Below are 72089 nucleotides of genomic sequence, written 5' to 3'. Positions count from 1 at the left end.
ACAGGGAGGTGATTTTCTTCTCTTATTTTATTTGAGTGATTGGGGAGTGTGGTAAGAATGTTAACGATGCAATATCCCCTCTGGTTTGCCTCGCTCCTGGACATAATCTGATATTCTGGCAAGAGTCAGGCATACGCCAAGGGCTGCCCACCAGGAACTTTCAGTCAGCTCTCCAGAAATTGTCAGCCATTTGCTGGAGATCCTGTGGAAGTCAGTAGCTGGGAGAGTCAGATCCTCACTCCCATGCGGCGCTGGGGAGACGGACACCCTGCGGGGCCAATCACCTGCTGCTTATGCAATGGAATTATTCTTTTAAGCAGGGATAACCTGAAATCATGAGGCTTTCCCCTCCCATCTGAAAATGAAGCATACAATGAAGCATTTACCCTAACAAGAGGGCAAGCTTTGTTTTTTCCCCTCTCTCTGGAGGGGAAGCTCGACTGCAGTAAAAACAGCTCCTAGAAACCAGCTTCTAAGGTAAGTCACCTCCGTAACTTTTCCAGCACCGCTTAGTGTAGGAAGAAGTTCTGGGCTCCCCTTATCCTTCAACTCCATGCCCATGTATCTCTGAGCTGCCAAGCTCTCCTGGGGCTCTAAGCCCCATTGGGTCCCCCATTTTCAAGACCCAACCCCCCAGGAGTGCCCATTATTTAGCCCAAGAGACCTTTGAGGAGGTGGGTCTTTAAATCTATAGAATGAAATCAGGTAGGGGACTGGGGAAGGTTCTTGGGAGAATCTGTACATTGGAGTGGGGAGGCAGAGAAGCTGTATGAGAAGAAGAAAAACAGGACTACCCCTAAGACTCCCTGTTCTGTGATTCTGTGCCATTGTTAAATAACAGCCCCCATCTCTTTGCTGCCAAAATCTTTAGAGACCACCTATCTGAGACTCTCAAACTTCTGTGGACATAAATGGGGGCCCTGACACCAAAGAGGGGTCACCAGCTCCTAGCCCCTCCAAGTCTCAGATGACCCAACTTCCCATTCCCGAATTGTGGTGCATACTGATCCCTGAGACCCTCAAACTCAGGGGTATTTATTTATAGCACTGCTAAGCTTCAGGGACCCCAGACCTTACTCCTCAGGCCTGACATCTGAGCCCCTTCCCACCAGACTTACTCCTCTAGCCCTTTCCCAGGTAGTTCTCATTTCCAAGCCTTTCCTCATACACCTCCCATCTTTGAGCTTCTGTCCCCAAGAGCCAGTAGCCTGGCTGGTGCTGCGATAGGTATAAAGTGCGGAGAACCTCCAAGGTTCAGCATCACTCTCCAGTCTCCTCAAAGACCCATACCATCACTTCCTTCCCTCCTGAGATCCTCTCCCCAAGTCAGGGATCTGCATCAGTACCCCTCCCCCCCCACAGCGTGATACAAACCCCATCAGGGTTCTAGCATTCCACTCCAAAAGACTCCTGGATTGTCACTGCGTGAAAGAGATGCTTCCAGACAAATGCAGGAGACACATTTCATAGGAGAGTGAAATGAAATGGCAGTGTGTGTATGACTAAGCAATGGCCTTTTAACACATGCAACGGAAGCAGCAAGAGAGAGAGAGTAATGTTGGGACACAAATTTGCATTCTGGAATAGAGTCATAGAGTTTAAGGCCAGAAAGGATCACCAGATCTTCTAGTCTGACCTTCTGTACATCACAGGCCACACTAAACCCAATAATCAAAATGAGACTAAAGTATTACAGCCCTAAGGAGACAAGACTATTGTGCGCCATAGACAGAGACTAGGAGGGACTGAGGTGCCCCAATGTCCAACGTTCCCACAATGGCGATGGCCATCACCCACACACTGCAGAGGAAGCTGGAAAAAACCCCAAGGTCACTGCCAGTCAGACCTGGAAGAAAATTCCTTCATGATCCCATATATTATGATCAGTTAGACTCTGAGCATATGAGCAAGAGAATGTTGTGAAGGCCAAGACTGTAACAGGGTTCAAGAAAGAACTAGATAAGTTCATGGAGGATAGGTCCATCCATGGCTATTAGCCAGGATGGGTAGGGTAGGTGTCCCTAAGTGTCTGTTTGCCAGAAGCTGGGAATGAGCAACAGGGGGTGGATCACTTGATGATTACCTGTTCTGTTCATTCCCTCTGGGGCACCTGGCATTGGCTGCTGTGAGAAAACAGGATATTGGGTTAGATGGATTGTTGGTCTGACCCAGTGTGACCATTCTTGTGTTCTTATGTATTACTGCTCCATTTAGACAAGTACTTACATGTAAGTAACCATTTCCAGTGTTTTTCTGGTGTTCATTGGATAAACATGGATTTCATTTTTTAAATTTTGTATCGGGAGTGTCTTATCAGTGTTTATTGGTTAAAACCTAAAATCAGAAGACCTACATTATTTTAAGTGACAGATTTGTTTTTCCTCAAATTTTTATCACAAACATTTTGAAGGGACAAAATAGAGATTATTCTTTAAGATAAGATGTTAACTAAATAAAATATCTGTGCTGCTTAGGAAGCATTTTGCAAGCTAGATCACATAAATGGTGATTATTGCAAACTAATGGAAAAGTAATCTTAGTCCTCAGAATCAGATGATTGATTATTCTCAATGGGGAATTTGCCTCCTGCACTGAAGACTGATGTCATTCCACCACTTAGCTCTGAATATCTGTATACACCTTACCACTAACTGACTGTAAAAAGTTAGAAACTCTCAGGCCATCACATTGGAATAGTGTCTTGATGTTTTAAGAGGCGGTTGTGGCAGGGTTATGGCATTGCACCTGCTCTGCAAGAACTAATGGGTGACTTGAGAGACTCTGGCATTTATTACATATGAATTATCAGTTTTATGTGTGTTTTGATTGCACTTAGTACACAAGTCTATAAAGTTTAAGGCTACATATGAACTGCTAATTTGTAGGTATGCACTTTGTTTTTCAGGACTCCCAGAGACCCGCTTTCTTGGCTGGAATCTAGGTTAGCTATGTCTCCCCCAGCTAACACAGACCTAGGCTATACCCCTCCTGATGGTGGATGGGGATGGGCAGTGGTATTTGGAGCTTCCATCTCTGTCGGATTTGCATATTCCTTCCCTAAAGCTTTCACAGTCTATTTCAAAGAACTCCGGATGGTTTTTAATGTATCCTACAGCCAGATTGCGTGGGTGACTTCCATCATGTGTGCAACTACCTACGGGGGAGGTGAGTGAAACTAGAATGCTGGCTTTCTTTGGGTCAGGAAGGGACTCTCTCTGCTTAAAAACTGGGTGGGGAAAAATATTATCCTCTAAAAAGTTTTGGGGAGGCTTAAACGGAAACTCTGGTTTTCTAGAGGCTGTCCTTTAACAACATAAAGTGTTACCATGACACTTTAGAGAATATTGATAAAACTTTTACATTAGGAAATGTTTTGGTGATGAAATCAATATATAAATGATATTGCCAGTTCACATGGTTTTAGTCCAACTCTTGTTATATTTAGGGTGAAATCCTGGCCTCATTGAAGTCAGTAGGAGTTCTCAACAAGCAAGTTTAATAAAAGTACCATTTTAAATGGGAAAGGGTGAGATGACTTTTTTGCAAGCCTTTACTCAAACTTCTTGATTTAATGACTGTTTTTTCACAAGGGGAAGTTTTCTGCACCATATTTTCCTAGCATTTATTATGAACACCTAAATGTGTTTTTATATAAAAACCATTTTATTCATTTGGGACTAGATCCTGTGAAGTTCTGTGCACCCCTCAAGTTCCACTCAGATCAGTGACTGGGAAAATTGAGTTTTAAAAAATGAAAGTAGATCTTCAAAATGGTTGAATTATTATTGACAAAGCCCTGGCTGGGATGATTTAGTTGGGGATCGGTCCTGCTTTGAGCAGGGGGTTGGACTAGATGACCTCCTGAGGTCCCTTCCAACCCTGATATTCTATGATTCTATGATTATTTTTAAAAATTTTAATAAAAATAAAGCAGGATCATATCAAGGGAAAGGTGTGTGCAATCACTGCACATGGGTAATTTCTGTTGCTATTGTTTTGTATTTAACGATGAATACAACTGATTGAAAAAAGAAACTGGAAAAATTTCAGTCATTTTTGTCTCAAGCGGGCTTATTTTTGTGTTTTAAAATTGTAAAACTTTTTTTAAAAATTGAAATTTTAGATAAATTTCAAATTGTCATTACTGCAATTTTGTTTTTTCCTCTTTTTTACACCACATACACTATTTTTATTATTTGTATTACTCTAGCACCTAGGAACCCCATATAATCTGCAGGGTGTTTTTTTCTCTTCTTTACTCTCTGCTCCTCAAACTTTTCAAAATGTCCTCAACTTTGGAAAAGTTAGAGGGGCAAAAGAGAAAATGAGAAAGGGCGGGGGGGGGGGAGATGGGTGCTCACTAGTGTTCATTCTACTGTATTTAATAGCAAAGGGGTGGGGAGGATAAAGAAGAAAGCAAAAGGTGAAAACAAATTTCAAAATACCAAATTTCCAAAATTTGGGGGTCTTATGGAGTTTAATTTTTTGGTCAAACATTTTTTAAGGAAACTTTTTCACAAATTTCAATTTTGAAAGGCCATTTTTCATAAACTATTTTTCAATGGAAAATTTTGACCAGCTCTATCAGAGTATTTCTTGCTTAAGTCATAGGAAAGTTCAGACTGAAATTTAGGGTGACCAGAAAGCAAATATGAAAAATCGGGACAGAGGCTGGGGGTTATAGGAGCCTATATAAGAAAAATCCCCAAATATTGGGACTGTCCCTATAAAATCGGGACATCTGGTCACCCTACGGAGATTATAAAAGTTTCCATGTGGGTGTAGACACACAACTTTCATTACTTACAGTGAGAATTGTGTGGGAAAATCTCCTTTGGAAATCACAACTTCAGTTTTTAACACAGCAAATTCTGAGCTAACTATGCACAGAAAAACATCTTAATTATTTTTAGAAGGAAAAGTTAAATATTTTTTTCACACTTGGCTAATTCCAAAATGGCTTAACAGACATGGCTCAAATTTTCTGGATGAAAGCCAGGCTCTACTGAAGTCAATGGGCATTCTGACATTGACTTCAATTGAAATCATAGTTCCTCCTCTCTTCTCAAACATTCGCCTTTAACATGAGTGCTAGAAGCATAGAAAGTGTCATCCCAAAGAGATGAAGCAGAGGCTAAGAGCCTAATGTAATTTTTAGACACCAGTTCCGTGCCTGTGATCACTATAATAAGAATGTTGTCATAGTAGCTTCCAACCATGTTAAGGGAGTGCCTGGCAAAAGGTGCTTGAAAGAAAGGGTATGTCTATCCCGCAGCTCGGAGTGAGCATCCCAGCCTGCATAGGTGGAATTGCAGTAGCTTGCCTCAATTTAGCAGTCTGAACTGCTCCAGCTGAGACTTGAGTTAGCCCCCTGAGCTTAGAGCCAGAAGCTCTGGTGGGCTCGAGAGTAGACAAACCCCTCCTTTAAAAGACTGTGGCATTTTTAGGGCTATTTGAGAGGTCATTCCATTGACCCAAGGCTGCAGAGAGCTTGAACTAGCACTACCCTCGGGACCAAAATCCTCATCTTTTCTGTTCGAACAGGGTACAATGGAAGGAACAAAAGTGTCAAAAGACAGTTCAATGACACTGAAGAGCAATCCAGGTAGGACCTTGAAAGTTAATAGTAAAACCTTATGCTTGATCTGGCGGACAACAGCCAACGAGTACAGAGAGCAAAGCAGTGGGGAAAACGTAAGCAAACAGACCATCTCTACCCACAGTAACATCAAGCTACAGCATTCTGTACCAGAGCTCAGGGGTCTGATCCCCTTTCAGACAGCCATGTCTTTTCTGCACAGCTCTAGTCCAAAGCAAACCAGGCCATGGCTGATGTGCAGTCTCTAGGCATTTAATGCCGCGATCATCACTGTCCTATCTGAGCCTTTACTGTGTCCTAAAGGTAAACGCAATAAAGGATCTCTGCTTCCTTCCTCAATTAGTTAGAACAAGTGACTAGAGCTGGGTGGGAAAAGTTTTCCCTTTCTGAGAAAACTTTTGCTATTTCAAAGATTTTTCCTGTTCTGCACTGAGCTGAAACCAAGCCCTTCAGAAATTTTTCAAGGGAAAGACACCCAGAATCGCCAGTGTCCTGACCATCAGGCTACTCAGCTGGGGTGTGGGGGACCCAGGCTTAAGTCCTGGCTCTAAAACAGCCAGAAGAGGGACTTGAACCTGGTACCCCATGTCCCAGCTGAGTGCCCCGAGCCACCAGGTTATAAAGTCAGTCTGTCTCTTTTTCAGTTTCTCCAGTTGAAGGATTTCCACTTTGTAGACATTAATTGAGCTAGAGAAAGAGCAAGATACTGACTCACAATTTAAGTTAAACTGGTACAACTTTCTCTTATGTCGACAAGATCTTTAGAATCCTTTGCACTTGTTTCTTCCACTACTGGCCGGTCCAGGACTTAGGGACACCCTGTGTGGTGACACTATGCAACTCAAGCTGTGTTTAGTTAGGCATTGTCTTCACTACTAAAAATGGCATGGCTTTTGCCTTAGGGTAACTGACCTGTGCAAGCTATTCTGAGGTAAAAACAGAGTGATGACAAGGCCCTTAGTTTTACCATAGGGTAAACTAGGCAAGGTCAGCACTCTAATCCTGCCCTAGTTTACCTCGCAATAAAACTAAAATGCCTGATCTCACCTCGTTTACCTCATGGTAACACTGAAGTGCCTTGTCTTCACTGTGTTTTTAACTCAGACTAGCTCACATGTGTTCGCTACCCAGAGGTAAAAACATACCTTTTCTTGGTAGTGAAGAGAAGGCCTTAGTCTGGGAGCAGAAAACCATGGACTGGGAATGACAGGGATATCATAGATTCATAGAATTTAAGCCAGAAGGGACCATCAGCATCATCTAGTCCAGGGGTGGGCAAACATTTTGGCCCGAGGGCCACATCGGCATTACGAAACTGTATGGAGGGCCGGGTAGGGAAGGCTGTGCCTCCCCAAACAGCTTGGCCCCCGCCCCCTATCTCTATCTGCCCCCTCCCACTTCCCGCCCCCTGACTGCCCCCCTCAGAATGCCCGACCCATCCAAACCCCCCTGCTCCTTGTCCCCTGACTGCCCCCTCCCGGGACCCCTGCCCCTAACTGCCCCCCAGACCCTCACCCCATCCAACCACCCTCTGCTCCCTGTCCCCTGACCAGGGCCGGCTCCAGTGTTTTTGCCGCCCCAAGCGGCGGGGGAAAGAAGAAAAAAAAAGCTGCGATCGGCGGCACTTCGGCAGCAGCTCTACCGCCGCTGCTTCATTGTTCAGCAGCAATTCGGCGGCAGGTCCTTCCCTCTGAGAGGGACCGAGGGACCCGCCGCCGAATTGCCGCTGAAGACCTGGACATGCCGCCCCTTCCTATTGGCCACCCCAAGCACCTGCTTGCTGCACTGGTGCCTGGAGCTGGCCCTGCCCCCTAACTTTCCCCTGGGGCCCGCTGCCCCTTATCCAATCTCCCCACCCCCGCCCACCCATGCTGCTCAGAGCAGCAGGAGTTCGCAGCCCCGCCACCCAGCCGGAGCCAGCCCCGCCGCCCACGCTGCCCGGCAGAAGCGGCAGGCCAGAGTGCTGGCGGCGCGGTGCGCAGCGGCTGCGGGGGAGGTGGGACAGTGGTGGATGGGCTGAGGGCTAGCCTCCCCAGCCGGGAGCTCAGGGGCTGGGCAGGCCGGTCCCGCAGGCCGGATGTGGCCTGTTGGCTGTAGTTTGCCCACCTCTGATCTAGTCTGACCTTCTGCACGATGCAGGTCACAGGCACTCTCACACCCACTCCTGTAATAGACCCCTAACCTCTGGTTTAGTTACTGAAGTCCTCAAATCATGATTTAAAGACTTCATGTTACAGAGAATGTCTATGTCCAGTGGCCTCAATAAACAAGCCCCTTTATATTTGTTGCAAACAACTGACTCCTGTTTCTTCTCTGTCCGGAGGGACACTGCAACACCCACTGACTAATCTTTTATTTATACATCTTTCTGCACAAGCCATGCATTTGGCCATGTATGTACATAATTTTAAATACTGCCAGCTTTTACCCCCAGTCATGATAGAATTAAATACAGAGGCTGAGATTTTCTAATCTGTGGAGGGGATTTAGCTACACATCCTCTTTTAAAATGAATAGCTAAGTCCCCTGCACTGCTTTGAAAACCTCAACCGTGTTATTTCCCTCTTCTTAGGTAACCATTTTCCAAATGTAACAGAATAGGGTCCACTCCAGGATTAAAAGGTAAGCAAGGATATTTGCAATGTAGTTGCCAGGGAATAATTCCCAAGTGAAAACATTCTGGTTATTAGATTTAAAGGAATCATATCTGTTTTCTCTACATAATTTGGGTTATTAGAAAGACAAGATGGGTGAAGTAATATCTTTTATTAGTTAGTGGAGATATTATCTCAACTACCCTGTCTCTAATATCTGGGGATCTACACGGCTACAATAACACTCTATTCAGGTTATTCTGATTGAAATACTTGCTAAAAAAAAAAAATCTCACTGCTATGTCTAGTTTCTGGTTTATAGGAAACCGTTCTTTCCAGCAGTGATGGTGTATGTACCCGTCTGCTGTTACCACATAGACCTGGGACTAGAGCTATTTAAGCATTTCCCTGAATAACAAATGAATTATTTCTTCTTGTGTGAATTCCTCTGGCAGTTTGGCCTCTTCTCTGCTATTAATACTGGAGTTTAGCAAACACCAAGTTTCTGTTTTGACCTCTCCTTGATCCCTTGTAAAACATTACTAAATGGAAAGGGACATGATGAGCTGGAGAAGATTGCCATGTCCCAAGCTACTTGCTGTGCTGTTATCAGTTCATACCAATACACTAGAACTCTCTTCCAGGGCCAGTTGCTGCCCCTGCCAATCCTGCATGAAGCATGTGAGGACGGAAATGTAGCAGGATCAGTGCAATTGAGCTCTGCAGGCTGCCTAGGCAGCAGGGGCGCCTGTGGGCATGTCTACATTGAAATTAGACACCCACGGCTGGCCTATGCCAACTCACTTGGGCTCGTGGGGCTCTGCTTGCAGCGCTGTTTAATTACAATGTAGACATTCAGGCTTGGGCTGGGGCCTGGGCTCTAGGACCCTGCAAGCTGGGAGGGTCCCAGACCTCGGGCTGCAGCCCGAACGCAAAGATCTGCACCACAATTTAACAGCCCCTTGCCCTGAGCCCCGTGAGCCCAAGTCAGCTGGAACAGGCCAGCCGCAGTTGTCTAATTGCAGAGTGGACTCTGCACCCCAATTGCCACGCATCCCTGATTTGTGGCAGCTAGTCCCATACACCTGCAGAAGGAACAAGGGATTTCGAGAGGGGTGTATGTGTCGGGGGGACTAGGATTTCCGCCAAAATACCCATTGGGTTGCGAGGAGAGCGTGCTGTCGAGGTTGGTTGCCCCTCTCTGGTCATCTATGCAGCCTTAATTCCCATGCAGCTTCAAGCCCATGTTTCTTATTAAGTCGGTCTGCTGGTAGCTATTCCTCATGACCTGGCTCCTCCTTGTTGGTACTGATGCACCTTTGCGCCTCTCCACGCCATGGCATGGACAGAAGGATCTGACCCTAAAGCATTTCCTAATAATGGGCCTATCCACAACCCTACCCCAATGTTATGTCTCAGTCTTTCCCAGACATTACCCTCTAAGTGAGAAAGTTTAATAAAATAGCCAGCTGTATATTTCACAATTCCAAAGAGCCCAATCTTTGGATTCCCAAGATCTGTTCTTAGGCTTTTATCATAAAATCCCCACAGTGGGTTTTGGATTGCTTCTGGCACACTTATTTACATAAATTCTCCACACTCTTCCATCTCTGCAGCTCCCCACAGCCCTCTTTCTGAATTGGGACCTAACCATCCCTAGAATTAATTTAGTTAGTGGATGGCAAATGCAGAGTTCAGGGGATGCAATGTCCCATATTGCCGCATAGTTTGCTTTATTGGATATGTTTCTTTTTCTCACCTATGTCAGTGACTGTGGATGCCATCCCAAATTTGGGATCATTGTCTGTTCCTCATAGCTCTTGTAAATATCCAGCACCAGGGCTACCTAGGGAGGTGGTGGAATCTCCTTCCTTAGAGGTTTTTAAGGTCAGGCTTGACAAAGCCCTGGCTGGGATGATTTAGTTGGGAATTGGTTAGGGTTACCATATTTCAACACTGAAAAAAGAGGACACTCCATGGGAACCCCGGCCCCGCCCTTTCCCCACCCCCATTCCAACCCCTTCCCCAAAGTCCCTGCCCCAAGTCTGCCCCCTCCTCTGAGCACCCTGCATTCCCCCTCCTCTCTCCCGCTCTGATCTTGGTTGGGGGTTGCTAAGTGCTTCCCTGCTCCCCACTCGTCCTGCAGCCCCTGCAGCCCCTGCACCCCCCCGCCCCTGCAGCCTCTGTGACCCCTGCTCCCCACTCACCCCCCCACCACCCCTGCAGACTCTGTGCCCCCCGCCTCTGCGCCTCCTGCCCCTGCAGCCCCTGCACCCGCCCCGCCCCTGCAGCCTCTGTGACCCCTGCTCCCCACTTGCCCTGCAGCCTCTGCACCCCCCCTTGCCCTGCAGCCTCTGTGACCCCTGCTCCCCACTCACCCTGCAGCCCCTGCACCCCCCGCCCCTGCAGCCTCTGTGACCCCTGCTCCCCACTCGCCCTGCAGCCCCTGCACCCCCCGCCCCTGCAGCTTCTGTGACCCCTGCTCCCCACTCGCCCCCCCACCGCCCCTGCAGCCTCTGTGCCCCCCGCCTGCCTTGCCCCTGCGCCCCCCTACCCCTGAAGCCTCTATGCCCCTACCTGCCCTGCTCCTCCTCGCCCTGCAGCCTCTGTACCCCCCCGCCTGCCCTACTCCCCCGCTCACCTGGCAGCCTCTGCCTGGCGGGGGCTTCGGAGGCTCAGCGGCGACCGGGGCGGCGCGGGTCCCTGCAGCCCCGGCACACGCCGCACTCCCCGCCGCCTTGCACGTTCCCCGGCCTGTCCCCGCTGGGACAGCTCCTGCGGTGCCAGGGCCGCAGGAAGGGTCCCCCAGTGGCCAGGGGGTCCCCTCCTGCGAGGGAAGCCCGAGCCGCTGGCTGGGCCCAGCCTCCCCGTGCTCCTGCGGGCTCAGCTGGGGCGCGCGGTCCGCCCGGCCTGCGGGGGCAGCAGCGGCCCCTCTGCTGCCTCTGCGGCTGCGCCCCCCCCCGCCCGAGCTCGCTACAATGTAGCCGGGGCGACTGGGCTGCGCTGCGGACCCGGCGGATCGTGCTGGGGCCGGGCGGACCCTGGCTTATGCCTCCCTATTTCCCTGGACATGTCCGGCTTTTTGAAAATTCCCCCCGGACGGGGATTTGAGCTGGACATGTCCAGGGAAATCCGGATGTATGGTAACCCTAGAATTGGTCCTGCTTTGAGCAGGGGGTTGGACTAGATGACCTCCTGAGGTCCCTTCCAACCCTGAGATTCTATGATTCACCCTGGTTTATACCTATAGTCTCTATTTACATTGTTTAATTACTGCTCTGCTAAACAGAAACTCAGAAAGTGAGGAGAGTGAACCAGCTGCCCAGGCCCCAAACATATCTCCAGTGATAGTGTCTCTGACATCTGGGAGGACTTCAGGCCACCCGCATCTCACTCACCAAATGTACAAATGCAAAGCAGGTTGATGGAACCTGGGGTCTCCAGCCCAATTTCATCTGAAAATGTGAGTCTTCTGGGGAACTGAGCCAGAATTTTGGACTGAGAGAGCTTTGTTTGCTTTCAGATTTCCCTGTGAAATGTCCACCCAGTTCTAGTTAATGGGGAATCTGAGCAATTGTACAGATTATAGAACTTCACCCTGTGAGGCCTAGTATCTAACTGGTGCGATAACACCCGAAACTGAAATTCAGCGCATGAGGCGAACACCCAAAATGAGTGGTTGACCCTGATATCTGATAAAGCTGATGACAGTCGAAGTTTTTGCCCCACCAAGAATCTCAGCTTGATTTAGATGGGTGAGGCAGATGTTGTGGTACAACTTCCTCTCATATTCAGAGCATGGCTATAACAAGTGGCGGCTCATTCATTTGCAGTCCTCTTTATTGCTGGCTTCTCACTAGATCACAGCACTGGGAACTGAATAAGTAAGTTTTCATTTAATTAAAACTCCTAACTTGCAACTATTAGTGCTAATAAATCCCTAAGGGCTGGAGGCTCTTGGAAGGCATTTTGTGTTAACTTTGTTTAGTCATGCTCAGTGATGAGGAAATCCAAAGTCCTGGTCAAAAGAGGATAATACTAATACTGCCATGAGTTCTGCTATGGCTATTGAGAGAAGCTATTGATACGTCTTCAAGCTTGAATGTAATGATTGCATCTGTTTTAGATCTAGTGCATAGGACTTTATGGAATTAAAAACCGCTGTTGAACAATAATCCACAGTAATACGTACTGATCCCTTGAGCGAAATTAAGAATATTGTAAGAACTCTAAACACACATGACCATTTTCAAATATACCACGTAATCTCTTTCCCAAAATGAGGTCACACTGAGGACATTAATGGAATTGTTGTATGCGAAAAAGGATCTGGATTCCACTGATGTTAGTTTATGGGGATTTTCACACTATTGGCCAGGTTGAACTACCAAGCATTTGCCTTGAACTGAAGTTGATATCTCAGATGTAAGTGATTACTCAGCATAGTGTAATCTATCTTGCCATCTTGCATATTGGCTCTATATAGTAAAACCAATAAAAAAAACCTGGTTTGTTATGTAAGGATAATAAATGGTTTCTATGGAGATCGGTGGGTAAAGAACTTGGACTGGTTCAGGGATTTAAGGTTTATCTATGGTAATTTTCTAATTGTCAGATAACCTTCAACCCTCCTGAGAATTCAGTGGCACATGAAAGCTCTGGCTTAAATACTGGTCTAAGGAAACATTGACTCTATTGATGCACATTAATGATGGGGGGAGGGATAGCTCAGTGGTTTGAGCATTGGCCTGCTAAACCCAGGGTTGTGAGTTTAATCCTTGAGGGGGCCACTTGGGGATCTGGGGCAAAATCAGTACTTGGTCCTGCTAGTGAAGGCAGGGGGCTGGACTCAATGACCTTTCAAGGTCCCTTCCAGTTCTAGGAGATGGGATATCTCCATTAATTTCTTTCTTTCTTTCTATTACATTAGTTCTTGTACTCTTGTATGGTTGGGTTTTCCCTTTGGACTCTAATGACCATGCCTCCTGTGAAATGCATGGACAGCATTCCTCCCCATAACTTGACTAAGGTAACTAAAAGAAAATAAAAGCTTTCTTTGATTGATTAGTGGCATTTTAAAGCTATACATACTCAGGCCAAAAGAAATCTTTTTAAATGGCATTTTTTACTGTTTTAAACAGCTGTAAATCTGCTTGAACGCAACAAAACAACGCACATTATGTGGATGAATTATAAGATATTAATGCAAGGACAGAGCTACAGTTTCAAAAGTAGTGGTTTTGGGTGCTCAGCTTGAGACACCTAAAGAGTTCAGATTTCCAGAGGGTGGGTTCTTAGCCTTTTTTGACAATCAGGCCCCTTTAAATGAGATACCTTTTTAAAATCAAAATCACCAGGTTCTCTTGAAAAGGCAGGTTATAACTGTGATGGATTTGGAGCTGCCCTGTGATCATTTATCAATGTGGTATGTTGGCCTGATTATCGGGATGTTTACTATATGAATACATTAGGTTACCTCAATATAAGCCTGTCTGGAAAAACAACCAGGAATGAAAAGATAAAGCCACCCCTCAGCAAACACAAGCGTTGTTAAGGGACAATGCCTGACCATTGGCTCTGAGGACTCTGGCTTGATTTCCTGCTGAGCCTACAGGGCTGATTTTTGCATGGAAGGGCCAAAGCCCCATAACACAGAAGAACGAAAGGAGTATAGCAGGGTATGAAAGGAACCTTCTCTCAAATGAGAGGTGCTAGTCATTTGGGGGAACCAGATTAAGATCCCAGTGGGGGTGCCTAAAGAAGTTAGGCCTATCCAGGTTACCATCAGGATGTGGTACATGCACAATCTAGATGCAAGAAATTATGTACGTGAATTTTTTTCATGCTGGAAAAATATTCTCCATAATACTAAATGTTCCATAAATACAGCGTACCTATTGCTTTATAAAAACAATGAGGAGTCCGGTGGCACCTTAAAGACTAACAGATTTATTTGGGCATAAGCTAAAAAACCCTTCGTCAGATGCATGGAGTGAAAATATTGCATTATGGCTATGAGAACATGTATGGCAACCAGGCTGTGTGGTTCTTCTGACCCTTAGAAAGGAGACCTGCCCTGTCTGTATCATCTAACAGACCACAATGTTGTGATATGTTAGCATGTCACCGCACAACATGATAGTGCATAACAACATCATCACATTATGTCAAAAAATAATCACCACAGGATGCTATTCCACAAGCCCTGAAGATGATTTTGGGTTCTGTTTACCCTGATAAACAGTGTATGGTCTCAGAATTCCTGAGAGTAGAGATTGGCTTGCGTCACCAAGTTCAGATTGATAACTGTATCTGCATGTCTCCAAATCCCGATTAAAATGTCTGGTTTGGAGATGGGTTTTGGTTCAGTGTGTTATACAAAGAGGGACTAGTTGCAAAACTCAGATCTGGATGTGAACGTCCATAAAGTTTGGAGTGGTTCAGAAATAGCTGCCTTATCCCAAAAGTGGTAGATGGGGCCTTAAGGGCTTTTTATTGATCTCAAAGGGCTTTGAATCAGGCCCTTATATAAACCAGAACTGAGGAGGCAAAGTTGGACTAAGTACAGGTGTGAGAAGGCAACTGTAATTTACTGGCAACTTGTGCTGCTGAAGAATTAAATTGTTAACAATAAGTTTCATAAAGAGAATTTTGATATGTAGGAATTTAAATATAATTATATATTGCACAGCAAACTGCTATGCATAAACATGGTGAGATACAACAAAATATAAATGATATGCTGTTATATTACACATACATGCATTTGTAATATGAGATTTCTAGATTAAAAGCAATACATATGCAGTTTTATGAGAAGGAAATTAGTGTTAAAGGAGATGTTACTTGCTTAACAGAAAATTTTATTATTTTACGCAAAAAAGTGTAGCCTGATTTAGGGCTAAGAATAAAACTTAGGGAAACCTAGTTCCCTTGAAACTTAAAGTTTAAGAAGAACAAGTACAGCCTACTAATAGTAGTAGCCATCGTAGATAGATAGAATAGATAGAGAGAAATAGAGTAGAAATAGAATAAGTAAGAATAGAACTGAAGTCAGTAAGAATGGAGAGAGCTCTATTGAGGTGGGTCACCTCTTTTATAGGGCAAATGCCAGAAATCCTTCCTCTTATGCCCAAATTTCATTCCTCACCCACAGAAATGTTAGGGTCACTTACCCCATAGGCGAATATGTATGTTCGTATTGATGACAGGTATGTACACACATCAGTCTCTTGTGGCGTACTTGTTAAGTCTGTGGGTACAAGATTGAAAACCCCCCTATGCCATTCTTCTATCGGTCTAGGTAAAGGGCTTAGACCTAGGCGTAGGCATTTTATTTGGGTATAGGAAAAACAAGATAAAAGGTCAACTTTGCTTTTCTGGGTAAAAGGGCGCAGGAGATAGATATGCTAACTTTGCTTTAGCTTAACATGCAGGATATGGCCTGTAGGTCTCTTGCATTATAGCCAAACTTACTTTAATATAAATCTATAAACCTATTACGATAAACCAAATACTTAAACTATAAGTTTGTGTGTATATATATATATATATCTTTTCTTATAGTTTAAGTATATATATATATATATATACACACACACAAGCAAGCAGGTTAGTCCTATAGGCTACACAAGTGAAGAGATACTATTTAACAAAACCTACAAAACCATTTCTATGTTCACCTTATCAGATCTATTTTAACCAAACTGTTAAACGTTAAGATACATTGTTTGTACTTAATGTTAGGCAATTCTCCCTTATGTGGTATTTTTCAAATCTACAAACACTTTTTTGTGCATAGAAAATAATATCCAGGATTTTGTGATAAATATTTTAAACTTTCTATAAATTCTCATAGCTTCCAAGGTTTTCAGTTTAATCTCAGATTTCATGATCATTCAGAAATAACATTTATTTGTATGCTTTAAAGATTATGCAGAGCAGAGGGCATAAAAGAATATTAAACAAACAACACAAAAGACCCAAATGCTCTTTGGTTCATGACTGTTTTGCACGTTACAATGTTTATTAGGGCAATTTAGGGTGTGTGAGGTGTGTGGAGATATGGCTTGGGTGTCCTAGAAACTGGGGTGGAGCAAGGCTGCTGGAACAATTTTTATAGTGGGGAGGCCATTAAACCAAATTGTAAACCCTGTATATAATGGAAACCACTTTGAGCCAGGGGGTGTGGCAGCCCCCCTAGTTCCAGCACCTATGGGGTGGGGGGAAAATGGGACTGAACCTTAAAAGAACATGATCAGCCAGGTTTTGGCCCACCGTTTAGGCATTTAGGTTTGCTTTTATACATAAAAGAACTTAATTAGCTATATAGAATATATTAAAAATAAGTGGAAAATAGCTCATATTCAAAGGCCTATTATTTTGTGCTTCAAATCTTTTCTTTGGCAAAATTTTCAAAACGTTTGTACACTTTTTTTTTTAAAGTTGTGGGGCCCCCACTCCACTAGTAATATAAATGCCATTACTTTAAAAAAAAAAAAAAAGAATAAACAGCTTTTGGTTTGAATTTGGAAGGGGCCTTGCCGTTTCTGCAGTCGGTACACTGCAGCCTTGGGCTCGGATAGGACGCACACGAGTGCAACTGACCCCGACCCATCTGCATGAAACCAAGCCGGGAAACACATTGAAAGGAAACAAGCAGCACAATAACAAAAAGCATCTGCTGTTCCCCGCCCCCTTCACAATTCTAATACTAGGTGGGGGTATTTGGTAACCCGGGTAAGGCGATTCCGTGTGAATGGTACTGGGCAGTGCCCCTTCCAGGGAGGGGTCTCGCTTTTCAGAGCAGCTCAGTGTTTTATTTTTACAATGCACCAGGACCCCCCCCCCCCCCTTCCCGCACAAACAGCATCTGCCTGGTTCGCCCTGCAGAGCCCTTGGCGGGGGCGCATCCGGCTGTTGAGTGGAAGTTTCAAACGAAGGCGAGAAGTTAGTTGCCGGTTCTGCAAAGCCTCCCTTTGAAGTCTCGGGGTGTTTGCTTGAGCTTCCCCAGCCAGCCTGCGAAGGGGCGCCGCGTCTTTCCCTTCAGTGCCCGTCCTGCCCGGGAGCAAAGGAGGAGCCAGGGTCACTTTTAGCTCGTGCAACAAAACGGATGCAACAGCTGGTACGTTACTTTGCACCGCCTCTCCAAACCCAGCTACCCCCCCCCCCCGGCCTGCACCCCTGCGTGGCTGCAAGAGGCGCTCTCTGGCTGGGGGTGCGATTGGCAGCCCCATGCAGAGGCAGGGCGGGCCCGTGGGGGCTGATCAGCTGCTGCTCCTGGGGTGGGACTGGGAGGGACTTGTCCCAGGGGAAGGGAGTCACTATTAACCCCCCTCCTGCCTGGGCTCCCCCCCGGGTCTGGGCCGGGCAGGCTGGAGGAGAGAACCTGCTCCCCGCCCCCCTCGCGCTGGTTGCAGTGAGATTTTCCGCCAACTCTGGCGCTTTCCCGCCGCCGCTGCCCGCGCAGTGCCAGGCTCAGCGCGCAGGTGAGTGGCCGGCCCGGTGCGGGGCCCCGGGAATCGGCTGTCTCGGGGAAGGGACTTGCGGGGTGTTTCCAGCTGGGGGGCGCTGGGAGCTTGCTAGGGAGCTGAGCTGGTAGCGGGGGTGCCACGTGCATGTGCCTGTCTGTGGCCTGCCTGCCCAGTCTGTGTGCCACATGGCACATGCATGTGTGTCTGCGTGTGCGCTCTGCACCGCCTGTGTGCCACAGGCATGTTCCAGTGTGCACACCCTACGTGCAGCCTCTGTACCAGGCATGTGCCTGTCTGTGTGCCACATGCATGTGCCAGTGTGCACACCCTACGTGCAGCCTCTGTACCAGACATGTGCCTGTCTGTGTCTTGCCTCCACAGTCTGTGTGCCACATGCATGTGCCTGCATGTGCGCTCTGTGTGCTACATGCATGTACTTGCGTGTGCGCGCTGCGCCACCTGTGTGCCATATGCATGTGCCAGTGTGCGCACCCTATGTGCAGCCTGTGTGCTGCATGCATCTGCCTACTTGTGTGTGCTAGGTGCAGTAACGTGCCTGTTTCTTGTGTACCATGTGTGTGCCACATGCATGTGAGCTTCATGTATTATCATGGTGCCTTATGGATGTTCCTGTGTGTGTACACTCTATGTACAGTGCCGTGTGTGTGAGCCCCGTGTGTTTGCCACATATCTATGTAGCCTGTGTACCGTCTGTGTTCCATATGCCTGTGTGCTTCATGTATTATTGCTGTGCCATATGAATATGAGTCCTGTGTATGCCGTAAGCCAGCGAATCTGATGTAATCTGTGTGCCATGTGCCTATGTCACGTATCGTCTGCATACTATATGTGCATGTTTCTTGTATTGTTTCTGTGTATCCATGTGCATTCACAATGCCAGCCTGTGTGCTGGGTGTGTATGTGATTCCCATGTGCTCAGGCTGTGTGTATTCCGTATGCCTGTGCTGTGTGTTCTAGGTGCATGTTCATTCTTTGGATGCAGAGGTATTCTTTGCATATGCAAGTGTATTCTCTGTGGATCCATATTGTGTTCTTCAGGTATGTGCATTGCACATAACAGGGTCTTTGATTAAGAATCCTTTCATCTGATTTTCCCCTGGTGTGTTCTGTGTGTATGCACATGTCTTACATGTAGTCTGTGTGCATGATCGTGCATGTATGTGTTGAGTGCATGTTCCCACAGATGGTAGCAGTCACGCTGTCTTTTTGCTCCTGGCTGCATTTTCAAGCAGCCACTTTCTGCCTTTTTCCTGCTTATGTGTGCAGTGGTGGTGATAGGGGGGTTCAGGTTTTCCTTGAACACACACAGCGGTAGGAAGGAGATACAGTGATAGAATTCTGTTCTCTCCAAAAGAGTGGAACGTTACACACGGAATGAATTTTTCCCGGATTTGTATCCCAGAGTGAGCCAATTGAAGCCGCTGGAGTTGCAAAGGGGTGTGGAAATGGCCAAAATTTGGGCTGTTATTCTTAAGTAAAGCTAAGATTTTGTCATAGACATTTTTAGTAAAAGTCACGGACAGGTCACGGGCAGTAAACAAAAATTCATGGAAGCCCGTGACCTGTCCCTGACTTTTACTAAAAATAACTGACAAAATGGGGAGGGAGGAGGGTCCAGCACTCACCGCTGCTGGGGCTCCAGGGGCTACCCGCAGTGGCTGAGAGCACAGGGATTTCTTCCTCCCTCCCCCTGCTCCCGCACTGCCTGTGGCAGCTCAGAGCTGTGGGCCCTCGGCTGGGAGCTCTGGAATCCGCCTGTGACGACCGGGCAGCTGCCTTGGAAAATGTCACAGAGTCTCTGGACGTCATGGATTCCATGACTTCTGTAACCTCCGTGACAAAATCTTGGCCTTATTCTTAAGTAATAGCCACCTCAAAAGAATAATTATGGAGATCCCTGGTATCTCATCGTTGGTCGATAAAAGCGAGTAGGGCAGGCAGAGTCACTAGGCCAGGGTGTAAGTAGATTTAGAATTAGCTGCTATCCATTGCACGGAAGCACCATAACCTACCATGCGATTTACCTAGGAACTGTGTTTTTCTAAAACAGTGTTTGAAATTTCTGTTGACTCTGCTCCAGCAACTGCAAATTTTCCAAACCCTTACCACTGAGAGATAGTGAACGAGCGAGAGAGAACTGGGCGTGGAGAACTTGCCCAAGGACTAACTTTGCGTGTGTACACTTTGTTTTTCAGGGCTTCCAGAGGAGTGCTTTCTGGGCTTTAATTTAGCCTGGCCATGTCGCCTCCAGCTAACACACACCTAGCCTACACCCCTCCTGATGGGGGATGGGGCTGGGCAGTAGTATTTGGAGCGTTCATTTCCATTGGATTTTCATACGCTTTTCCTAAAGCCATAGCAATCTTCTTCAAAGAAATCCAGGATTTCTTTGGCACATCCTACAGTGAGATTGCATGGGTGTCTTCAATTATGTTGGCCACTACCTATGGTGGAGGTGAGTACATCAGAAATACCCAGTTGTTTTTGTTTTCTTCTAATGAGGGAGTACGGGTACCTACAGATTAAAGAAACTGTAGATTCTGATTGCACTCTATTCATGTGTGTGTTGGAGTATCATGCATCTTTTAGAAAGCTGTACTTGGATAATGAAATCAAAAATCTTGTGTTGCACAGATCATGTTTAAGACGTTGCTTAGAGTAAAAATTTCAAAATGTGACTTGGGAGCCTAAACGCCAGTGTCAAAAGTGATTTAGGGACAGATTTTCAAAGGTATTTAGGTGCCTAAAGATGCAGATAAGTGCTTAATGGGGTTTATACGCACTTATATTAGGCACCTAACTCTGATTTCAATGGAAGTCAAGCACCTAATCTAATTGGGCAGCTTTGAAAATCTTGCTAGGGGCCTTTCTGCATCTTTAGGTGCTTACGTAACCTTTGAAATTCTGGCCATTGGGTACTTCGGAGCCTGAATCCCATTCACTTTCAAATGGGCTCGGAAGCATAGGTGCCAACTTTCTCCGGTGCCGGTGGGTGCCTGCGCGCCCCCACCCCTTTCCCCGCCCCTGGGCCCGCCCCAACTCCACCCTTTCCCCGCCCTTGGCCCCCCCCAATTCAACCCCATCCCCAAAGTCCCCACCCTAACTCCGCCCCTTCCCTGCCCCATTGGATCCCTTCCCCAAATCCCTGCCCCAGCCCCACCTCTTCCCCCAGCGCGCCGCATTTCCCCCTCCCTGCCTGCCCCGCGAATCAGCTGTTTCGCGGCACATGCGCTGGGAGGGAGGGGGGAGAAGCAGGACGTGGCGGCGCGCTCGCGGAGGAGGAAAAGGAGGTAAGCTGGAGCAGGGGGGGCGGGGCGCTGCCGGTGGGTGCTCAGAAGTGATTCAGTCCCTCTTGAAAATAGGCCTTCACCCCTGAAGTCAGGAAGGTGCTTTTGAAAATTTTACCCTTTTATAAAGCGTTGTGGTATTTATTTTATGTCTTGTTCTAAGACTTTTAAATGTTGCAGTATGTTTAAGAGCTTAGCTATGGTGATTATAGATCTGCTTGACTTTTAGTGATTGTCTTTGTAGAATTTGCAGTTGAACAGCCGTAACTCTGACCCAGCCAAGTGTTTGCTTGGGGAAATTCCCTGTTTTGTTAAATAAGTAGATATCAGTATGGATAGGTAAGTCATATGGCCACTTATCAACGTTAATGTCCATTATCTTCTCATTGTCCCCCATGGCCTCCATTCAGAGCTCTCATCCTCAACATCCTATTGCCTGTGTGAACAGGTGCAGTATTTGGGGGCTCAGGGCGGCCGAGGCAGGAGAGAGCATGGGTGTAGCATGGTTGTATGTGTGTGGGGGGGAGAGAACATAGGTGGAGTGGGATAGTGAGAGGGGAGTGCGGCTGTGGGGGGATTTGGGCTGCATGGGCAGGGATGGGGAAAAGTGGGGCTGTAATGCTAGAAGTGCAGAAGGGCTGAAAGAAATGGGCAAAAAACAAGTATGTCAATGCTGGAAAATATCAAACTGAGTCGAGGGACATGGGATGTGGGACACAAACCTGGCGCTGAAAAATATTAGCCCTGGGCACCAAGTTCCTGCCTTGCCCAGCAGCCTCGGGTGTCTGCAGGTGACTGATCTGAGTGATCGTACTGCTGTTAGCGGGCGCAGGATGTGTTGGGTTTAGCAGCGTTGCTCAATGCACCCTTGAAACTGCGCTCTTCTGTTCTATGGCAGTGCAGTCTGGCACGTTTTCTGCTCAGTCTGATGGAAGTGCAGGGTTTTCCTGGCACGGGTGATGTTTTGGGTGTCATCCTTTATCATTTGGTTGTTCACCTTTGCCCCGATTTGCGGTGTACATGATACCGAGATCGTTTTCTGCTTGCTACATGCTATGGAAACAACCTGTTTGACCTCATGTTTTGTCTAGCTTCAGATACCCAGAGCAAATTTTACATCACTTCTGGCCCTTTATTGGCAGGAACTTGGACTTGACCCTCTCTGCCGATGATAAAGCACCTGCTGAGTTCCCTCAATAGGAGCCAATGAAAGCCTGGCCCACTTTATTTCCCAAGCGTGAAGGAGACACAGGATGCCTGCTTTGACAGCGTGCTGGAAATGTTTTTCCTTGTTTTGGCCTCGGCAGGTTACTTCTCCCAATCAAGATGGCAGCTGTGAAGCAATTTGGCCTGTACAGCAAGGGCATTAATGTCTTTGGGAGTAGCACTGCCAAATGTCTAAGGCCTTGATCTAATGCCTATGGGAAGTCAATAGGAGTAGCTGGCTGAGTACCAGATAACTGGCTATGGTGTTCAGGCAAAGCCGAACATTGGGCAGAGCAATAAATGAAGCAATCCTCTGAATTGTAGCTTATCGTTTGTTGTGACAGGTTGTAAGTTCTGTAATACAATAGCAATAGCTAGTCACCCTCATCAGCTCACAAAACAGAGCATATTGGGTAGCTCTTACTTTTTGCTACTTCCATTGTAACAGGCTGTGAACAACCTGGGCAGTCTCTGATTAAACTAATGTAACGGCATGTCAATACTGAATCCTGAATTGGAGTTACAGGAGGTTACTCCCATTTTTTTGCATGCTTTTAAAATAAAATGAATACAGTTTTCCTCCCTCGTGGAGTAATGCATTCTGGAAAGGCTAAAGGCATACACATGCTGAATGCTCTGGGGCTTGTAGTTGTTGACCTAGTGCTTGATTCAAAAACCCATTGAAATCAATGAGAGTCTTTCAATGGACTCCAGTGGGTCAGTCCCATAGAGCCCAGCCTTGCAAGGACCTGAGCTCATCCTTCCATGGGTGTGTAGGGCTCTCCTCACCCCAGAGGAGTGCTTAGAAACATGCAGGCCCATTAGCGCCAACCCACAGGAAGGATGTATAATTTTTGAAAGGTCAGTGCTCGGGGTGATGTTCATGCAGTAGTTTGGCAACACAAGCTCTGTCCCACCAACCCCAGGCATAGCTACCCTACCCAACCCCCTTCTCCCTCATCACAGTAGTCTCCCCATACATGAAATGCATGGCTTGGCAGGGACTGGGGAGTGCTGTGAGAGGTTCCTTTGCTCCCCTTGAAGCTCATTATTTGCTGTGCATTTAATCCTTTTGCATTGATATTGATAAATAATCATAGAAATGTAGGACTGGAAGAGACGTCGCTAGGGTATCTGGTCCAGTCCCCTGCACTGAGGCAGGACAAGGTATTATCCAGACCATTCCTGACAGGTGTTTGTCTAACCTATTTTTAAAAAACCTTCGGTGATGAAGATTCCAGAACTTCCCTAGGTAATTTGTTCCAATGCTTGACTACCCTGACAGTTTGGAAGTTTTTTCTAATGTGTAACCTAAATCGTCCTTGCTGCAATTTAAGCCCATTGCTTCTTGTCCCATTGTCAGTGGATAAGGAGCATAATTTCTCACCCTTCTCTTTATAACAACCTTTTACGTATTTGAAGACTGTTATCAAGTCCCCCCTCAGTCATCTCTTCTCCAGATTAAACAAACCCAATTTTTTCATTCATTCTTTCCTCATGGATCATGTTTTCTAGACCTTTAATCATTTTTATGGTTCTCCTCTGGACTTTGTCCAGTTTGTCCACATCTTTCCCAAGGTTTGGTGCCCAGAACTGGACACAATACTCCAGTTATCAGCACAGAGTAGAGCGGAAGAATTACTTCTCGTGTCGTGCTTACAACACTCCTACTAACACATCCCAGAATGATGTTTGCTTATTTTTGCAATGGTATTAAATTGTTGACTCATATTTAGTTTGTAACCCTTTATAACCCCCAGATCCTTTTCTGCAGTACTCCTTCCTAGGCAGTCATTTCCAATTTTGTATTTGTGCAATTGATTATTCCTTCTTAAATGTAGTACTTTGCATTTGTTCTTATTGAATTTCATCCTATGTATTTTAGACCATTTCTCCACTTTGTCAAGATCATTATGAATTCTAATCCTGTCTCCAAAGCACTTGCAACCCCTCCCAGCTTGGTATCGTCTGCAAACTTTATAAGTGTACTCTTTATGCCATTATCCAAACCATTTATGAAGATGTTGAATAGAACTGCACCCTGGACAAATCTCTGTTGGACCTCACTTGATATGCCCTTCCAGCTTGACTGTGAACCATTGACACTGACCATCAGACAGTGTAATCATAATCAGGCATCTTAGAGGCTAAAAACAAGCTCTCTAACTCAGTGGTTCTTAACCTATTTACCATTGTGGGATGCATATGTGGCCCACAATGTGTTGTGTGGGGTGAGGGCCAAGGAGTGAGACCGTGAGGGCGAATGTGGAGCTGTACGGCAGCATAGTAACTGAAAAATATTTCACGACCATTTTATTAGATTTAACTCATGTTTTAAAATCACACAAATTAAAGTTGGCTACTCAAGCCTTCTATGAAGCACTACGTCTACATCCTCCTTGGTTTCTTGTACTTTTGCAGAACTCTGTTAACGAGCTACTCGAATGCAGTGCGTTCATCTTTGGTGGCTTCTCATGTGTCCGGTCCTTCCAGGCCTTCAATTGATATGCTCATTAGTTCATTCACATGATCAGGCAGAAGGCGACTTCTTTCAGAACACAAAATTCTATTCAGTGACGAAAAAGAACACAAAACTGTAGCTGTTGTGACTGAGAGTAGCCAGAGATGAGTTCCTATTTCTTTCATCCCGGGAAACACAGCACAAAGATCAGGTCGAGCCACTAGAGATGGTAAAAATGAAGTCAAATCTTCATTCATTCATCATATGACATTCCACTCTGTGATCAGATTCTCTGTGTTATCCTGATCACTTGGCAGCCCCATTGCTGATTGTGCCTTACTCCACTCAACTCATAGGTGCTGGAATTAGAGGTGGAACTAGAGGTGCTGTCTTGAAGTGGATTCCATTATATACAGGGTTCAGTTTGGTTTAATGGCTCTCAGCACTCTCACTATAAAAATTGTTCCAGCACCCCTGACGCAACTGTTGGTGTTTTATAAGACAGGTATCTGTAAAAGCTACATAGAGGTTGAGTAGAATCCAGAAGTCGCTGTTGTAGATTTGTAAGAATCAAGTCTGTGTACTTTTTCAGATGGCTTAGCAAACACTTCTTGTCCTCGTCACTTAAGGAGTCAATATAAGGGCCTTCATTAGTCAGCTTCTGGACTGAAGTCTTTGCTTCTTCCAGTATGTTTTCAGTGGATATCTTTCTGATTGATCCAAGTGTAGCTTTTAGTGCTGGAGAAAGATCTATTACTGTTGTAGCAGATGCCTAATGGCATTGTTTAATGACCCAAGTGGTTTCAACAGTAGACTTATAAGAGAGAAAGATGATTGTATTCTCTGAACGTAGTAGCAATAGTCCACCAGCCTCAATACTTAGATCTGTCCCATCTTGGTAGATACTTTCCAAAGCCAGTAATAATTGTTGCAGTAATTTTAAGAAAACAGCCAAGGGTTGTGTATGAGAAAGCCAGCAGGTTTTCCCGGTTTGGACTAATTTGAACTTCAATCCCAGAGAATCTTCTATTTTTTCCAAGATGTTCAATCTTTTTGGACTCTTCTTGAAAAAAGAGTATAATGAAGACATTACATTTATGACTCTTTAAATGTCTTTTGAAGATTCTGCAGCTCGTACTACTGCTAGTTGAGTAGATCATAGAATCGTAGGACTGGAAGGGACCTTGAGAGGTCATCTAGTCCAGTCCCCTGCACTCAAGGCAGCACTAAGTATTATCTAGACAAGGGGCTCTCAACCTTTTTCTTTCTGATGCCCCCTAAACATGCTAGAAAAATTCCAGGGCCCAGGGGCAGGGGGGAAGCTCGGGGTTTCAGTCCTGCACTGCTCCTGGTTTCAGTGGTGTGTGGGGGAGAGCTTGGGGTTTCAACCCTGTGCTGCTCCTGGCTGCAGTGGGGGGGAAGAGAAGAAGCCCCATGCTTCTCTGGCTGGGGGAAAGGGGGAAAAGAGGCAGGAGGGCTTGGAGTTTCAACTTTGTGATACTTTCCAGTGTAGCGGGGGGCGGGGGGGCAGGGGGAAAGCTCAGGGCATCAGCACCTTGCCGTTCCCTGCTTCAGCCCCGCAGGCGGGGTGCCGGGGCTCAGGACTTCAGCCCTGCGCCGCTTCCCGCTCGCAATTTAAACCCATTGCTTCTTGTCCTATCCTCAGAGTTTAACAAGAACACATGAGAAGCCACCAAAGATGAACGCACTGGGTTAACAAGTGACAATGCACTTAATGTTGGCCTCCAGTTTGTAGTGTGTAGTATCTCTTGCTTAAATAGAAAGTGTGATGCGACAGCCGTTTATTCACATAAACTGTCTTGTGTCTCCAGCATTCTTAACAGCCTCATTAAGTACTTCTAAAATTGGCTTTGAAAGTGACTGGCTTATAAGGCTTTGTGCATCTCGATGCAGTCCAGAGGCTTGGTGTTTTGCAGCTTTTTCACATAGTTTGTCAGCACTGGTTTTGCTGATCAGTCTGGCAAACCAGGCTCCTCCAGTTTTACCAACTGTAGCAGTGGGAAGCTTTCCTTCTTCTTAAGCTTTTTTGCAAGAGGTGCAGCAGTAGCCCTATTTTCTAACTCCAATAAATGGGAAAAATTTGACTGACAAACATCGGGAACTGCCTTTAGGTTGTGGAGACACTGTTTCTTCAGTGGGTAGCTGTATTTGTGCTTCAGGCTGTTCAAATATAGATACTCCACTTGAAACTTCAGATGTCATGTTGGTATATTCTTGGTTCTTGGAATGTTCTTCATTTTGGTTGGTTTGACCACTAGGGGGATGAAGGGGCAGTTCAGGCGGAGTGTACACCACCCCCTAGGGGAAGTGGAGGGAAATCCACGGCTCACTGAATTCAGTGAGAGCCTTTCCATCGGCTTTAGTGGGAAGCTGGCCTCCTGCACACGAATCTTCTGTCAGGTAGCACATATCTCGAACCCGCCGAATGGGAGCCTTATCCTCTCTGCCACTGAACAAACTGCTGCTGATATCCCACTACCAGAAGCGCACAGGCTGACTCAGCCGGGTCAGATGACTAACAGCAGACTGCTGATTGGGCATCACCGGGTGCAAAGCTTCCTGTTCCTGTCCCATTCCCTGTCTGAGCAACTAGTCACTAGGCCTGTTGCTGCCTGGACCTCTGAGACCAAGTTCCTCGCCTGGTTTCTACTCCTTGTTCTTGCTGTCTCGCCCTGTTCTTTGTTCCTCCCACCACACCTCGTCTCTGTTCCTGTCACCACGCCCTGAGCCCAGTTGCTGATTCCAGCCTTCACCCTTGGTGTGACCACTATTCTGATACTGCTCCTGATTCCAACCACTAGGTTAGGCAGCCCACGTTTCAGGCCCTGACATCACCATACATCCAGTGGAAGTGCTACTGTGGGGACCTCCACACTGTGGAGATGGAGGCTAGATTAGGTGGTTGGGGAATGTTAGGTATGTGGTTAGCTGTGGAACTCACTGCCACAAGATATCAATGAGGGCAAGAGTTTAGCAGGATTAAAAAGGGCATGTATATGTATTTGGGTAATGAAAATACCCAGTTAGAATCATAAGTATTAAACCAGAAACAAGTTCTGGGAGGGATATAAACCGTCCTGCTTCAGGGGTCAATCTAACCTCTAACAATTGGGTATCAGAAAGGAACTTTCCTTCGGGGTAGATTATTCCATAACTGCTTAATTCACGATTTCTTGCAGCTTCCTCTGACACATGGTATTGGCAACTGTTGCAGAAAAGATGCTGGGTTAGATACAGTCTGGCAATTCCCATGTTCCTACGTTGCAATTCATTTTCTTCTGGCTTTTACATTGTTCAAAACAATAGGGCTAAAATAGTGTATGGTGTATGCTTTTAAATAGGACATTGGAATGGAAGGCATTTCGTCCTAATTAGCTAACTGTCCCTTTGAAAGGATCTTAAATGTTACCACATATGAATTGCTACCACAATTGTAACAGAGGGTCAGTGAATGCATAGAGATCCATCTTTGGAGCAGCTGTATGATCAAGGCCATCACCTTTGCCATGCAATCCTTTAGAATTATGTACATTTATTTGTCCTCTGCTCCCCTTCTCCATTCCTGCATTGGGTTTATATTTGCTTCAGTTTTCCTCAAGTTGGTGATGCCAAATTGCTTAGTGACTGCAGACAAGGTAGCCGTGGGAGTTTACAGAACATTAAACACTTGAAACACACTTGCCCCCGAGTGTATTTAACACATCTAATGTGATTGACTGGGCATTTAACACTAGAGCGGGCTGACATAAACAGCTTGAGTGATTTAGAAGATGTCATTAAAGGAACAGGGCACCAGTTTATATAAGTTTTCAGAGTTTTGTTCTGCTAAAGCAGCTATTGCAATTGTCTGCAAGCCAATATAATAAAACCTGTTTTACTATGCAAGGTAGTTAATAGTTTGACATCAGGTTTTGTAACTTTGTTTTTTTAATTGAAATAATAAAGTAAGAACATAAGCTTGTTTATATATGCTGTTTACTAGAGCTGGTTTAAAAAAATATAATTTTCACAAAAATGAAACCTATTGTTTTTCGGTCTTGTTAAAATTTTGATGAAAATGTCATCAGAATTTCTAATTTCAATATGTTTCAACCAGCAAACAGAACAAAAATCTTGTAACATGTGCTGTAGTTACTGATGCCAGAGATGGAACCCAGAGCTAGATTCTCAAGCTGGCGTGGCTAGCAATGCCTCGAAAAGCAGAGCTCCACACTGCAACTGCCCTGAGCTTTGGAGAAGTTTGTGTCTGGATTTCGATCTGTGCTCTGTGGTTCAGGGTCTTCTCTAAATAATACCAAATGATGGCATCAGTGCTTATTATTTTTCTGACCAATAACGGTATCCTGTCCTCACTGGAGAACTTTAAGTAATGCTATTTGCAAACCAGGAGAAAACCAAGCCATCACAGGTGACTAGATATTGCACTGATGGGCATGAAATACGAACTCGAATGGAATAATAAATTCATAGATTCCAAGCCCAGAAGGGACCATTGTGAGCATCTAGTCCCACCCCTGTATAACACAGGCCAGAGAACTTCCCAGAAATAATTCCTAGAGCAGATTTTTTAGAAAAACAGTCAATCTCAATTTAAAAATTGTCAGTGATGGAGAATCCACCACAACCCTTAGTCAGTTGTTCAGTTGTTTAATTACTTTTGTGTTAAAAATTTATGCCTTATTTCCAGTCTGAATTTGTCTATTTTTAGCTTCCAGCCATTGGGTCACGTTATACTATATATAATCAAATCTATCTTGCTGTAATTTCTATAATCGAGCCTAGTGCCATACTAATATACACTGTAGGAAGAAGTAACTGGTCTCCAAATATTCATTTAGCCTAAATGAAGATTCATGAAACTTTAATATCTTTTTGTGACCTGCTCCTTTCACCTCATTGAGTCGGTGTGGTTGACTCAGACCAAGAAACAGAAGTGAAAGCCAATAACACTCCTTTGACAGAATGCCAAGGTTCAAGGGCATTCCTTGCCACGGCCTTTCCAGCACAGTGGCCCTGGCCCGTCTGACCCAAAGATCTACCAGTGGCTTCAACCTCCTGACAGGGACTTCTCAGCTGGCTGACGGTCCAACATCTGATCTTCATTTGCCCCCTCTTATATCTTCAATATGCTGAAAGAAGACCCCTCCCCCCCAAAAAACCCCACCAACAACAAAACCAAACCTGTATGTTTGGGCACCCAACTTGAGACCCTTTTAAAGAGGCCTGGTTTTCAGAGGGCGGGTGCTTAGCACTTTCTGAAAATCAGGCCCCTTCACAGTGTCTCAAGTTGGGACCCCAAAATCATTGGTCCCTTTTGCAAGCCTTGGTCATATATTCATCCTGCTTGAAACATGGGGAGAATGTGGGGTGTCTGGATGTGGCTTTGTAAAACAAAACAGTCTAAAATAGATAGGGAGTAACCTTGCCTGGATGCCAGTGTAAATACGTTGTAACTGACCAGTGTGAAACTGAATTAAACTAGATTATCCAGCTGGCGTTAGCATGAAAAAGAGTGTATGTCCATACTGTGCCTTGAGGGAAGTGAGACAAGTGACTGGTTTCACACCTCAACAATCAGCCATTTAGCAGTGAAATCAAGGCACAAGGCTTGCCCAACCTCACCTGGAGCTGTAGGGCTCTATTCCAACCCCTGCGCCAGTGCAGCCCCGTATGTATGATAACCCAAAGTTGGCTCTTGTACAGCAGCAAAAGGGCCAAATGTAGTTATTTGGGATCCAGCCATGTAGGTCAAAAGCTTTTTTCAAAGTCAACAGTTGGTGCTGTTTGTTCATCTCAGTTCATTGACGGTTCACTGTCCTCCTCTGGCACCTTTTCTGGGCAACTTTCCTTCATGGGATTACTCTTAATCCTGCAGGGCTGGTAGATAACAGAAGAAAATCCTTGATTACTGGCTTGACTAACTGCCTGCTCGGGTGCTGATGAAGAAGGAAGTGGTAGCACTGCTTGAGAAAGCATTCTTTAAATGGGATTTCTAAGTCTGAGAGAGCAAAATAACTGTACAGCAGATTGAAAGGCATTGGGGTAGGATGCTGGAAACCAGCATAGCTTCATTAAAGTCAGTTCTCCACCAGTTGAGGAACTAACCCTGTATGTTTCAACAAAATATGGAGACTCTGATGTTCTGATTAATAATAGCCTTTATTTTCAGACATCCTCAGCCTGTTGTCCCTCATTGCCTTGACATGATCCTCGTTATAAGGATGTTCTTTCACTGCTAACATTATGCCATGCTCTCCGTCTGCATTTCACAAATGAGTCAGAAAGAGCTTGTTTTCTGGTACTTCTTTCATACACCAAGCCAGACCTGCAGCTGGTGGAAATCCGTGTAGATCTGTTGACTTCGGTAGAGCATTGCTGATTTATAGCAGCTGAGGGGCTGGCCCATAATATTAAAGCAGCTCTGGTTTTGGGAAATAAGATTGAAGAAATGGAATATCTGTGTTTAATCACTATAAACAATTTACATTTTCCTTAACGTGTATTCAGGGAGGCAAACAACCTACCTTGTTTTAAGATGGAACTCGATATGCTTATGAATGGGATTCTGTGAAGGGATTGCCTGCAATAGCAGGGCCTGGACTCAAAGACTAGGAGGGGCCTTTTAGTCCTGAGTCCGGGGGTGAAGGCTGCAAAGTGCTGAGCAGGTTCTGAACACTCTGCGGTCAGTGGGAGTTGAGGGCACTCAATATCCTGCATGATTGTGCCCATTGTACTGCTGGGTTCTGGATTGACAGGCCTAGAGAGTGTAGAATTTGTCCTTCGCAGACCTCTTTTCTAGCCACAGAACAGGCACCAAACAGGGAGTTGTCCCTCCACTGGCCTGATCCAGAGAGTGGGTAGTTCAGTCTCCATACCTGTTCCTCCCCTAGCACCTTTCTAACACTACTCGTTAACCAACTGCTGGTATTTTTTCATAGATTTTTAAGGCCAGAAGAGACCATTATGAACATCTAGTCTGACCTCCTGCATAGCACAGGCCAAGTCTTATCCCTGTTTTACAGATGGAAAACTGAGGTGCCTAAATGCCTTTGAGGATCTGGGCCTTGGTTACTTGTTCAAAGTCACACGGAGGTCTGCAGAAGAAGAAGGAACTGAATGGGGGTCTCTAGAGTCCCAGGCTAGCAGCCTAACCACTGGATAGGGTGGCCACTGACGCATCCCCAGAATACCGGACATTCTGGTCCATGTAGGAAGGGGCAAGGTCAAGCCACACGGAGGACGCCATTTTGAAGAGTGTGCTGCACTGCCCCTGTCTGCGTGACCTCTGTGCATGATACAGTGTGTCCTCCATGCAGAATACTGGACAAAACCATACCTGGTTTTGTCTCGGTGCCAGACAAGGAACAAACCACTCCAAAACAGGACTGTCCAGCTTCAAACCAGACAAATGGCCTGCCTATCACTGGACCATCCTCCCTCTTGAGGATTAAAGCTGTTTTGGAAGACTTACGTCAAGCAGTGTGGTTTCTAACAAACCTGACGATCCTCGCTGTTACATTTGAGAGAGGCCATTGCTCTGCAACGCGGGGGTCTATTAGAGTAGCCATTCTCAGCCAAAATCACATGAGGGGTCTGGGTCCCACTGGCCAAACAGTCTGTTAAAAATACCTGTTGAGGCAGTTGGTGAAGTTTCCCACTAAATATGCTCATCATGCCCGTATGCAAAGCGTGCAGAAGGGGCAAAATGCGCTCTCCGCTGAAACTTGAAGGCTTGTACAGCATGCCCACTAGCACTTCCACTTGTCTTTTAAACCAATTGAGAGCACTGGATTGGGATTCAATAGACCTGGGTTCAGTTCCTGGCTCTGTCACAGGCCTGCTGAGTGATCTTGGGCAAGTCACTTCCCCTCGCTGTGTCTCAGTTTCCTCATCTTCGAAATGGAGCAAGCACTTCATAAGAACATAACATAAGAACATAAGAACGGCTGTACTGGATCAGACCAGTGGTCCATCTAGCCCAGTATCCTGTCTACTGACAGTGGCCAATGCCAGGTGCCCCAGAGGGAGTGAACCTAACAGGTAATGATCAAGTGATCTCTCTCCTGCCATCCATCCCCACCCTCTGACAAAGGGCTAGGGACACCATTCCTTACCCATCCTGGCTAATAGCCATTAATGGACTTAACCTCCATGAATTTACTTCACAAGGTAGGTCAGTGTCACTATGAGATCTATAGATGAAAAGCAATATATAACATCTAGGTATTCTTATATGTATGTAAAGTATTACTATTTGCATCTACCACACCTGTTGGGGCTCACTGTTAGAATACATTAGAATTTGTGCAGGTGTTTGCACCTACGAAGCACAGATACGAATGTGATGAAACGTATGAGCAAAGTGATAGGATATGGCTCTTAATGGAACCAGTGTCTTCAGGGATGCCATGACAGGAAGGTTGGTTGTGGGGTTAAGACACAGAGGAGCCACTTAAGAGACTTGGATTTGATTCCTAGCTCTGCTGCAAAATCCTTGGGAGGCTGTTTAATCTCTGTGTGCCCTAGTCTCCCCATCTGTAAAATGGGAATACTACTCATTCCTTTGTCTGTTTGGATTGTACACTGTGTGTCTGTAGTTTATAGGAATTAGGTAGTATCCCTTTAAATAGTTAGGGATTCCTCTCTGTCTTCTATGCAGAAGCCACCAGAACCTAAGAGAGCAGCAGGGTGTATACGTAGGTAGGCCTTGTACGTTTTTAATTACAATTATTTGGACACTAGCTGTGTCGGTGTGGTTTCCTCATACTCTTAATGGTGAGTAGAGAGCAAAAACACAATAGGGCTTTACCGTGTGTTTGTACAGCACCTTGCACAATGAGATCTTGGTCTCTGTTAGAGCCTTTTGCTGCTAGTGTACTACAATTAATAAATAAACTGAAGGACAATCAAGGCAATGTCCACATACTAATATTTATGCTACTGTTTTGAGAATCACTGTCTGAATGTTTTGACGTACAGGAACATACAAGCCAGCATCTGAAAACTCCAAAGAAATTGTGATTTGTTTTTGAATAGAACTGTGATCCCTGAGCCAGCCAGTGTTTATTACTGTCATTATTTATTATTTATCAATTTGAAATTGGATGAAGAAGCCAGAGGATCTAATTCTGGAGATCCCCTCTATTGATTTTTTTTTCCTCTCACAAAGCTTGTAAACGCTTAATACAGCATCTGCTACCAACAGCAAGGCTGGGCTTGTATTGGACTTGGGAAGCTGAAAGTCAACAATTGACCTTGCACATTTTAATCCAGAATTTTATAGTTCCATTGTATTATGCTGCTAATACTATAAATTACAATGATGGGTATAGAAAGGACATGCAACTACATAAGGCATTATGGATAATGGGCCTGATTCTGCAAACTCAGACGAAACTCCCAATGAAATGAGGGCTGTGGGGTCAGGCGCAAAGGTAACTTTAGGCCTGATTCAAGAGTCATTGAAATCATTCCATCGGCTTCAATGGGCCGTAGACCTTTCAAATCACTGTACAAATATCAATTTTCAGGACACACCTATGCCAAAGGTAAATAGTATTTTCCTCATTACCGATGGAAAACCAGAAAGGGTATGTTACTTGCTCAGGGACACTCAGCACATCAGGTTACAACAAGCTTATCCATTAGATCACGCTGCTTGGTAACATTTTACAATGACCCTACTGCATATGGGTATTTTCATCTCTCTTTTCAACTCCCCACTTAAATGCAGATCTGTTCAAAGGGAGAAACACATGGTACGTGGTCCAGTTCAAGAAATATTTCCTCCAAACTGCAATTATTTTAGCAGGCATTCTGCTCAGGCGGGGGTCTGTTACCAGCATGTTTAGTCTAGTGTCATTGAGGTCGGACAGCTGCAGCAGTAAGTGGTGCAACTCTTGCATTGCCTTTCCCAGAAACAGTTCACTGCGCTAATTCTGCAAACGCTTATGCATGTAATTAGATCATAGATCATAGAAGATCAGGGTTGGAAGGGACCTCAGGAGGTCATCTAGTCCAACCCCCTGCTCAAAGCAGGACCAATCCCCAGAAATTCTACTCATGGGAAACCAATGGGACCACTCATGTTAGTAAAGATACTAGTGGGTTCAGGATTGGGGCCCAGGGTTCTATATAACTTAGACTAAATAGAGACAAAGTGCCTATGAATTAGGCAGTTAATACCTTTGAGGATCTTGGCCAAAACCACCACTTCAGAGTATATCGATGACTCTAATCCCTGGGCAGCATTAGCACTCAGCTGTTTGGTACTCACTGTTACATGCTTGTAATGCCTATTTCTTATCTGGCCTATCTCCAATCTTTCCCCTCCCCCGCCCAATACTGTCACTGATAGACGTGAATTAGAGTTGTTTGTGAAATCAGTAAATGTTGGTAAACGTCAATTTCACCGAGCACATACAAATCGATGGAAAAAATATTTCCATCCATGATCATAGAAATTTACAGACAGGCAAAGTAAGAAAAACACTGTTTGAGAATTTATTAGAGTTTGATTTAAGAATATTTACTATATATTTTGACATGGGATGTTGACAATCTGTGTTTGAATGATTATAAGGCTAAAACTTTTTGAAACTGAATGTCTACTGTCATTAAGTAGTTACTGTTTCACCCTGCCTATAATTTCCTACAAGTGTGAAATTTTTTAAATTGATAACAATTAAAAACAAACAAACTTAAAATCCACAATTTTGCGCAACCATGAAACTTGAAATCGATAAAAATTGGAAAAAATTCTTAACAATGAACATTGATATTCTCTGTTATAAACAAATAAAAATCAAATTCTGCCAAGTCTAATTATGATTAAGCCAGACCCGGTGCTCTACATCAGCAAAAAGAAATGCATGGTCCCTGCGCTGAGCAGTTTATAATCAATGGGATTGATTCTCCATGGTCCTGCACCTGGCTTCTGTTCCTGGCCCTGCCACTTTGTGCCTCTGTTTCCCCTGGTGCCCTCTGTCTGCCATGTCTGTGTGTTTGCAGGGACTGCCTCACCACAGGTTGAGCACAGTGAGTTACGGAATCTCTTGGCGCCACCGTAATACTACTAATAATTTGCACTCACTTCGGGCAGTTTTAAATTCTGGCAAAAGAGGGATGTGATGGAGAATCAAGCACTAGGTTTAGACATTTAGTATCAGGTTGAGGGTAAGAACAGCGCGGAGTGGGGAGTGGCTGAGAGAAGAAAGGTCAGTATTTACAGGAATATCATCACCTGGTGACTCACTAGAGATGTGTTCAATTACATAGTGCTGGTTCAATGACAGATTTTTTGGTATCGTATATGTAAAAATAACGGTAATTATCGCCTCGCTTCTTGTGGCCATCTCTGAAGATGCGATGTCTAGGGAGGGACTGGAATGATGAGAAGGTAGCTGCAGGCCAGCCTCAAATGCCAGTTGCTGGGGAAAAAAACATGTAGTTCTACTGAGATGTAAACTGTCCGGATCAGGGATGATCTTTTTGTTCAATGTTTGTACAGCACCTATCACAACGGGGTCCTGGTCCGTAACTGGGGCTCCTAAGTCCCACTGCAATAGAAATAATTATAAATAATCATTATACAGTATTGTTCTCATGACTTTTAATTCTGTTGCCTTTTCGTACTGAGTAGTTTTTTCTGGACCTTGATTCCATTTAGCATTTATAGGTCATGTTTTACTTCCCAGGGAAGGTCCTAATCCTGCCAGCACTTAAACACGCACTTCACTTTACACCCATTGAGTTCAATGGCTCTACTTCCGTAAATAAAGAGAAGCATGTATGTAAGTGTTGTAAGGATGAGGCACTAAGGGACAGATTTTAAAGGCATTTAGACACCTAACTAACTCCCATTGATTTCATTGGGAATTAGACACCTAGATACTTTAAAAATCTACCACTAAGTCCTTAACTTGCTGTAAGAACAAGAACCCTGACTGTTAAATATATAGCTTCATTATAATCTGAATCCTTCCTGTGGCATCAGATGGCCTGTAGGGAATGAACAAGGCTTCGTCATCCCTGTCTATTGTGCTGTATGCTGGAAAGGCTCCCTTGTTGTGTTCACTTTTTTCTCTGCCTGTAGCAGACAATAGTTTAGTCTCCCGAGGGCTGTAATACTTTGGTCTAAAAATCTGGTTGTTGAGCCTGGGATGGGGATGACTGGGTGGCGTTTAGCAGCCTGTGATATACAAGAGGTCAGACTAGATGATGTAGTATCCCTTCTGGCCTTAAACTCAATGGGTACGCCTACACAGCAAAAAAAGACCAGCGGAAGCAAGTCTCAGTGCCCGGCTCAACTGACTTGGGCTCACGGGCTGGTGCTGCGGGGTGAAAAATAGCAGTGTAAACGTTCAGGCTTAGGCTGGAGCTCGGGCTCTAAAACTCGGGGAGGGGTTGAGTCTCAGAGCCCAGGCTCCAGCCTGAGCAGGAACAGCTACACTGCCATTTTTAGATTCCCAGCACAAGCCCAAGTCAGTTGACCCAGGATCTGACACTCACTTTGCTGTGTAGACGTACCCTATGACGCTGTGACAAGGCTAGGTCGTGGGAAGTGTGGAGGACCTGATTCCTTTGGTCCCTGCCTTTTACCCTGTCCGGCATGGGTGGCCCTACCAGGAACTAAAACTCCCACCAGCATAGCTCTCTGGATTGTTGGGGTACATAAGCCTTCCCACCAAGTCGAGGTGGGAAAGGATCCCAGGAAAGGATTTTCGTTATAATGCTGATTTATACTGAGAATCCATGCAAATAATGATTTTGGCTCTGTCATTGATGGAGCTCAGTAAATTCGTACACATCTACTGAACATCACAAACCACTCAAGCCCTACAAGGTCACCACCTGTGTACTTCATTTTTTATTTTTTTTAAATAGCCCCATTCTAGTTAATAGCACCATGGATTCAGGTGAAATATTTTGGTGTTTTTGGCCTTCCGTCGTCACAAAGCTTTATCATTTTGTCCTTAAGTGCAGCTAGCAAGGTTACCAGACAGGAGGAACAGAGTTGTGACAGACTTAACAAAAAAGGAGAATACTATGTGCTAGTAAGAAAAAAATTAAAGGGTTTTTTGTTAACCCTTTGGAGTGATGGACTAGGTATTGTGGTAAATTCCTGTTCAAAAAAGTAAATTTTAAAGCCAATGTATTAAATCTTATTGTATTAAATCTGTACAGTATGAATTTCATCCTGGGGATGCAATTGCAGCCACTGGGGTTGCCATTAGACAGATGATGCCAAATGTGGACAAGAAAGATCTGCTAAAGATCCCAAAGCTTTACTAACACAATTAGTGGTCTTAGCGTATGCACAACGTGCCTCGGGTGGCACGTGACCGGGATTCATCACTAAATTTGGTCCGGTGGTTGGATCATTAGCTTCCCTGGCTTGGGCCGGGTATTGACGGGGAGTGTGACGTGAATGCTGATCCATGCCCCCCCCCCCCATTTGTGGTGACTAGCCATATTACAACTATTCTAGCCCTAGGTGTGTCTTGAACAGGACCTACCAGCCTCTGCTTATTCAGGCCAAATTATATAGTACTGTGACTGTAGACAAAGAATCCTTATAAACATGCATGAAGAAAACTAGCTTCCTTGTAGACTCAAGCAGGATGTAAACCAAAGCCTTCTGAGGTCAGGAAATGGGTGTCACAGTAGTTTAGCAAACTAGCTTTCTGCATTTAGACATTGGACAGAGACAGATTATGAGAGGGATATATTTATGTCAAAATTTCAGCAAAGATTGGGGGGGGGAAATTCACAAAAAAGGCAGGCCAAGATTTTCTAAAACTGGGAGTCTAAAGCTAGGCTGTCATGTCAATATGTGAGCATCCTAATGAGCAGTCTGATTTTTCAGAATTGCTAAGCAGCACCCACTGAAGTCAATTAAAACTGTTGCATGTTCGGTGTTCCTGCAAGTATTGAGGTGCACTTATTGGGGTGCCTAAACATGAATTTAGGAGCCTAACTTTAGACATTTTTTGCAAATGGGCCCAAAGCTTTTCAACATGCCATCTGAACCTATGCACGTAGGACGTGTATCCTGGAAATTAAAATGTAAAACCATAAATCCAGTAGATCAGAGCTAGGATCCTTTGTTGCTTCAACGCTGGCTCCTCTTTTTTACATTGAGTGGCAGACTGATAAGAGGTGAGAGACTCCACCCTTCTATATCTCACAAGTATGGCACACAAATTAGCATCACAACACTGGATAATGTTAATGTCATTAAAATTTACCAGCTCCATAACATTTGCTTCAGCTTTTAAAAGAGATGATTTTATTGTCTCAATCCAGGTTTATCACACGAACACCTTTCTTACCCAGAGTGAATGGTGGCTGACACCAGTGTCTTATTAATTGTCAGAGCTGCCACCGCGTGTGTCACTCTTCTGCTCATTTATTTAACAATAAATATTCATACATGCTAATTAATCCAGTGTTGACAAGGGACAGATCTTGAGTAAGCCCTTTGCACAGTGGTGGGTAACACCAAAGGAGCATTTGTTAGTGCAACTATAATTTGGGTCTTCTTCCTTCTCAGGAGTAGCCTGGATTTTGGGCTTCCAGGTCATTTAGTTCTTTTATGTGGATTTTTACAGACTCCTTTTAAAGAGTCACTTTCATTTTTGAAAACTCAAAGCTCAAGGTGAAAAGTAATTGGACAACATAACAAATGAGAAGGTGCCTGCGTTTATTTCCCGTAGGCAAGTTACTGTATTTTGCTGCCACTAAAATCTGATTCTTTGACACGGCCTTTTATGTACAAGCAAGCGATGAATGGAAACCTGACACAGATATGAGAAAATAGATCTTTTAAGCAGGCCAGGCATTAAACTGGTGTGATTTATATGGGCTAAGTATAGTGCTTTATAGTTTATCGGTCTTCCAGGAGTGGTGGGTGGACATTATTCCCATAGTCCTTTAGGGAATGCTTAGTATAGACCACTGTTCCCCAGTCCATAAGGTTTTCTGGAGGACAGGACATCTTGCTAGTGCACAACCCTAACCCCCCCATGGCATAAGGACTCTGGAATGGAAAACAGTTAACGCATATCTCCGTTTCTGAGCCTTCACATTAGTTTTTACTGTAAATCTTGTAAATCTCTTAATCACCTCAACTGGATCCATTTCTCCGTTGTTTCACAGGAAGGAGCCAGCAAAGAACAGACCCAAGTGGTGGTACTTGGATCACTTTCCAGTATCCTCCAGCAGCACTAAATGCTCTGACCACTACATGTTGGAGCTACAATAATGATTGCTCTGAATGGTTTAACATAGGGAATACTGTGCAGTGTTCAAATCCAATTCCCCTCTCACTTACATGGGGACAAATCAGGAGAAGCCCCGCTGAATATAATGGAGTAATACTGGGGTAATTCCAACAGAAGAGAGAGGGGAAGCAGGTCCATCTCTGAATGTCCTCTACTGGCCCACTTCTTTTCCCAGGTGACAGATGATTAATGAAATTCACAGAGACTGAAAGTTCATCAAGAAGGAAGCTCTTTCCTGGGTCATATAATTGGCTGCCTCGCTCACTAAGCTGGGGGCGGGGGAGAAATGTTCATTCATTTTTATCAGCAAAATATCCATTGCAAAAATCTTGATGTCTATTCCCCATGTCAGGCAATCTACTGCACGTAATATATTTTGGTCTAATAAGAGGCTACAGTATTCAGCTTTATCTCCTATTTCCTCATTAGAAGATACCAGGTGATCACCCTTTCTTTGTTAGGCACTGAGCTAAAAATGATGGATCTCAGGTGTTTTTGGTTTTGAAAGCTATGCACTTTATTGGTGACACACTCAACAGCTGTTGAATAGACCTCAAAGGCTTTTTCCTCATTTCTGAGACTTTTCAGAGGATCTGCCAGTGCTTGCATTGTTTCTTCTGCAAGGTCAAGGCAAGTAAGTGGCAGCTTTATGAGTGTATTGTAGAGATATGCCAGCTGTTTCTCGTGCCCTGTCCTTCCCAGCTCTATTAATTAAGAGGCAAAAATCACGGAGGCTCATTTTAGCCCCACATTCTTTCCTACTTACAAGAAATTGGGATGATTTAGTACAGACTGCAGGACAGGAAGCCTACGGCTCCTGCACATTTGGCCACGCAGGTATCCGCAAGGAATATGGGCTTGGGGTCTGAACGATGCACACTGCTGTTGTAATTGGTTTCCGCGTGGTAATATTCCGTATCTTTATTCCATCCATGCACTCTAAATAGCTTGTAAATGACAGGTCCTGCCTTTCAACTCCGGCAGTTCCCAGAGATGTTGTCACAGATTTAATTTTTGCTGTAGCCTCAAGCGAAGCAATAATCATGTTGCCTTTTTCTGTAGCTAGGGTACTGGCTTCTTTGCTAGCTGCTCCTAATTCCATTCCACTGTTTTGAGCTGTTTGATGTTTTCTGAAGCTCCCCAGAATATTTCAGGGGAAGATTTACGTATGTAACATTTTTTGGATTGCCAGCATGTAAGTGACCCCATCTGGAAGGTAGTGGGGGGAAATGTAGGTATATTGGAACTAGTGAGGTGCATTTGGGCCGGTGGGTGCAATATTGCTCATGAAAAGACATTGGAGTGGGTGGGGGTGTATTTTTCTGTGCTTTTCATAGTTGCAAAAATCAGCTAGGTTTGTGTGCTACGCTGAGCACAGACGTGTAATATACTGCGTGTGACAGAGATGTGCTAGCCACGGAGCATGGGTGTTTCTGGAGAGTGATGATAGTGTATGAAATACCATTTCCCCTCGCAGCTTTCTCAAGCCTGCTCCATTCAAGTCGATGGCAGATCTCTGACTGGCTTCAGTGGGTGCAGGACGAGGCCCTAACTATTCAAGCAGAAATAATTTGTATGGGATTTTCAGCTTGCTTAGGTGCCTTTGGAAATCCCACCCCATGGCTGCTACAAAAAGAAATGGTAATTAATGCTAACGTGCCAGAATCTCAGTGGTGCTTGTAGTAAGAGGAGGCCCTGAGATATAAACCTTTGTATCAGAGGCTCGGTATGAGGCCTAAGGCCTGAACTAAAGTAATGGTCAAGACTTTGCTAACATAAAGCAAAGTTAAGCTGTGAGCCAGAGGCAGGCCCTGCTCACAGAAGCTGGCAAGGAAAGGGCTGATGCTGCAAAAAGAGACATACCTAAAAGGTACTGGACACCAGATATCAGAACATTCGCATACTTGTACATTCCACACACAACAAGGAACAGGCTGACCCATCCCAATGACAGGGCCAAAAGGGGAATATGATGGATAGTGTTGTTTTGTTCAAACCAACATGTACAAGGTGAGAGGCGGCACCTTACTATGTAGAGGGGTTGTACCTTGCTGCGTAGAGGGGTTGCACCTCAATACGTCAGGAGTGATGTGTAACTTGTTTGTATCTGTGTATAAGAATGCATCCCTGAGTGGATATCTTTGTCCGGCCGAGGGGGTGGTGGAAAGTCCCGCCACTAACTGAGCCGGGTCCATTGCCAAGAGGCACCTATTAGTAGTATGCCCGGTAGACTAAGTAATCTACGGGGAACTGCAATTGTGTCAAGGTCGCAATAAACCTAGTTGACGTGACTTTGCATCTTACTAGACTCTGTGGTTATTGGGGGTTCTCGTCGGGTTTGCTGTGTCAGCTATCTGCGCAGAGCTGGGACAGCACACAGAGGGAACACACTCACGCAGCCGAGTGATATCAGCATTGGAGAAAGCAGAGCACCCTACCGGTAGCATCTGACAACAGTGCTATCTGCGTGACCTCTGTCACCACTGAGATTGCGGCTCATATATCAGTACAAATACACAAATTAATCTGGTTATGATAACACTGATCATAAAGATGAAGCCAGATCGTTGAAGGTCACATAGGCCTGCTATAAAGCAATTCACTGAAGATGAAATCTTGTGGCATGCATCAATAGATGGAAATAAGTTTAAGAACAAGGCTCCTGATAGTAACTCATAATTTGCTTGGGCAGGAGACAGAGCTTTCTTGGGGGCTGGAATGAACTCTCAAAGGATGTGGGAACCACCACAAACCCCTCTCCTTGTATTCCTGTAGAAGGTACACTTTGACCTGCCTTCACTCAGGCCTTGTCTACACTATGGGGGGAGATCGATCTAAGTTATGCAACTTCAGCTATGTGAAGAATGTAGCTGAAGTTGATGTACTTAGATCTACTTACCACAGAGTCCACACTATGCGATGTTGACTGGAGATGCTCTCCCGTTGACGGGAGAGCAATCGGCGGTTGAAGACCCGCTAAATTGACCGCCGATGAATCAATCGCAGTGTGTCGAACGCCCGGTAAGTGTAGACCCGGCCTAAGAAAAACTCACAGCACACAGAAATCAGCTATTTTCAAAAAATCTACACACAATTTTCCCCTTGGGGAGAGGAAGAGAGACAGAAGGAAAAAACAGAATTAAAGATGCTAATCATGTCACTTAACAGAAAGCACTTAGGTACATTGGTAGTATAGAAACCAGACAAAATATGCCTGGCTGCGAAGATCATGTCGGTGGTGCCTTGTGATGGTCTGAAGCCGCACTGGGACTCTGGCAGTACTTCTTCTGCAAGAGGGAGCAGACGATTCAGTAAGATTCTAGCAAGAATCTTCCCAGCGATGGAGAGGAGGACAATGCCTCGATAGTTGCCACAGTCGGCCTGTCTCCCTTTTTGAAAATGGTGACGATGTTAGCATTACGTAAGTCAGCAGGAATTTCTTCAGTGCGCCAGATTTTGAGGAGCAGCAAGTGAAACTCGTTAGAAAGCTTATGCTCCAATACGTCTGTTAATCTATAAGGTGCCACAGGACTCTTTGTCGCTTTTTACAGATCCAGACTAACACGGCTACCCCTCTGATATTCGTTAGTCAGTGTTTCTCCCCCCACTTTCAGTACCTCAGCTGGTATGCCATCAGGACCTGGTGCTTTATTGTTCTTCATTTGTTTAATTGCTTTGCAGACCTCTTCAGGTATTGGTGGGTTGGCAAGAGTTTCCCAGATTGGGTGCTGAGGGATGGAGTCGATGGTATCGTCAGTCACAGTTGTTTCTCGATTTAGAAGCTTTTGGTCACGTTCCTTCCAGCGCTCTTTGATGGATTTGTTATCTTTAGGAAGGATACTACCATCTTCGGATCTCAGAGGTATGAGGACACCAGGAGCTGAATATGGCCTTTATCGATCTGACCAAAGCCCTCAACTCTGTCAACCGTGAGGCTCTGTTTAAAATCATGTCAAAGTTTGGCTGCCCAAGCAAATTTATCACCATTGTAAGACTTCTCCATGACCAGATGACTGCCTCCATCCTGTGCAGTGGCTCTATCTCTGAGCCCTTTGTCATCCGAACTGGTGTAAAACAAGGCTGTGTACAGGCACCCACGCTTTTCTCCATTTTCTTAGCAGCTATGAAAACACTAACCCAAGACCGTCTACCACAGGGCATTGGCATCCAATTTCAGACTGATGGCAACCTCTTCAACCTTTCTCATCTCCGTGCCAGAACTAAAGTAATATTGGCAACAATAACCAAACTCCAGTGCACAGATGACAGTGCTGTAGTTGCACGCTCAAAGGAGGATCTTTGAACAGCCCTTAATTGCTTCTCTGAAGCTTACAAAAGCCTAGGGCTAACTCTGAACATCATCAAAACAAAAGTTCTCCACCTGCCAGTCTCCAGTCAATCATCAGACCCAGCAAGGAAGATCTATATCGACAAAGAAGAACTGGAAAATGTAGAATTTTTTACCTATCTTGGCAGCCATCTCTCACAGTGTTGAGGCCCTGATTATCCAGCACCAGCTGAGGTAGAACAAGCACTGTGAGCACATGCCTGATGTACGCTTACCAAAACAACTGCTGTACGCCCAACTCGCCAAAGGAGAAAGGAAACGGGGAGGCCAAAAGAAACGCTTTAAAGACACCTTCAAGGTAAACATCACGAGATGTGGCATCGACAGCACACACTGGGAGACAGCAGCCCAGGATAGGGATAACTGGCGATGACGCATCAGAGAGGGAACGTCCACTTTTGAGGAAAATCGCAGAAAAATGCCAGAAAAGAAAGGAAAGGCAACTGTCATGCAGCAATCGCAGCCCAACCCTGTCTTCCAACACCACCTGAAATGTCTGCCATCAAGCCTGTGCTCAAGAATCGGACTCCTCAGTCACTAAAGGACCCATGAAAAATAAAACCTGTGAAAGATCATCCTCAACCTCAAGGGATCGCTGCTGCCGACGATAGAAATCAGAATAGAAAATATGGGAGGGTATTCTTGCATATGACATAATACTGTCTTCCCATCCCAGGACTTCAATTATTATTCTAACGGAAGACAGAGTTAACAGATTGATAAAAGGCATAGGAGAAGCCATAAAGGCCTTTATGAGCCCTAGTACTCTTTGGAACAGTCCACTGTTTTACAAAGCCCTAATGTAAGCTTGCAGGAGAGTGTAATTGGAGCCACATTTTTCCCAGTTGCATAATTAGGTTTGCATGATGAGACATGAACATTTTGTAAAATTGAAAAATTTAAGGCTCATGTCCTCTTTGGCTGCAGACCAGTTTCAAAGAGTTGGTGCCTTTCGTAGGATCTTTGACAGTGGCTCACTCTCTCTACTGAATTGCACAACGCTTTGGGACAAATTCAACACTGATGTAAGCAAAACAGCTCGTCAGTGGCGCTTCAGTAAGAGTTGTGTCTGCTTACATCAGGGCTGAATTAGCTCCAGTGTCTCTCTCTTATCCCCAGGTCCACTCATTAATTTCAGTGGAGCACAAAGGTCTGCTTACACGGATCCTACTGCAGGATTAGGGCATAAAGCTAGAAACCTTAATTATCTACACACGGTTCCTTTAACTGAATAATATATGAAGTGGAGTCCATATAACACATCATTCAATTAAAGGGACTGTAACATATAGAGATTAATAATAACAGAGGGATATATCTCCCGGCTGGCCTGGGAGCTCTGGAACCTGTTGTGGAGGAAAAGGAGATCTGGTCCTCCCTACTCTCCATGCTGCCGCCGTGATCCTCACCAGGAAAAGCAGCATAAAGGAAAAAGAAGAAGAAAAATTATATGACGTATACATTGTATACAGGGTACTGATTTTAGCTTTTAATCAGTAAACATGAATAAAACACCCTCATTACACAAAAAATGAAATCAGTGTTCATCCAATAAACACTAGAAACACATTGGAAATGGTTACTTGTATCTAAGACAGTGGTTTTCAACCTTTTTTCATTTGCGGACCCCCTAAAAATTTTCAAATAGAGGTGCGGGCCCCCATGGAAATCTTAGACATATGCATCTAGCTAGAAAGAAGGTAGATAGGTACTTTTTATGGTGTGAATTTAACAAAGGTGCTGAGAATTGTTTGGGGGTGGAAATCAGTCATGTATTGGGCTATTTTTCCCTTTTATCCACAAGGATGAAAACTGCTTTGGCAAGAAATAATGTAGGAATGTTTAGGAACTGATCTAAGGCTGTATAAAGGGATTCCATAGGCTCCTTCACTATTTGCATCTTATAACCAGACTTGGTTAATCTTTGTTATAGTTGTGATTTCATTCAGGTTTTGAAGCAATGGTTAGTAGTGTGTGACTCCTATCTTTGCAGCTCTTAACAATGAAATTCTTAACATTGTATATTTTGTTTTAAAGGATGTAATACATATTTTTTGATGTGTACCTACTAATCTCACATAGCATATTTTACTATAATGAAGATACGGTTAATAACTTTCCGATTGTACAACAGAAACATGATTCATTATGTTTTGCTGGGACTCTTAACTTGACCTTCCATGGAGATGGTTTATATTGAGACTTCAAGTGCTCTCTCCTTTGAAGTCATTTAAAAACAGTGGATTCGTTTCTGTGAAGACCCTGCAAAGCATTGAAGCAAATGGGGCTGTGTGTGGGGGACGGGGCAGATTTTGGTCCAGTATGAAGGGCAGAATGAATCTCTTCTTTCTTTCTGATGCAGATGACCTGGCTTGAAGAGATGAGGTGTGCATCTGTGTTGGGAATAACTGTAGCCCTGCCTTCAACTCTTATCTCCAAGCCCAGTTGTCCATTTAGGGCTTGATCCAAACCTGTTTGTCAATGACTGTCCTTCCAATGACTTCAGTGGGCACTGGATCAAGGCCCTTACTCTTTATTTGTTGTGTTTTCATTCTCCCCTTTGCGGACAGTTCTTGCAAACTAAGCACATCCTTTTAGGCAGACAGTAGCGTTATTGAGTATGACGGCTCTGCTATAATCAGAGGGCCCAATTCAGTATCACCTCATGCCAAGAACACTCACCGGCAGTGTCACGCACAGGGCAGCCTCGGCGGCGGTGTCTACACTGCATCTGGGAACAAGCAACTGAGTTCACTGACCCGTGCTAGCGGAGCTCTCTCACTAGCATGCTAAGAAGAGCTGTGTAGATGGTGCTTGGACATTGGAACTCGGACTGGAGCTTAGGCTCTTAAGCTGGGGGAATGTGGGGGGACTTGATGTACCTAGAGGCTCTTAGTCAGGGCCGGCTCCAGCGTTTCTGCCGCCCCAAGCAAAAAAAAAAAAAAAAAAAAAAAGCCGCGATCGGCGGTGGCAATTGGAAAAAAAAAAAAAAAAAGCCGTGATTGGCGGCGGCAGTTCAGCGGCAGGTCCTTCGCTCCTAGAGGGAGCGAGGGAACTGCCGCCCCCGAATTGCCGCAGGTGCCGCCCCTCTCCCTTGGCCGCCCCAAGCACCTGCTTGTTAAGCTGGTGCCTGGAGCCGGCCCTGCTCTTAGTGAGGATGCGCAAAGCAGAAGACATAGGAGAAATATCAAAATAATCTGCCTGAAGTGGTTGGAGCTACCTGACAGTCAGACAAGGGAGGGGTTGTGGCAGTTCCTCTGGGGATTCCTGTGCTGGGCAGGCAGAGAAAACAGCCGAGTGTGACCTTGGACAGCCTTTCTGTGCCTGTTTCCCCTCCTGCTCTGGGGGTCTGGTGTAAGACTTGATATAACCGCCTCAGCCCTGTGTGTGCAGCCATTGAGGGCTGCCAGCTTTGTCACAGGACTAGGGGCATGGAGGGGAGGGGCGGGGCTACAAAACCAAGATGTGCTCTACAGTGTTGCTCCCTTGTCCCTTATTAAACAGAAACACAGACCTTTCGTCTAGCTCTTCGCTGCTTTTACAACTGTTATTAGTGCAGATTGTGTCAGGCAGCAGGGCTGGTCTACACACAGGTTTTGTGCCAGTCTATCATATTTATTTGTGTGTGTGTGTGCGGGCGCTTTTGTAACCAAAATAGTTATGCCTATACAACCCCTAGTGTGAATGCGGTTATACTGGTGTAAATAGACCAGCATGTCACTATAGCTTATTCCCCCTCCTGTGTGGGACTAGCTATGCCACCATGCGCATCTTATACCAGTATAGCTGCAGCCACACTAGTGGAGTTGTACTGGTTTAACTATACTGGTTTAACTAACACGGCACCACTTTTGTGTCTAGACAGGCTCTGAGTAAAAGACACGTTAAGGTCTTATGGATGACGGGGGGGGGGGGAGGGGGAGCACTTGCTTTGCCCAAATGGACCAATGTTCTTGATAGCCCTTTATTTTCTAATCCTGTTGACGCTGACAGTTGGGATCACTAGACCCTAAATGCTAGATAGGCAGTGTGGTGCAATGCTTGATCTGGAACCCAGGAAACCTGGATTCTGTTCCCAGCTCTGCCCCTGACCTGCTGTCTGACCTTGGACAACCAATCTGTGGCTCTAGTTCCCCTCCCACTCTTTGTCTGTTTCTGTTGTAATCTCCTTGGTGCAGGGACGGTCTGTTATTATCATAGACTCATAGAAATGTCAGGCTGGAAGGGACTTCGAGAGGTCATCAAATGCAGCCCACTGCACTGACGCAGGACCAAGTAAACCTAGACCATCCCTGATGGGGGTTTGTCCAACCTGTTCTTAAAAACCTCCAATGATGGAGTCCACACCCTCTCTGGGAAGCCTGTTTCAGAGTTTCACTACATTATAATTAGAAAGCTTTCCCCTAATATCTAACCTAAATCTCCCATGCTGCAGACTAAGCCCATTACTTCTTGTCCTACTTTCAGTGGCTATGGAGAACAATTGATCACCATCCTCTCTGTACCAGCCCTGCACATTTTATGTGTATCTAGAGTGCCTTGTGCTGTCTCAGTTGGGGCCTCTACATGCCACCATAATACAAATCATCTTGCATTCTTCTTCACTTCTTAGCATGAGGAAATTCAAGCAGCTGTTACCAGCAGCTTAAGTATTAATGAAACTACAGTGAGCTTTAAGCACCTTATTTTCAAAAGGCAGGGTGTTCGGAAGCTATTTAACACTGGGATTCTTCTTCTGCCTGTTTTGTTCAGGTCCTATTAGCAGTATTTTAGTGAATCGTTTTGGCAGCCGACCAGTGGTTATATTTGGAGGCCTGCTGTGTGGAATTGGGATGATTTCGGCGGCGTTCTGCACGAGCATTTTACAGCTTTACATCTGCGTTGGAGTCGTTTCAGGTAACAAACAAGCTTTCCTTTTGTACTATCTCTTGCGATATCTTTTCTAAGGCAAGCCCCTGTCCTCCTGCGGATACTTAAGCATGTGCATAACTTTACGCATCTGAGTAGTCCCACAACCAGGGCTACTCACCCAAGTAAAGTTGCTTAAATGTTTGCATGGCATGGGCCTACACTTCTTCATAACTGTGTTTTCAGCTTACTTTGTGTGAGTCTAACGTGCAGCAGGCTCTTTGCAGATGAGCGCTGCTCCGGGACAATAATGGAGATGGTTATTAGTGCCCTCAACTCCTGCTGAAATCAATGGATCACGCGGCAGCTTGCATGATCAAATAGCCCTATCTGTTAAAATTTTTCTCTCTCTGAAGCCAGCGATTAGTACAAAAATAGTGGAGCTACAAGAGTTCAGGTTTTGTTGATACTCATTTTGGTGAGAGGGGTTCTTCATATAAAAATAATAAAAACTAGAGTGGATTGGAAAGCAAGAAATTTTTCCTTTAAAATTTTCCTAAAATTTAGTTCCCTTTTTTCATTGAAAGGTTGGAATTCTAATAAACTTTAAGCCAAGAAGTTTTCCTTTCCTGGAGTTCAACGGCTGGCTCGGTTCTGCATGGCTAAAGTCAGCAGGGATTTTGCTGTTGACTTCAGTGAGAGTTGGCTACAGCCCTCTGTGTGTGGGGACAGTAGTACCCACATATAGCTGGGCTGGTACATCACAGCTCAAAGCACCCGTGGGCAGAGTTCACCAGGAGGAAGAAGTCAGGTTTTGTGTGCTAGAGCAAGAATCCTGGGAGGCAGGAAGAGTCCAGGATTATAGGAAAGGTTTGCCGAGAGGCGCTCTGTAGTGAGGCGGCCTGGTTCCCAGCTGCCCCGGAGGGGGACGAGCCCCTACGGAAGCCAAAGTGGGCGGAGCCAGTGGAGCCTGCGCCCGCCCCCCAGAGGTCAGGGCGCAGGACAGGAAGTACAAAAGCCCAACCCCAGAGCTCACTAGGGGCCCGGCCACTGGAGAAGCCAGACGCCTGTGGCCTAGCTCCCGGTTGGGAGACTCCTACAGCTTGCGGCCGACCCGAGGACTGGCCAGACGCCGACCAGACCTTGGAGAAGCTGGTAAACCTGCCTGTGGCAAGTTACCCAGAGGAGCTGCCAAGCCTACCGCCCGCCGGGTTACAGAGGAGCCCATGGTGCTTGACTCCTTGGAAGACTCCGTCCAGATGCAGGTACCTCTAAAGGGGATGGTAGGAAGTAGCCCAGGGGCAGCTGACCCTCGTCTGGCTGCAGCACACCCAGAGCTCATGTCAGTGTGTTGCGGCCAGGATCCCCACTGACACAGCAGCAGGCCATCTGCCGCTGCTAGGGCCCCGGGCTGGGACGCAGTGGAGTGGGAGGGCCTGCGTCCCCCCTGCAACCCACCTCGCGGGTGGCCGTCTCCCCCGCTCCCAGGTCCTTCGGAGCCAGGACCTGGGCCTCCTAAACCTATTTGTCTGCTCCGCCCCTGCCTGAGGGCCTGAGCTCCTGACTGTTTGCTGCCCTGCCCTGACCCAGGGCCTGAACCTGTTTTTGAACTGTTTGCTCAGCCCTGCCTGAGGGCCTGAGCTCCTGACTGTTTGCTGCCCTGCCCTGACCCAGGGCCTGGGCTTGCTATTGAACTGTTTGCTCAGCCCTGCCTGAGGGCCTGAGCTCCTGACTGTTTGCTGCCCTGCCCTGACCCAGGGCCTGGGCTTGCTATTGAACTGTTTGCTCAGCCCTGCCTGAGGTCCTGAGCTACTGACTGTTTGCCTCCCAACCAGGCTAATTCCCCGACTCAGCGGACCTAAGTAGTGAGGCGGCCTGGTTCCCAGCCACCCCGGAGGGGGACGAGCCCCGGCCGAACCCCTACATGCTCCCACTTATTTCCCTGGCTCGGATTAATTGCTTCCCTACAATTCCCCCTTCTCCTTGGTTGGTACCATGAGTACTCCTCTGTGTTCCTGTTACATTTCACTTTAGCCACTGGGAAGAGCTGCAGAGAAACAGCCCTGCCTGGGTTCTCCAACTGCCTCTGGGGAGAAGTAAGTGTGGCAGGGAGGAAGCAACCGAGTCCAGCTACAGGCATCCTCTGTGTTTTCTGAATCCTCCTCCTCTCATCCTCCCCCTCTCCCCCCTCAGCAAAAATAATCCACCGATTGCTGGTGAAATCTGTTCCCTCTCCAGTTTATACAGCTTCTTTCTGTTAAACCCTCAGAGTGAGCCAAACCCAGCAGTTCATAGTTAGGTTAAGGCTGGCTCTGCACTAGAGCCAATGGCATTTTCTAGTCTAAAATTAGACTCTGAAATTCATAACTAGGCACCAGGGGTGAGGGCGCTGAAAATCAGGCCACTTCTCTAGGTGCCTAATTTTCAGCATCCATTTGATCGTTTTAGAATAGATGTTTATAATGCTGCCTCCAGTGCAACTAGGACATCTGTTTGAAAGCATGACACGTTACGCTAAAATACTGACATTACAGCATCTGAGATGTGGAATTAATATACTCCGTGTCACTGTGGCTGCACCAGATAGCCCTGACGTCTGATAATGAACTCCAGGGACTAAACTTGTAAGATTAATAACACAGTTTACTGGCAAAGGGAAAAACATTAATTGGGACAGAAAACTTGTGACCATGTTCCCCTGCGCCCAGACCGTCTCATTAAATCTGGTTGTGAAATGTTCTTCATGCACCGAAGTAGCTTGTTTTTTTTTATTATTTCTTACGCTGCTCTGATTGTGCCACCACATTTAGGTGACACCCTGCTGTCACGGACTGAGCAACAATTCACACAGCTTCTTGGAAGGAGATTCCAGAAACAAAAATAACCTGCAATTCTTAACCTCATGTGCTAGTCAAAGGAGCAATGGATCCAGCTATATGCCATTGCTGAACACTTGATTGCAACATTCCCTTACAAACAAATGCCCTCTAAGAAATCATAGAATTTCAGGGTTGTAAGAGACCTCAGGAGATCATCTAGTCCAACCCCCTGCTCAAATCAAGGCCAATCCCCAGACAGATCCCTAAATGGCCCCCTCAAGGATTGAACTCACAATCCTGGGTTTAACAGGCCAATGCTCAAACCACTGAGCTATCCCTTCCCCCATTAACATAATAGTTAATGTAAAACACAAATCCTTTGTTATAGACTATATAAGCACTTCACACTATCAACTGTGAATAGAAGTGCACCAGTATGGAACAGTTCATGCCTTGGAGTAAATACTGAGCTACAGTAAATTGCCACAATGGATCAGACCACAGGAAGGTACTAGACTCCTCCCCATAATGGACAATTATGGAATAAGCTGCCCCTCGGGGAAGCATCTCCTTCAAACTAGAATGATTTATTATTTGTATTGGGCTAACACACAAAGGCCCCAATCAGAATCATGTCCCTGTTGTTTTGGTGCCGTACAAACACCCAAGAAGCTGCAGGTCCAGATTTTTGCACCTAAAGTTGTTGCTAAGTAACTAGTGTGCAAAGTGCCTAACTCCCAATGGGCCTACATGCTTTTAAAAATCCCACCAGGTCCTGCCCCAAAGAATTTACCACAGGAATTGAGTCTCTTGGAAGAGGTTTACATTACTGTATTGGAAAGGCAAAATGACACAGTTGCAAGTTGCCTCACAAGATCCATCTATCCAAAGAAAATAAGGGAGTGGTGTTATCTGATAGTGCAAGCGCAGAACTCACCCCCCCCCTACTTATTTGTTGTATAACTGTGCTGGTATAACTGGTAAAACTCCCCCAAGTGCACAAGGCCTTAGACACACCTATAATTTCCTGGGTCTGATGCTAGTGTGCTCAGGAGTGAATGAGAATCCTCTCAGGATTGAAGAAAATGCTTTCAATGCTCCTAATTAGCTTGATGCTCCTAGTTATATTTGAAATGTTTTTTCACCTAGTTTGGTCAGATCTGACGTGGGAGCATTTAAGGGTAATTATAAAGCCAGCCTACTGATCACATGACTGTGGAGAAAGTAACTACCTGAGAGATACATATACAGCAATTTACAGTGAACTACACTTCCACAAGGCTCCTGCTTAGTCTGACAAGGAGACGCACTTTGACTGGGAAGAGCATCCCTGTGTACTTCCAAGGAACAGAGTTAAAACGAGAACCCCACCAGCAAGAGATCTCTGCTCGCCTCCCTTGCCTTTGGCATGTTAATAGCATCTCTTCAGAGGTAGAAGTTAGAAACATGAATGTATCAGTTCACACTGTCTAGATAGACACACCGTTCTCAATGGCTCTCTCAATTGTGGTATGTCTTTTTTCTATTCATATCAGGGGTGGCCAAACTTACTGACCCTCCAAGCTGCATACCACAATCTTCAGAAGTTTGAGAGACGGAGAGCACCTGCCGGGGCTCGGGGCTTCCACCCTGTGGCAAAGTGATGGGGCTAGGGGCTTCTGCCCTGCAGGGTCAGGGAGTCTCGAGGCGTGAGCCCTGCTCCTGCTGAAGCCCCGAGCCCCGGAAGGTGCCTCCTGTGGGGCTGAAGCCCTGAGACTCCCCTCCCTGCTGGGCAGAAGCTCCTAGTCCCACCACTTCCTCACAGGGCAGAAGCCCTGAACTGCCCCAAACAATCTGGTAGGCAGAGAATGATGGGTGTGTGGGGGCTCCGAGAGCCGCACTTTAACTGTAAAAGAGCCACATGCAGCTCATGAGCCCACAGTTTGGCCACACCTCATTTATATGTAGGTCAGATGCAAATTCATATAGTCATTGAGTCAGGGAAGTAGTACCCTGCCTGCTGCGAGGGAGCACTACACTGTGGGAGCTGCCATCTTTTGGATGATGTATGCAGTGTTGTTGTAGCCGTGTCTGTCCCAGGATATTAGAGCGACCATATTACCTCGTGCACCTTATCTTTTGAATGAGACATAAAACCAAATACCTGACCACCAGTGGTCATTAAATATTCCCTAGCACTTATAAGATGGGTGGTGGCTGCCCTGTTTTTCTGGCCAATGCCAATTCAGATACATACATTCTGCCTAACTCTAATTGCCTTTGCAGTTTCAGTAGGGCAAGGTGGTAATCTTCACTTCTTTTCCAAAACAGTTTTGCAATTGTGCTGTGTTCCGCCCCAGAGGCTGCAGCCTTTCAGGTTGTGTGATGTCATCCCAGTATCTTTGCTACGAACTCATGGGGTAGTTTTGATCATTGGTTAATGCTGTCAGAGAAAGCTGGCAGGAAAACGGAAACAATTCACAAACATTGTCAACAATGTTTGTTTCTGTTTTTTGTCAAAATACTGTTTTTGTGGAAATTTTATGGCCAACACTTATTTACATGGCACTTTGAGATCTTCTGAGGCAAGACCTCCATAGAAATGCAAATATTGGTTTATTAATTATTATTATTCCTGGCATTGAGAGAGCTCTTCCCCTCTCAGGAGCCAACCCTTGTTCTTGTTGACGTCAATTGGAGTTTTGCTTGAGTAAAGACTAAGGGCCCGGGGTACTTAGGTGCCTAACTCCTATTGATTTCAACAAGAGGGTTTGAGGATTTTGGCCTAAGGGCCTGATCCAAAGCCCATGGAAATCAGTGGAAAGACATTGATTTTAATGGCCGTTGAATCAGACACTGAGGAGATGTCAGAAGATCGCAGCATGCTGCGTATTGAGCTTTTTTTGAAAATTTGGCTCTGGATGTGGGTGCTAGGCACTTGAAAATCTGGCCCTGTGCTCTTTGGAAAATCACACCTCCTCTGAGGCCATTGAAATTGAGCCCATTAGGTTATGTCTATGCTGTAATCACAGGGTGTGATTGCAGCTTGAGCCAACCTACTCCAGCTAGCTCTAATCTTGCTAGCTCGGGTCCCGGAACAACGAAGCCGCGGCAGTATGAGCTGCAGCCCTGCTGTACAAACCCACCCAGAGCCCTGAGTATTAGTTGTAGGCTAGCCTGTGCTGAAACACATGCTGCCAGGGCCTGTGCTAATGAGATTAAAGCTTGGTTGGGTATATTGTCTTGAGCTGCACTCACAGGGTGTGATTACAGTACAGACATACATACCCTTACTGATATGTAACAGAGAACAGTAGTTATTGAGCAAGGCACCTTATAAAACCATTTTATGCACTAATTCTCATAATAATTGGAAGTGAAAGGATGGTTTCCTTCATGCTCAAATTACTTCTCTTCATCTGGAACCTCCTCTTGTAGGCCATGATGATACAGCCGCTCTAATTTATTTGGAACAAAATGCCATCTGCTGGGATCAATTTAAGGTCTGGGATCCCTCTTGCTGTGATAGCAAATGAGAAGAAAATGGATATAAATATTTTAGAATAAAATTAGCAAAAAGATTAAAGTAATTAGAACGTCCAGTCAGTAAGTTTGAAACTGTCGGATCCTAATTAGCAGGAACAGAATGAGGTTATATTAAATTAATTTGCATCGCTTGTAAATTAATGGTCAGATAATACAGGATTGTAATTGATTTGGTTAAATGGATAGTTGGCTTCTTACCTAATTTTTATTCTCCTCAAAGTGACTCTTTTGGCCAATGCATATTGTAGATTCCTATGAAAGACAGTCCATTAAAATTATCTGACTCATCTAAGAGAGGCTGGAAAAGTTTAAACTGCAATTACTTCCTTAACCCCCAACATTTGTGCAGGTCTCTATGATCACTGGGTTATCTCAGCTATTGCTTAGAGCCAGCAGAAGAACTATATACCCTGTAAGTCTCAGTTATGCTTTTTTTTGGAGAACTTAGGCCAGATTTTTAAAGATATCGAGGTGCCTAACTCTCAGTGCAAGATGGATGCCTAAATACTTTGAAAAATCTGGCCTTTAGTGCTAGAGGCCTTGAGCTATCCCTCTGCACAGTGGGGAATTTCACCGATTGTGCATAGTGTGCAATCTATACCAACTCAGGATCTGTCCCACCACATTTATGGAGTACCTAGATCCATCAGGTCAAGTTAAGGACTGTGATTCATACCTATGTCTGAATTTCCTACCAAGGATATAGCCCTGAGGTTATTTTAACATGTATTTGTTTTGTAATTTATTTTGAATTTTCAAAACATTAGGTTAATTTTTTAAAATGGAAGCTTGACAGTTGGAAAGCAATTGTTTAACACCATCGGGTTATGATAGCATATGTGGAATTTGAGCTGCACAACACCGTTGGAATTCTGTGTAGCTAATATTACTTATTAACAATAGTTTTCCTTAATTAATTTGAAGGACCTTGACATTCCTACATTTTATTCTGTAAAGTGATATGCTTAATCAGGTACTGCACAATTAAACAAACTAATTATATAAATTAACGAACTGGAAAAAATCAGCATGGCGCTGTTTTCAAGATTCACATTTTCCAATTCAAGGATGAAATTTCAATTTTGTTTTACAGGGGATCATTCTTAGGCTAAGGGCTAGGGTGGAAAATGTGTGTTATATTTCTAAATGTAACGTTAAGACCAATATACATTACTTACATAATTTTATTTTGTAAGAGAAAGCAGCACACAGATGCTTAAAAAGATCTTTTAAGTAGAACAGATTCCTTACTGGTATCCTAAAGAACCAGAGAATGCTCTGACCGTCCAACGCTCAACATTTAACATCTGTTGGGGTAGAAAACAGATTCCAGCTCATGCAATAGGCGAGCTAATGATCAGTTAGGTGGTTGAATTACTTATGGAGATTTATACTACTATTACTATTTTGTTTAAATACAATAAAAAGGGTATTTTAATTTAAACATCTCTAGCACTAGGGACCTTCTACATTAGTAGGAGCTGCAGTGGCTGTCACTTTTGCTATTACAATGTACTTGTGCTCTGGACCTCTCAGGCCTTTTAATCTCTTGGCTAAGTTCCTCACATCAGCACATTAACTAACAGTGGAAGGGATGGGTGCTACTGCACTTGATTCCTAGGTCTGTTTGCCCTTCTGCAGTGGGCAGGGACGCCGCAGCCCTCCAGTGGTTGGGATGTGAGTCCTAATCAAGCATGTAAGCACGTTGCCCTCTAGTGGTTAAATACCAAATGCGATGTATGGCATAATGCTGACATCGCCATATTTATTCATTTATTTATTGGGCAATGTCTAGGCATTGATCTAAGCCCATCTAGGAGTATATTATCAAGTAGCCTGGATGTAGCAAAAGCTTGGATGACCAGGGAGAGACCTGCATGTGAGTGGAAAGAGTTGATTCATCTGGTCAAGTTTTTATAAGGTTGCTTGTCACCTTGGTATCTGAGCATAGACTCATAGGACTGGAAGGGACCTCGAGAGGTCATCTAGTCCAGTCCCCTGCACTCGTGGCAGGACTAATTATCTAGACCATTCCTGACAGGTGTTTGTCTAACCTGCTCTTAAAAATCTCCAATGATGGAGATTCCACAATCTCCCTAGGCAATTTATTCCAGTGCTTAACCACCATGACAGGAAGTTTTTCTTATGTCCAACCTAATGATCACGGCCACTTGAAAGCTGCTGTACAGCTCTGAGCCAGAGACCACACCATCTTCACCAACACTTGATGGTCAGTGGTCTCCAGGACTTCTGATGGAGCTCCTGTGGTTACTAAATACCATTCTCTATTGCTCATTGCCAGAATGAGTTTAGCAGCAGCTATATTAACTAGGACGACTTCAGCACCAGGAGATGGTCAAAAGCCAGATTTAAAGTCAAAAGCGCCAGTCAAGTCCAGGTCTGTCTAGTTGCATGGTCACTAAAGTGTGTGTGATCAAGTCACAGAGACCAGGCCATAATATTATTATGCAAGCATGATAATATGCTAGCAGTGACAAAGCAGCCATAGTGTTTTTGTAAATAGATGGGTACTGTTACCATCCCAAACTGTTGGGTCTGGACAAAAGCACGTGGGACCTGTAAACTTCTATTTGGTCTTTTAGGGTTACAGATTTCCATATTCTGTGAGCCGTGACTATAAGGGTGAGATTTGCAGCCCATGGTAAGGGGCTGGAAAGTGGCTTTAAGCCACCTTTGCACCCTCCTGATATTGAGCTGCTCTGGGGGGCTGAAGAGGCACCAGGTATAAATTGGACAGCACCAGGGGCCTTGCAAAGTTACAGCAGCGTCTCCAGGTTACTCTATGGGCCACAGCGCCGCCTGGAATCTCCTCAGCACTGCCCGCTGCCCTGACTTCTTATTAGTTATATTATCATAAGCACCTAGGAGCCTAGTCATGGCTCCACTGTGCTAGGTGCTGTTCAAACACAGAACAAAAACATGGTCCCTGCCTCACTTGAGCCTTCTGCCCCCAGCATGCCCCCTTTGTCAAGGCTTGCAAAGGGGTCCTTGGAAGCAGCTTTAGGGCTGTCTTCCTCAGTTCCTGCATTGGGTGAAGCCTTCCCCTGGTCAGAGCTGGGGATTTTAGGGCCACTTCATGCCAGTCCAGCCCTTGCACCTGGTATAAAGGGGGCCAGAGTGGCAGTGAGGATCTCACCCTTGATTTAGACAGAGCCATATTCCGAATGGAGGAATTGGCAGTATAGTTTACACCTTTTGTCACTGTTTTCCCCCCCTCCATTACAGGATTTGGCCTTGCTCTTAACCTTCAGCCTTCGGTGATAATCATCGGGAAATACTTCTTGAAAAGGAGACCAATCGCCAACGGCCTTGCCATGGCTGGCAGCCCCGTAATGCTTTCTACCCTTGCTCCTTTGAACCAGTTCCTTTTTGACAATTTTGGCTGGAGGGGCAGTTTCTTTATTCTTGGGGCAATTTTACTGAACTGCTGTGTGGCTGGTGCTCTCTTCAGGCCCATCGGAATGGCAGCTGACCCTGTTCAGAAACCAACCATCAAACAAGCTGAAAAGACTGTAAAAGAGCAGCCCAATAAAAGCTCAGTTGAAATGCTCTCTCCCAAAACTGTCAGTTTGTTGAGCGGAACAGAAGACGAGGAGGACAAAGACTGCTGTGAGAAGTTTAATAAGTACCTTGATTTTTCCCTCTTTAAGCACAGAGGTTTCCTGATTTACCTGATTGGAAACGTGCTCATGTTTCTGGGATTTTTTGCCCCTATTGTTTTTTTGGCCCCTTACGCGAAGCACCTTGGCATTGATGAATACTCAGCAGCCTTCCTCCTTTCTATCCTTGCAATAGTTGATATGATCGCCAGACCCACCACTGGAATTATTGCCAACAGTAAATGGGTGAGGCCAAAGATCCAGTATTTTTTCAGCTTTTCAATTGCTTTTAATGGTGCCTGCCATCTCCTGTGCCCCTTAGCCACAGGCTACACGGGTCTAGTCATATACTCCGTCTTTTTTGGCTTGGCCTTTGGTATGGTTTGTGCCATGCTCTTTGAAACCCTCATGGACCTCGTGGGAGCTGCGCGATTCACAAGTGCTGTTGGCCTTGTCACCATAGTGGAGTGTTGCACGATACTTCTTGGACCACCTATTGGAGGTGAGCATGTTTCTATACTATAACTCTAGTGACATGTCAGCTTTTGATCTAATTCCTAGATTGAGACTGAGATAAATACAGGTTGCAGAGGGGTGCGTCTAACTTCATCTTCTCCATTTCAATCCCACTTTGTTTTGGGGTTTTTTGCAAGTAATTATGTGTAGAGTAATAAAGGTAATAGATTTGTCCTCCATGATTTCTCTTAGTGAGAATTTAGCAACATTAAAAACAAAAAGATCATCTCTCACGTGTTCGTTCCTTGGACCTGAACCTGCATATGTCCCATATGTAAAAATTCCCATTGAAACCAACAATTGTGTGTGTGACATGGATGCAGGCTGAGGCTTTTAGGCCTCATCCATCAAACATGTAGGTGTGTAAGTGGCTTTACGCAATGCGTCTTCTCATATATGTAAACTTATTCACATGCATAAGTGTTAACAGGCCAGGGTCTCTATCTTGCAGAGCATTGACTGCTTAAGGCCACCATCCAGTACATGGTTAATTTTAAACATGATAATAATCCCATTGAAATCCCTTTGCTGAATCGAGCCCCCTGGATCTTAGCTGATGTTTTTTATTTGTCTGTAAGGACACAGTAGATCCAAATAGCCACAGATGTGTATGCTTTTAATTTCTATGCAGCTGTACATTCTGGCCTTAAACTCGGCACACTTCCATTTATAGATTTTCATCCTCTCAGCTTGGCCAATAGCATTCCAGCTGTGAAGACTGTAATGAAGAAAACGGGCTGTTTTTTAAAAGGAAAAATCATTTATTTTGAATAGATTTGAGAATTTTTGCTTCTCCTTCTTACAGTTTTTTAAAAATATATAATATATTCCTAAAATATTTGACAAAATAGAAAATAAATATGAACGCGATCTGGGTGCCTTTATTCTTTTCTCATATGTAACATGAAAAACTTGTGTGTTAGCTTAGACTGCAAGCAGTTCAGAGCAGAGACCTATGTTATTGTAAAGTGCCTAACATACTGTTAAGTGCTAGATATATGGGGCAAAATTGTCAGCACTGACCAGCTTTGTCACAGGGTTTCCTCAGACGCCGCTTTCCCTCTGTTATCAAGCACCATATTACAATTTATTGCACTACAAGATGATGATACAAAAACAACCTGTAACAACCAGGGATCAATACTACAGGAAAGTTATGCAGCATCTCTGTGAATGTGATAGCACTCTTGGAAAGGGAGCTAAGCTGTGGGTCTACCTCCCAGTGAAATAATGGGAATTAAGTACCTAAATATCATTGAGGATGAGGGCCCTAGATGTTACTAGTATTCAGAGTAAGAGTCCTAAATCGTTCACAGCTCTAAGTGCCAGTCTAGGGTGACCAGACAGCGAATGTGAAAAATCGGGACCCAGGATGGGGGGGGTAATATCGGGACATCTGGTCACCCTAAAGTGCCACTCTGATAAAGGATTGATAATTTAATATGACTTCAAACAAAAACGAGGCCATTTGCTGTCAGTAGAAGGGCATCTGGGGACCTCTTTTATGATTATCACCCTCCCTTTCACCTACACCCTGAGAACCCAGTCTCCAATAGTCTGTCCTCTCATTGCACCTTCAGTACCTTTTGGCTTTGAAAGAACCAAAAAGTCCCACTTGTGCACAGCTTGCAAGTTGGTTGCAGTCACTGTGTGTGCTCCATCTGGTAAAGCAAACAGAGCGGCACTCCCCTTTATCAACTCTCCCCGGCCCCAGCCCAGTACTTGAACACACCTGTAACGAAACACGGGAGTGGTACTACTGACCGCAGCCTACTTTATAACCTCTAGCTTTAAGTTCATTCTCCCCAAGGGTCCCTACTAACAATACATGTTCAAACCTGCAGCAATGCCCAGAGTCATTTGGCAGGCAGTAGAAGGATTCTTCGATGAATAAAATTACCTTATATTGGGTCATTATGTAGCATGTACTGTAAAGTCCTTTCCCATCAAGGAGCAAACAATATCTACATAATATAATTATTTAACACACTTTTCACCTCTCTGGGCCTTTCATCAAACCTCATGTGGCCATGAGTTTGTATGTGACACCCAGCTGCCATTTATTCTGCACATATCGGTGGAATCGCAGAGGGTGGTGCAGGCGCGGAGGAGCGGCTTGCACCGCACCCGCATGCTGGGTAGGGTAACTGTCTGCTGCTAGTACTGTTAATCAGTCACCTTTACGTGCGCTGAATGGCCGTCAACTTTTAACTAGGCTTGGTGTTCTGCAGCTATTTGTATATAAACCTGTTAAACTGTGATAGCAGCTCACAACACAACTTTACGTGATAGTAAAGCCAAGGAACTCACAAGGGAAAGGGAGAGTTAATATGGTTTTGAATTTCATAGGATAAAAAAATAAGAGCTGTCTAAGCTTCGTTCTCTCACATTTTACAGAGCAATTTAATTCTTCCTTTCACTGTGTAGCTTACACTGTGTGGCAGAAGCAGCTGCAGCCTCTTCTTTTCACACAGTCATTATATAGTTCATAGCAAATTGAAGGTTTTAAGGTGACTGTTTTCTAAGTTCTGTAATTTTTATGTAAGAGATTAAGCTAATTGCCAAAGACTCCTAATGAGGCCAAAACAGTGCTGTGTAATAGTTAGTGATATTAGTTTTGGAGTATTTTGTTCATCATTTTAATAAGCAACAAATTTATTGGTTCTTTGGCATTTAATAACCCACTGCAGGGTTCTGCTTTAATGAACTAAGCAAATTGTTCCCTGTGTGTTTTATGGCTTTTCTTATTCTCAAAGGAAAAGAGGCGAGACTATCCTACTGTTGAATTTTCCAATACTCTACTCATTAAAACCCTCATTGAAACCTATTTAACAGACTTCCAGATCATCCTGATTACCAAGAAGGAAGAATTGCTGTAATTAGCCTTTGGTTGATGTTTCATGAGTAACATCCATAAGACAGGTTTCAGAGTAGCAGCCGTGTTAGTCTGTATCCGCAAAAAGAACAGGAGTACTTGTGGCACCTTAGAGACTAACAAATTTATTAGAGCATAAGCTTTCATGGGCTACAGCATCCGAAGAAGTGGGTTGTAGCCCACGAAAGCTTATGCTCTAATAAATTTGTTAGTCTCTAAGGTGCCACAAGTACTCTTATCCATAAGACAATATATTGAAAGCTGTGTACCAGGATATTTATAGAAGAAAGCAGATTGGTGACCAAAACCAGTTGAAATAATAATTTCTGCAATCAGTAAATATCTTTAGTGGCCAAAAAATACCTAGCTAGTGTAAGCATACTTTGGGATAATTAATCACCAGACTTTCAACAGATTAGTTGTCACTCAGGAAGTAATTAAAGGTTCCCCTTCTCAAAGAGAAAAAATGGTTTCAAAAAGTCAGAGCTTATATACAGCCTGTTAATTGCAAGAAAGAACTAAAAAGGCTATGCTTGAGGTCAATCTTATTTTAATTAGGATTTGGGATGTTAAATTCAGTCCATATTGCTCCAATACACGGGCATTAATACTCAGCATCACAGTCTCAACAAGGTTTGCATTATGTTACATTTGACATAATGGAGAACATTGACAGGTCAATTAAACCAAATCTTTTCAATGTTTCCATAACTCCATTGCCAAGGCATTAACCTTTGAGATGAAACTGTCAATTTTTTCCTGCCATTGAAAATAGCTGTAGGCAGTGTTGTTGTAGAGGTGTTGATCCCAGGATACTAGAGATGCAAAGTGGGTGAGGTAATAGCTTTTATTGAACCAGCTTCTGTTGGTGAAAGAGACAAGTTTTCGAACTTATACAGGTGACCTGAAGAAGAGCACTGTGTAAGCTTGAAAGCTTGTCTCTCTCACCAATAAAAGATATTACCTCACACACTTTGCCTCTCTAATTGAAAATGGTTAACATTGACAGCACGCTCTTTGCTTTCCCTGCAACTAATGTTTCAAGTTCTATGGAAAGCCCTTTCGCCTCTAGTTCACCAGTTCAAGCCCAGGCAAGGCTGGTAATGACTGAACATCATTTATCTGCAGCCCCAACAGAGAGGCTGGGGACTGACTCAGCTAGGTGGATCTTATTCACGCCGTGCTTGATCCAAAGCCCATTGAAATCAATGGAAAGACTCCCATTGACTTCAGTGGCCTTTGGATCAGGTGATTCTTGCAGTTGAAGGCAAAGGCATGACGGCAAGGTGATGGAAAGAAGCTGGTGCTGCCAATTTGGTACTTTGCACAAGCCCTAAATTCACTCAATAGCACAAAAACATCCGTTAATAAAGAATTCTAATATTTTATTCTATAGTTCTATTTTTCATGTGCATAAGAAATCTGGAAACTACAGTACAAGGCCTCCATCACTCAAAGACTTAAGCACCTTGTTAACGTTACGCAGCATGAATAGTTTCATTGACTTCAATATGATACTCACAGGACGTGAAGTTAAGCATATACTAAGCTTTTGCAGGATCAGAGCCTAAGTTATTAGAAAGTACAGAAAATATCCTATTCTGCACTACAATCACAATAGCAGCCGTGGTGTTCAGAAACGGAAGCCACCATAGATATTTTGATTTTTGCCTTCACGTCTAAACTATGTTTCTGTTTTGCAATTCACAGGAACGCTTATAGATACTTTTGGAGATTACAAATACATGTTCATTAAATGTGGAGCTGTGATGGTCTTAGCAGGAACATTCCTGTTCATCATGAATTATTACAATTATCGTATGCTGGCGAAAGAGGAGAGGGAAAGAAAAGCGACAGAAGAGACAATGAAGGACAACAAACATATAAGGACAGAAACAGAGGATGGAAATATCTGGGCCAAAGAAAAGATGCAGGATGGTCCGGAGGTGGAACCTTTGACAGATGAAAAAGAGGGACTAAAAAAAGAAGTGAATGGCAAAAGTGAAGTCTAAGCTTGTTTTAACAGGTTGATTGGGAAATTGCTTTTTGTGTTTCTTAAATTGACTGTAACAATGACATGACTTTAGATGTCTAATTCTGCATTGATACTGCTCTATTTCTATACTTTGCTTTGTCTAGGAAAATCCTAAAGGAAAGAAAAAAAAGTCTAGCTTCTTACGAAGTGCTGGCACATACAGTGCAATACCTGTTCCTATATTGTTGGAGGGCTGCATCATTTTTCTTTAGCTATTTCCTGTTACCAATAGGGATCTTAAAAGCATCTAGCCCCCATTCTGCTATTAGGCCTGCTCCAATGTCTATGAAAGGCTATGACCTAGGAGTGTGATTTCCCTGCTTGCGTACGCAGACTTAGGCTGGCTCTCATTGAGCTAGCATGAGTCTAAGTAGCCATGTAGCTGTGGTAGCACGGGGAGCAGCAGAGGCCTGGGTAAGCTGAACGGAGTACACACCTACCGTTTCAGGCAGGTTTGTAATCAACATGGCTCAGCCATAACTCCACTGCCCCCACCCAGGCTGACGCGGCTACACTGCTATTAATGCTCGTGCTAACCCAATGACAGCTAGCGGAAGTATATGTACACGAGCGAGGGAATCACACCGCTCGCTCGTAGTGTAGATGTAGCCAAAGTCAATGCAAAACCTTCCACTGGCTGCAGTGAGCTTTGAATTAGATCATATTAGAGAGGAATCTTCCACTGCTATGGAACCATTTAAGTACTGTCATTATGGGCCTGATCAGTGTCCAGGGAAACCAACAGCAAGGCTCCCGTTGACATCGGTGTGTATTGGATCAGGGCTCAAGGACCTATCGGGAAGGCTTAAATGCCACCCTCATTTAGCCACTGCACTTTTACTAATGCACCTTCATCACAGGGAACAGTAACTAGGCTTAATACCAATCACCTTCATTTTGAAGCCATGCTCGGTTTAAAGATTCAGCTTGAATTAAAGCCTTGGCTTCTAACAAGACAGTATGCACCGGGACGTGGTTGTGTGTGTACAGTAGCTGATAGGCCACGTGGTCTTGTGGACTGAGCACAGGATCTGGAGCCAGGCAGTCACCAGCTCTAGCCCCAGCTTGACCAACGACTTGCTGTAGGGCCGTGGGAAAACGGCTCTGAGCCAAATCCACAGGCGCCATGAGCGGAGTAACTTAACAAAGGTGAAATTCACCCTGTGTAGAGGACCAGGAGGAGCCTGTGCACCACTTAAGCCTTCAAGAAAAGGGCAAAAGTTAATTCCATCGACGTCAATCAGCAGGGAAAACTAAGTGGGAACAACGGGAGTCCTGCAACGACTTACACACAGGGGCGTTGGGAGCCATTGAACCAAACTGAAAACCCTGTATATAGTGGAAACCACTTCAAGCCACAGGGTGTGGCAGCACCTATGCTTACACATATGCTTAGCTTTACTCCTGGCTAGTCCCATTGACTTCAATGAGACGATTCACGTGACTAAAGATAAGCCCGTGGGTTTGCAGGATCAAGGCCACTGGCTTCCATAGAGTTTCACTCACCATCAACGGCCCTATGTATCTGTTTCCCCATCAATAAACTGCAGATAATAACAACAGGGAGTTGTGAGGGCTCATTAGTTAAACCTGTTAAGGTTTATATAAACACCAGCACCCAGGTCCTGAGCGGTATTTAGGCACCTAACTCCTATTCCTTTCACTTGGCATTAGGCACCTAAATACCGTTGAGAACCTGGGCCTAAGTATTAATAACTTCCCAGCTCACTGCAAATATTGCAGAAAAATCATAGTCCGTAGCTCTGTCATCGTAGCACAGTATTTAATTAAACCCAATGTACAGACTGAGTACACCTTAGCTGTGAACGATGGCTTTTTAAAAATGAATCTTTTCTATGTAATCTGCTGCCCTTTAAACGTAGGTCAGACCTGTAGTTTCCTCCACAGGACTTGGGGATGTGCAGTGGGGTTGAAATGCTGTTTCCATTGAAGTCAGTGAGGCTAAGATTTCATCCTTAGGCACCATCTTGTGTGTGTTGTGGACAGCACATCCCAGTAACATTGGATTTTTTTTAAATATTCTTTATCACAGTCATGTAAATATGAACAAAACTATTCCAAACTAATGGTGTTGATGGAGATGCCAGAACATTTCCTGACAGCACATGTCATTTGGAAGCTTTAAGCTATTCAATAAAGCTCTTTTAAAAAAAACAATTGCAATTGATTCAATGTCTGTTTGTGAGGATAATGTTGTGCTTTCCCTTTGTTAAGAGTCTGGTGATAGCATCACATACAGTAGTATCCATTCCAGCTACATATAAGTGGGAGTATAGATTGCCGCAAACAGAGGGGGAGAATAAGCCACTCCAAAAGCCAGTGGAACTCAGGGGCGAAGAGCAAAGCAGGATTCATAGAGGGATTGGATGTTTATATATGGATAACCAAAATATAGAGCATTATAGCAGTAAATATTAAGATTAAACAAGAGTTTGAGCAGGGATATAAACCTTCCTGCCCCAGGGCATAAACCAGCCACTAATTACTGAGGGTCAGCAGGTTATTCCATACCTGTATACAGCTGGGTTTAATGTGCCACCTTCTGAAACAGCTGGTATTGGACATTATCAGTGAGAAGCTAGTGCTCTAGAGAGACCCTTGGTCTGATGCAGTCTGGCTGTTCCTAAGTGCACCCCTAGTTTTTAAAATGAATGGGTTTTTTTAATGTAGCTGGGTGGGGTGGGGGTGAGTTCCATTTGATATTGCACGAACACCTGATCGATTTGCCTTTGCCCTCAATGGGAACAGGATTGTGAACCTGATTCCTAGTCCATTGAACCGAATGGAAAGATTTCCCTTGACTTCAACAGGCTTTATAGCAGCCACAATGATCTTTTACTGTAGCTTTTTTGAAGAGGAAATATTTTACTCCTTGGTTTAAGTGATACAGCTTCTCCAGACTACACAACCTCTTCCATTTGTTTCCGCAAGCATCACTGGGTCTAACACTGACTTGCTTCCTGCTAGCTTTGATCCCTGATGTATTTAGAAACCTTGGGGTCTTTAATCTCCTTTTGATGCGTGTGCATAACTCTTGTTAGCGTTAATGGCAGCTAAACAAACAGGACAAAAGACTTTAGACTCATAGACTTTAAGGTCAGAAGGGACCAATATGGTCATCTAGTCTGACCTCCTGCATGATGCAGGCCACAAAAGCTGACCCACCCACTTTCCCTTGAAGTCTTTAAATTAAGTCGCAGAGAATCCTCCAGCCTGCGACCCCTGCCCTATGCTGCGGAGGAAGGCGAAAAACCTCCAGGGCCTCTGCCAATCTACCCTGGAGGAAAATTCCTTCCCGACCCCAAATATGGCGATCAGTAGAACCCCGAGCATACAGGCAAGATTCTACAGCCGGACCCTCACTTTCTTATCACCTTGCCTGTTGCTCAGCTCTTGGTGGAATGTTAATTAAACCAAACCCATATGCAATTCAGGTAATGTCCTAACAAGATTATTATGAACGTGCTTGCCATGTACCTGCCAATCACGATATGGGCGCTGTGCAACTGACGCAGGTAGGCCAGCAACCTGCGTCAGTTGCACAACAGCTATATCATGATTTAATAATGGGCAGGAAATAAACCTTAATTTACTGTAGAAGGACTAAGTATTTATTATTAACAGTTTGGCCATGCAGAACTCCACTCAGAGCATAGGGGATTGTAAGGTTTTGGTTGTGCCTTAAAAAATATACTTAATCTGGAATATTACAGCTATCCTTTGCTCCTGCTTTTCAACTCTAATGTCACTCATATGCCAGATAGACTAAACCAAGATGGTTATCAAAACACATGCAGTGGACATGTCAAAAAAAACCCCCATATTTTTGCACGTGTTCTCTGCTATATATATATCATGTGGGCCAGGATTTCCGAATCTAAATCAAGCATTCACTATCATCCTTCTGGACCATCACATGTTTTATCTTCCATTAATAGCTACAACCCAACAGGTTAAATAATGTCTCAACCTCTTCATAAAAAGCTGCCCAGCGAAACATTATGACATATTGGAAAGGTCATTTACAGAATGGCTTAGTAAAATCAGATTAATACTTAAGTATGAAAAAAAGCAGAACCATCATCTCTCCTACCAAGGCCTGGAACACTCTATTGGCCTTCACAGAAATATCCAAAGCATAATACTCGCTGTATTTTTCTTTTGATACTGCTTGTCTTGAACAAGGTCAGCCCATTCTTCTAATCATTTTCTGTCGCTTGTAAGGTGTTTTTATATTATATTATTCTGCTGTAACTATTTTAAACATTAGATGACCCAGCACAATTCAGTAACAAATATTCTGCGGTATGTAAAGCTAACATATCAAATACACATCAGTTACCAAGAGAGCCATCTGCTCTCTCTCCTCCTTAGCTGGGTCAGTGCACATGACCCTGCAAGCCTATGACATAAGGAGATTCTAATTCAAGCACATTTTATTGGCATAATTTTCAGTTTTGCCCTGCTGATTCCTCTCCCCACCCCCTTTTGTACATGCAGCTGGTGGCAGGGGAAAGAATGGACATGTCTCCAACCTCAAAACAGACAGTCTGGGTATCTGAAGTGGCATGGTCTAAATTTAAGCTGACCCAGTAGTTGTGTTGAAGAGCAGAGCTTCTGGAATACAATTCTTTGCAAGATATTAGGTGGAATCTTAGTCCCAGTGAAGTCAGGGGCAGAATTCTCATTGACTTCAATAGTGGCAGGATCTCACCAGTTGTGCCTTCTCTTCCTCTAAAAGCTTCTGTGGTTAAATAAGATCCTCGTAGGCCAGCAACTCATGGATGCCTCCTGCTTATCTCTCACTTGTCAGCCTGAACCAACACCAACCCTAGGATACCTACTCCCTCTACCACACCAAATATCATCAGCTCTAGCAGATACAGCATCCAAATTCTCCTTGATGAAGAACTGGGGAAAGATGAGGATCCATCCTCCTCCTCATTAATCTAGTTCTTCTGGGACAGAATTCAAAGTCTGCTGGTGCCAGCATGAGTTGTTCCATTTACCGCGCTAGCCTGGCACTCCCAACTGCATGCTGTCTCCTTGATGTCGTTGAAAGCAGCTGAGAACGATCTCCGGCGAGTCTGATAACGAGGGCTCCACTACAACAGGGCTGCTTTCATATCTCAGACTCTTACCAGCTCCCATCAATCTGTTCACTCTAGAAACAATTGGTTAGCTCCTCAGCTGCATAATGCAGCATAGCTCCACTGAAGTCAATGGACGTAATGCTGATTTACCCCAGCTGAGGATCGGCGCCATGATTTAATGGGACTCCAAAAGAAGCTTAATAAATGCGTTGTAAATAAAAATAAGACTACCCCAGACAGTAACATTTCTAATGCAGATAAATAAACGTATCCATATGTGGAAAGCATAAATAAACGTATACATCTTAATGTTAGCACAGCACACGTGCAGAACAGGCTGTCAGTATGTTTAATAACAAGCTCCTTATGTCTTAATAACTCTCCTTAGGTTAAACCACCAGTTCTCTCATAATTTCCTTCAAGCTATATTCTTTATTACTTGGGCTGCTCCTTAGTCCATATTTATGTTGTTTCTGTAAGATTATGACACCATTTCTATCATCCGAGAGGCCAGCATGTTTTAATATAGTCATTAGCTCTAAAGTAACTTTCTGAATGACTGTTCCCCGGCTCTATAAGGATTTGATGCTACAAAGTGCGGAACATGCTGACTTTAACCCAGCAAAGCTTTTAAGCATATGAGTAGCCCCAGTGATATCTACTCATGTGTTTAAAGTTAACCATGCATAAGTGCTTTGCTGAATTGGGGCTAGAGTGTTCAGCACCTGGCAGGATCAATCCTTAAATTGGGCTTCCAAAGACAATCGCCGCAAGTAAACTTTCATCGGCTCATTTTGCATTTGTTGAAAATGGAAGTGAGGTAATGAGAACCATCCTTTGGAGTGTGCTCTTGAGAAGCAATGCACTTTGAGTGTGCATCTAATTTGGTGATTTGCATGGCAACTCGGACACACAAATCATATTTACATGCGTGCTCAAGTCTGGAAAGCATCTGTGAATGGAAGTCAAGAGGAACGAATGTTGGTTACTAAACATACATAACAGGCACATGGGAGCATGATTGAGATTTTAGATGTGCAGGGACAGCTTTCAACCCATTTCACTTGAGTTCAAGTACTAGACATACATTTTGCATTAAATTAACTTGTAAGCGTATGGAAAGTGTGTCGCTCAGACACTCACGGATAGCTTGGGGTTTTAAAAGAATCTTTATTTTGTTGTTTAGCCAAAAAGTCCCTTTTATGTAGCAAAAATCCAGGCAAAACCATATCCATGAAACTAAACAGTTCTTGAAGAAACAGAAGCAAAGGAAGGACTGTGAAAGATTTTTCCTCTCCCTCTGCTACTGCAATGGCCCTGTCAAGGACTCCCAGGTGACTCTCATGGGGTTCACTCCCATTTGTTTTAGGTCACAGAAGCCGTGCAAGCTGAGACCATGAGGCGTCATTAGCTCTACTCCGCAACCTGCTCTGTCTTTTTTTAAAAATGACAGCTGTTTCACAGGGAGGCCTGACCTGCACCACCTATGGGTTTGTAACAGAGCTGGATGAAGCTGTGCAATTGCTTTCAGATTTGCTTCAGTTGGCCAAGAGCTGAAGAAGAGCTCTGTGTAAGCTCAAAAGCTTTGCTCTCTCACCAACAGAAGTTGGTCAACACAAGATATTACCTCGCCCACCTTGTCACTCCAATTGCGTCAAAGAGAGCTCCTCACACAAACGGAGATGTACAAAACTTCAATATCTCAAAATTTCCTCTCCAATCAACTACACCTCGTTAGATGCAAGAGGATGCCTGATCTATCCCTTTTCTCCATTAACAATTCTATTCTTTATCGCAGCCTAAGAGAGAACCACAGCACAAGTAATGCGGGCTAATTTGGTGTAATTTATAACACTTTAGAGATGCTCTTAGACTTAGACTCATTCCACGTATTACTTTGTAATTTACAGTTCCCCTCCCCATTTCCTTACACATTGCCTCTGAATTTGACCCACTGAATCTAATGCAATGGAAGGGACCCCAGCTGGTTGAATTCTACACCAATGGGCCAAAATGAAGGAACGTAACAAGCAACTAACAGCGGAGTATAAAATTGCCTTAGTGAGAGTAGGCTAATCTCTATGTTTACACTTGATTATACTTTCTTCCTGTTCCTTAATCTATGAGCTGCACTGACTTGGGTTCTTCATTTTCCCAGCAGTATATGGGGGATTGAGAAAGTCTAAGGAAGTGTATGTTTGACGGAGTGAGAGTGTAAATTAGTGTGATGGAGCCTAATTTACTCAAGTGGACACACCACCTCTGAATTTGGCCCTGCTTCGCTCAGGCTTTGTTTACACTGTAATCAAAACTGTGACTGAAACTCATGTAGACCTTATCCAGGCTAGCTTCCATCTAGCTAACTTGTTTAAAATAGCAGTGATGATGTGGCAGCTGAATCTTTCACACCCCTGAGTGCCACAGCTATGTCAACCTAACACTG

The 72089-nt window shown here is 44.6% G+C and overlaps 1 protein-coding gene across 1 annotated transcript; it reads left to right on the top strand.

The window, feature by feature from the left end:
• The first annotated feature begins 17230 nt into the window (after window positions 1–17230).
• On the top strand, window positions 17231–64621 carry LOC135881214 (monocarboxylate transporter 2-like). Its single transcript, XM_065407781.1, has 5 exons — window positions 17231–17317; window positions 19883–20142; window positions 49047–49190; window positions 58733–59608; window positions 64208–64621. Exons 2-5 carry the CDS (start codon window positions 19926–19928, stop codon window positions 64507–64509), a joined length of 1539 nt encoding a protein of 512 aa, XP_065263853.1. The 5' UTR covers window positions 17231–17317; window positions 19883–19925; the 3' UTR covers window positions 64510–64621.
• Window positions 64622–72089: the final 7468 nt, after the last annotated feature.

Source organism: Emys orbicularis, chromosome 7 (genome assembly GCF_028017835.1).
Source record: "Emys orbicularis isolate rEmyOrb1 chromosome 7, rEmyOrb1.hap1, whole genome shotgun sequence".
NCBI classification, from domain to species: Eukaryota; Metazoa; Chordata; order Testudines; family Emydidae; genus Emys; species Emys orbicularis.
The sequence above is the reverse complement of the archived record's forward strand: the minus strand, read 5'-3'. Positions and strand labels throughout refer to the sequence as shown.

What these genes read in the sequence shown, in the direction of transcription:
- LOC135881214 (XM_065407781.1), top strand. Translation starts at nt 19,926, where the DNA reads ATGTCGCCTCCAGCTAACACACACCTAGCCTACACCCCTCCTGATGGG. An exon ending in GGCCACTACCTATGGTGGAG is followed by an intron (nt 20,143 to 49,046) that starts GTGAGTACATCA and finishes TGTTTTGTTCAG; the next exon opens with GTCCTATTAGCAGTATTTTA. An exon ending in TCTTGGACCACCTATTGGAG is followed by an intron (nt 59,609 to 64,207) that starts GTGAGCATGTTT and finishes TGCAATTCACAG; the next exon opens with GAACGCTTATAGATACTTTT.